The sequence below is a fragment of the Rhinolophus sinicus genome, chromosome 4, assembly GCF_057876585.1.
Source record: "Rhinolophus sinicus isolate RSI-liver-muscle chromosome 4, RSI-T2T, whole genome shotgun sequence".
NCBI classification, from domain to species: Eukaryota; Metazoa; Chordata; class Mammalia; order Chiroptera; family Rhinolophidae; genus Rhinolophus; species Rhinolophus sinicus.
The window spans coordinates 51991790-52052737 of record NC_142504.1 but is presented as its reverse complement, the minus strand read 5'-3'; the positions used below and the strand labels follow the sequence as shown (position 1 = coordinate 52052737).

General features: G+C 40.3%; 1 protein-coding gene and 1 pseudogene across 1 annotated transcript; both read right to left on the bottom strand.

The window, feature by feature from the left end:
- Positions 1-1771: 1771 nt before the first annotated feature.
- Positions 1772-57434, bottom strand: STARD3NL (STARD3 N-terminal like). Its single transcript, XM_019710244.3, has 9 exons — positions 57240-57434; positions 24312-24594; positions 19899-19976; positions 17177-17254; positions 15205-15258; positions 14975-15092; positions 12928-13023; positions 3473-3545; positions 1772-2265 (listed from the first exon to the last, which is right to left on the bottom strand). The coding sequence occupies exons 2-8, from the start codon at positions 24534-24536 to the stop codon at positions 3490-3492; spliced, it is 705 nt and encodes a 234-aa protein (XP_019565803.3). The 5' UTR covers positions 24537-24594; positions 57240-57434; the 3' UTR covers positions 1772-2265; positions 3473-3489.
- On the bottom strand, positions 33076-37760 carry LOC109433734 (protein fem-1 homolog A-like; annotated as a pseudogene).
- Positions 57435-60948: the final 3514 nt, after the last annotated feature.

Sequence of the window (60948 nt, the reverse complement as noted above, 5' to 3'; positions counted from 1 at the left end):
GACATTACCTGGAGTAAGATTTTTACTGATATATCCCTTCGTGCGAGGGAAGTAAGAGAAAAAATAAACATGTGGGATTACACCAAACTAAAAAGTTTTTTCACAGCAAAGGAAACCATCAATAAAACAAAAAGGGATCCTACTGAATGGGAAAAGGTATTTGCCAATGACATATCTGATAAGGGGTTAATATCACAAATTTATAAAAAACTCACTCAACTCATCTCCAAAAAAACAAACAATCCAATTAAAAAATGGGCAGAGGACCTGAAGAGACATTTTTCTGAAAAAGGTATACAGATGGCAAACAGACATATGAAGAAATGCTCAACTTCACTAACCATCAGAGAAATGCAAATAAAAACCACAATGAGATACCACCTCACCCCAGTCAAAATGGCTATCATCAATAAATCAACAAACAACAAGTGCTGGCGAGGATGTGGAGAAAAGGGAACGCTTGTGCACTGTTGGTGGGAATGCAGATTGGTGCAGCCACTATGGAAAACAGTATGGAGGTATCTCAAAAATCTGAGAATGGAACTACCTTATGATCCAGCAATCCCACTCCTAGGTATCTATCTGGAGAAATCCAAAACTCCAATTCAAAAATCTTTATGCACTCCTATATTTATTGCAGCACTATACACAATAGCCAAGACATAGAAACAACCTAAATGCCCATCGGTAGACGACTAGATTAAGAAACAGTGGTACATTTATACAATGGAGTACTACGCAGCCATAAAGAAGAAAGAAATCTTACCATTTGCAACAACATGGATGGACCTAGAGAACATCATGTTAAGTGAAATAAGTCAGACAGAGAAAGACAAATACCGTATGATCTCACTTATATGTGGAATCTAAAGAAAAGAATAAGTGAATGAACTAATCAGAAACAGTTTTGGAGACATAGAGGAAAAACTGAGGGTTGCTAGATGGGCGGGGGTTGGGGATAAGGGGGAAGGTGAGGGGTTTAGAAAACAGTCGGTAACCACAAGATTGCCACGGGGTTTTGAAAATTAATTTGGGGAACGTAATCAATAATGTAAAGATTTTGTAGGGTATCCGATGGACACTTGTACCGTTTGGGAGACCACCTCAGGGATGATGCAGATGCCTGATCACTGCACTGTACACCTGAAGCTGAACAACAATGAATGCCAACTATAATTTTATATATATATAAAATTATAGTTGGCATTCATTGTATATATATATATATATATATATATATATATATATATATATACTATATACATATATATATATATACTATAACATATATATATGTATGCATATACATATATACGTATATATGTGTATATATATGTGTGTGTATATATGTATATACATGTATGTATATACTTACAAGAAGCGGAGTACAGCATTAGGAATAGAGACAGTGGAAATATAATGGCTCTGTGCGATGTCAGAGGGATACTGGATGGGGGGAGGGGGGTTCACACAGTGTGAGGGATATAAATGATAAACGTCTAAGTATTGCTTTGTCTTGTGCACCTGAAACGTCTAAGTATTGCTTTGTCTTGTGCACCGGAAATTAATAAAATTAAATTAAAAAAGTAAATAAAAGTCGTGAGACTATTTTAGAGCCATACTTCTAAGAGAAATATGCTATTTCACGATAAAAATAATAAAAATGCCCAGTGACCTTTTATATGTATTCACAATCCCTCCTTGTCCCCCTTTGTAATTCCAACACTTCAGGCCAAATACACAAGCAAAACAAGAAAACTAAAACTAAACATTTTGAAATGCTGGATTTTATTACAGTTTAAAATTGTACAAAGAGTGCACGTGTATGAGTTTAAAAAAAAACACCACAAGGGAAATGTAGGATGTTAAAAAAGAAACACAAAAGAAATCTAACATGAAACAAAACAATTCCATTCTGTGAATGCAAATAAAAAGATATTTTACTTACTAAAAAAGTACTATTCCAATATATTAAGAAGTCTTTGATTAGCAATACAGCACAAGACGTTTCTGCAACTATTCACTCACAGATCAGGCCGAGTCTCACTGAACGGAGGATGGATCGTTACATGATCTTAACAGCCACGGGCAGCTACTAAATGTTTGTGGATATGGAACAATGTCTGTGAGGTATTACAATAAATAAGTTCTTTATGAGCCGTACAATCGAGTCAGTAGTGGATGTTACCATTTCAACTTTCCATAGGGACATCCCATCTCCAGTCCTTTTTTGCCTCTGGTGATTTTCAATGAGGTTTTTTCACACTTAGAAAAAGAGAGAAAAAAAACAAAATATTTGAGATGCAGTGTTAAATGGCAAAATGCTACACTTTGCCTTACGTTTTTATAACAGAGACCGTGGACTAATGATGGGCTGTGTTATAGACACTTAAAGGACAGTGGGTGTGGTCACACCAGAATTTATTTTAGAAAACGATCAAGTCTACACATGCCCACACTTTTGCTTGCTCATAAGCACTGTTGTGGGAAGAAGGGGTTGGAATTTCCTGGGAGCAGGGCCTGTGTTCCCAGGACGCTGGCTGCTGCTTCCCTGTGTGCTTCCTAGCCATGCTGAATCTGTCTATTACTTCCCTATCTTTAAAAAATACATATTATTATGTTTATTGAGATATACTTGACATAGAACATTGTATTAGTTTCAGGTAGACAGCATAATGTTTTGATATTTGCATATATTATGAAATGATCAAGTCCAGTTAACATCCATTACCATACCTAGTTACAAAACGGTTTTTTGTGATGAAAACATCTACTCTCTTTTCCCTTCTACATTTAAATAATCAAGCAGTTGCTGCTACCATAATTTATTTTGTGTTTATCTTTTTCTATTTCTGAGACCGAAACGTTTTCCTTTAATAATATAAAGGTATTTAACAACATGCTCCACCTGGAGGCACAAAAAGGCCACTGCTTTGTCTGGATGACAACTTTTGTCTCAGAAGCTCCAAAAACCTGAGCCCTTCCAGTGCAGGGCCCGAATACCGGTACCAGAGGGGAGGGCATGAGTTCTGGCTCTGCCACTCGTTAGCTGTGTGACTCTGAAGGAGTTACTCACCCACCCTGGTCTCACTTTCCTCAAGTGTAAATGAGACAGTAACAGCACCACACCTCATAGGACTGCTACCCTCACCGCACACATAAGTTAGCGTTTGTAGTTAAACTACGTCTGACACAGAGACATTCTGGCTAAGTGAACAAAAATGAACTCATTCTTATTTAGAACACTGGGACTCTGAGGTATTTTTCACACTTCACAAATTTATACCCAAACAGAAAATATTCAGAAACTTTGTAATACTAAAATGTGACGGGCAAATTCATGTAAATAGGACAAATCTGGCTACATACTAACACTCGTATTCTCGGAATTTTACTTTGAATCGACTCAAAGAAATGCTCTATTATTTCCTTTCACTATTTTGTTGTTTCAGTTGTATATTCAAAGACTTACTTTAACAAAAGCAGTACTCATAGTTCTAAAAGTGCTTTTTCACTGTCCTGCTTTTCTTCAGCTTCTTCAGATCCTAGGTGGTAAGGAAAGGGAAGGAGAAAAAGCATCGCATTCCGTTAATGCAACGATTTCTTTAAAATTGGTGTGTGTGTGTGACATTTTAAATGACAGTTACATATGTTTCATCTTCAAGAGATTCAGGTTAACAAAACTGTAACTATAAAATAAAATTTTATTTCATTTCTCATAGGAGGGAAACCTTTTAAATAGCATCACTTGTACTAATCAGTCAGAAAAGAACTCACTCATGTGCGATTAAAATATTCATACAGACGAAGAATTATTCTCCAGGCGATTCCTCCTCCACCACTTTGCTGACAAGTTTGTATATGTTTTGAAGAACAAATAACCTTGAGCTTTAGTACAAATAATTTAATGTACATATTTTTTAATCGCTGTAGCCAGTGAGTGAGAGAGCAGTGAGGGCTTCCTAATTCCCAGGGTGACGACACATGGTCCCTGGGGGCTGTGCCAGCAACCACTGCTGTCACCATCCTGAGTCATTGTCTCGGGAGCCTCACATTATTCTTGCATTGGGCCCAGTCATTCCACTCTGCAACTATGTCCTTAGGATATAGTTCTGAGGAAACAGGGCTTGTTCTCACTATGTAGACTTTTTTCTCCTCTAAAAAGTAGGAAAAAAACATCTAAATGTCTGAGAGTAAAACTTAAAAATTATTACATTTCCAAGAAATATCTTGTATCCACTTAAAATTATGTTTATATAGTTTATTATAACAACATGGAAAATTCAAATGCATTAAAGTAAAAGCAAATACGTAATGAAAAAAACTGTATATATTGTAAGATCATATTTGATAAAAATAAAAAAATATATGTGTGCAAATCAGAAAGACTAGAAGAAAACAAACAGCTGAATTACATACATGTCTGGATTTCCAAAATTTCTACAATACATTTAAACTAACTTTACAACTTTGAAGACAGGATATAAATAATATAGGCAGTAGGGCCACAATTATGTAAATTGCAAACACGGAACTAGAAGGAAACAAATTAATCTATCAACACTGACGTTGTTGAAGAGTTTAAAGACAAAGTAATCTTTTACTTTTGTTCCTGCCACATTTTTTAAAGAGTTTGCCTTACTTTCACAATTAGGAACGAGAAAAAATGAGTGGTGAGAAGACCAAGGCAGCAGGTTTGGATGGAACATATTCACACATAAAAGCACCTTGCCTCACAGCTGCCTGACTTTTGCCAGATAATGCACTTCAAAAACGGCATTTTTTTCTCATGAGAATGTCTACCTGGATTATAGCAAAAACCAAATCTCATACAGGAGAATAAAAGACCAAGAATCTTTCAGAAAAGATTGTGTTCTACATCTTAACCTCATAAATGTCACATAGTTAAGCTTGTGGTCAAATAAATACATAAAGGCTTCACTTTCCAGCCTATTAAACTGAATAAATTACAGACATGGGCGTGGTTTAACTGCCTCCCACTTTGAAAGGAGGGTGAGGAAAACACTCAGACCAAGACTCCTGTTTCTCCGCTCACTTTCCACCTGTCAGGCTAACAGCATTTGAGCCGCAACGAGCTAACATGTCTTGGAATATTTGGGATTCCTAAATAAAGACAAACTTTTAATTAAAATAACATGTATGCTACATAATTGAAAAGTGAATGCTAGAAAGGCTTTCTGTCAGGAGATCGATAAAAGTAAGGAGGTCAATAAATCTTTCCTTGAAAACAACTGTAAAACTGGACTAGGTGGACAAAATAACCGTTTCAGCACTCGGAAATGACCAAAGTCATACAACAATCTGAAAAGTGTTTATGCTTCTAAAACTGCAGAATTCAGAGAACAACAGTGGTGTTCTTGCCTGGAGCTGATCCAGTTCCTCCAACTTCCAATACCCAGGTTGATTGGTGTGAAGGTTCTTCCAGGGTAGGACATGCCATGAGGATTGGCAACAAAATTATGCAGCTGAAAGGAACTCACTTAATATGGGGTGGTGAGTGATGCAAAGGGGATATGACAAACTCAGTGATGTTTGACAGGAAGCGCCAGAGGCTCTGCTGGTTTGAGGTTGTGGTCATGGCTGCACCAAGCCTGCTGGGCTGAAGCTGTGTGTGTGCCTGGCAGAGACCAAAAGAGCCAAAGATAATCAAACACTCCTGGTCAACCCTGAGGTTATAAGCCTATGCACAGGAGATGTGAAAAGACTCAGCAGAAAGTAGAAGCTGGAGAAGACTGCAAACGGCCTGAGATTTTAATGTGCTGCCTAATATGAGGTGTGATAAAAAATATGATGAATGGTAAAATTAAAAAATAAATTATTACACTAAAAGACACATGCCATTAATCCCCCTCCAAATACTCCATGCTTCCAACACACTTATCCCATAGTTCTTGCCACTTTCTGAAGCAGTTCTGGAAGTCCTCTTTTGTGAGTGTCTTTAGTTGCACTGTCATGGCTGCCTCGATGTGGTAAATCATTTTGACTTTGGAGAAGAGCCAGAAGTAGCATGGTGCCAGATCCAGTTAATAAGGTGGATGAGGACACACCGTAATGTTTTTATTTGACAGAAATTGCTGTACCAGAAGTGATTTACGACACAGCATTTGTCATGATGGAGGATGAAATAAAGACACTCAGGAAAGAGGACTTCCAGAACTGCTTCTGAAAGTGGCAAGAACCATGGGATGAGTGTGTTCAAAGGGAGGGGGAGGATTTTGAGAGGGATTAATAGTAACATGTCTTTTACTATATTTTTTAAAAATTTAAACATCCACTGTATTTTTGGATCACACCTTGTACATAAACATCCATTTGGCAGAAGATGGAAGTCTTAATCAAGGTGCTTGAATATAATCTCTGACCCATCACTGGCTACCACTAAGCTATGTAGACACAGGGGTGACCGCTATGAAACTAGACTTAAAAATAAAAGAATTTAAAAAAAAAAAGGAAAAAAGAAATCTGAGAAGAGACATCAGCAGTCACATACCACAAGGGATGTAATTTCACAGACTTTGTCCAGACAATTTTTTACAGCCATAATCAGCAATAACAGCAACCTCTTGGGGGAAAAATCAGAATCTAGAGTTGCTACTATATTTTCAATAAAATATCTTTCAAAAAAAAAATTACAAGACAGGCAATGAATCAGAAAACTGTGACTATTCTCAGGAGAGAAAAAAAAAACAAAATCAACAACTCAATACAAACTGACTTTGAGTGTGTCCGGATATTTTATTTAGCAGACCATGATTTCAAAACAGCTACTGCAAATACTGTATTTATATATCCAAATTTATAAATATATATTTAAAGAACTATAGAAAACCATGTTTAAAGAATTAAAGGAAAGTATGACAACAATAATCAACAAATAGAGATCCTCTAGGAGACAGAAATACAAAATGATCAGTTTTTTAAAAATCTGGAGTAGAAAAGTGTAGTAACTGAAGTGAAATATTAACTAAAGGGAGTTAAGAGAATATTCAAGTTGGCAGAAGAGAATCTGTAAACTTGAAGGAGGAGCAATACAAGTTATCCAATCTGAATAACAAAGAGGAAAAAGAGGAGAAAAAAATCGAACAGAGCTCAGAGACCTATGAGAGAACATCAAGCATACAAACATACATGTAGTGGGCCTCCCTGAAAAAGAGAAGAGAAAAATAAATCAGGAAAAATATTTGAAGAAATTATGGCCACAACTCCCCAAATTTGTTGAGAAATATTAATCTACACATCTAGTAAGCTAAACAAAGCTAAACAAATACTGACTAAAATATGTACAGAAATCCACATGTAGACACATCATAGGCAACCTGCTGAAAAGGAAGGAATGCATGAAAACATAATATATCATAATTTTTATAAGGTGCTGCTAAAGCAATGCTACAGGGAAATTTTATGGTTTTAAATGCTTATAACAGACAAGAAAAAATCAGTTCTGAAAAAGAAGAGCAAGTTAAACACAACTCAAGCAGAATAAATGAAATAATGAAAATTGGAATGGAAATAATTAAAATGGAAAACAGACAAACAAGAAGAAAAAAATCCAGGAAAACAAAAGCTTTTTTTTCAAGGAAACACAAGTTAACTAAGTCAAGGAAAAAAGAGTATTAGTTCCACTTATAGAAATTCAAAAGGATTAAGGGGAATATTGTAAATGATTTATGTCAACAAATTAGATAATTTAAAAGAAACAGATTAATTCTTAGAGACAAATCACTAAAAAGGACTCAAGAATAATAAAATAAATAAATAAACAAATAAATAAATAAATAAATCTGAGTAGACCTATATATAACAAGAAATTGATTTAGCAATTAAAAATCTTCCCACAGAGAAATTTCCTGACTCAGATGGTTTCATCAGAGAATCTATCAAAATTTAAAGAAGGAATATTGATCCATCCCAAGAATTCACTCAGAAAATGGAAGAGTTGGGTACGCTTCCCAATTCATTTTATGAGGCAAGCATTACCCTGCTATCAAAACCAAAGATATAATAAGAAAACTACAGAACAGTAGGTACAAAAATGAAGAGCATAGATACAAAAATCCTCAAGAAAATATTAGCAAATATAATCCAGAAACATGTACAGTGGATTATACAAAGTGACCAAGTGGGATTTATTCTAGATGTAAACAATTGATTTAATATCCAAAAATCAATTAATGTAACACAGCATATTAATTGACTATAGGACAAAAACCACATGATCATCTCAATAGATGCATAAAAATGCATTTGAAAAATCCAGTGTGCATTCATGAGAAAAACTTCCAACACACTAGGAATAAAATGGAACTTACTCAACCTGAAAAAAGGCATCCGTGAAAACTCACAAATCTCATCATACTTAATGTTGAAAGACTGAATGCTTTTCCCTAAAGACCAGGAACAAGACAAGGTCTACTCTTGACACTTCTATTCAAAATTGTATTGGAGGTTCTAGACAGTGCAACAAGAAAAAATAAAATAAACCTATCCAGAAGATTGAAAAGGAAAGAGTAAAATAGTTTTTATCCACAGATGACATGATCCTGTATGTAGAAAACTACATGAAATCCATATACACACAAAAAACAAAACTACAACTAATAAACAGGTTTAGCAAGGGCATAAGATATAAGTTTAATATACAAAATAGCAACTGGATTTCTATGAACAATTTGAAAATGAAAGAAAGTAAAATTACTTTCAAAATAGCACCAAAAAGAATAAAATATGTAGGAATTAGTTTAACAAAGGAAGAACAAAACTTGAATGCTGAAAACTACATAAGTGAAAAGAAAAATGGGAAAACATCTACATAAATGTAGAGAGAGTCCATGTTCATGTATGACAAGATTCACCATTGTCACGATGGCAATTCTTCCCAAATTGATTTATCCATTCAATGCAGCAGGCTTTTGGGACAAAAATTAACAATCCTAAAATTTACATGAAAACACAGAAGACCTACAATAGCCAAAACAATTTTGAAAAAGAACAAAGTTGGAAGACTACCATGGTCGCCCTGCAAAAGCAGTGTATGTTGGGGTCGCACCTAAAATTTGATTTGGATGTTCAGACTGATAATGTCACACACAGAGAGGGTATGAAAATGTTTATTACTTACAAAACTAGATTTCTGGGGACCGTTGGGCAGGCCTTTCAAGCAAGGCCTTATGGTACCTGATTTTAAAGCTACATAAACATAAAATCAGTCATCAAGCCAGTGTGGTACTGGTGCAAAGCAAGCATACAGGTCAATGGCATTCTAAATAGCAACTGGGGAGAACACTTTGGCAATTACTTAAAAAGTTAAGCAGAAATTCTCACAGTTGACCCAGTAAAACCTCCTAGGAATCTATCTAAAAAAAAACATATGTTCCCACAAAGACATATACATGAAGGTTCACAGGAAGGCGACTCATAGTAAAATACTGAAAACAATCCAAATGTCTATCAACGGATGAAAACAAAACGCTGTATGTCCACATAATGGAATAGTATTCAGTCATATAAAGGAACAAACCACTGATACAAGCTACATCATTGACCCTCAAAAACATTATGTTAAATAAAAAAGGATTATGCTAAATAAAACAAGCCAGATGTAAAAAAAATTGTATATTGTATGATTACATTTATGTTTATTGTCCAAAAAGGGCAAATTTTCAAGACAGAAAGCACATCAGTGGTTTATGTAGAATTAGTAGTGCAAATAAAGGAAGGTTTTTAGATGATAAAATTGCTCAAAGATTGTATTGTGATGTTGTTGAAAAACTATAAATTTACTAAACATCATGCAATTGCACATTTACAATGGATGGATTTTACGGTGTACAAATTATCCCTCATGAAACATGTTTTCTTAAAAAATGAATATTACTTAATATCTTCAGCTGTGAATTTTCAAAATGTTCATGAAAAAGTCGGACAACTGTTTCAAATCTAATAATATAAATAGGGTGACTATATATGTGATGATGAAAACAAAAACACTTCTGAGAGATAAAAGGAGTTCTAATAATAATATTATGGGGCCACAAGAGAAAGCCGAGACTGCCACAGGCAAAACAAAAGGCTTGGTTACTTTTAGTAAAAGTAAGTTTAATGCCGTCATCTAGATTTGTTTAGCACAGATTATATTGCACAATTGAGCTATTATTCTTCATTTTAAGTCAGTCTTTCAATGCTTTAGGAACTAATGACCTTTCCCAGCATCACAACTGGTTCATTTAAGCTGTCTAACCACATAGAACAACTTCACCCCAATCATCTGAGAGAGGACGGTGCTTCCCAGTTCTTCCCATTTAACACACAGGTAAGCAGGATGTGGCTAGACCAACAAGCAAACCCGCAAACAAACCACCTTTACGTCTTTTTAAACATACATTTACTAAAATGTGCTAATATTCCAAATCTCTGTGATAGAAAAATTCACGCTATTCCTTTACAAGGAAAAACGCTAACATTTCAAATTTCAGCGCCTCCAATTTCTTTGTCTTCTTTTCATTCATTCCTTTAATAGTTATAAGTTAACTATGTGCCAGGCACTGCCCTATGTGCTGAAGAAAGAAAGATAAGAAAAGAAAAGTCCTCTCTTATCTACCAGGGTCCCATCAGCACTGGATCAGGGCAACAGAATCTTATAACTTCTGCTGCTGAAAGACTATTTAATAGTTAGCCACTGGCCTAATGCGAAAACTTTGATTTAGAATCTTGTTTTCTAGGCACATTAATTCCAATAGTTTTTTTTTTTTTTTATTATACATATTTTTTTAATTTATCGGGGTGATAATTGTTAGCAAAATTACATAGATTTCAGGTGTACAATTCTGTATTACATCATCTATAAATCCCATTGTGTGTTCACCACCCAGAGTCAGTTCTCCTTCCATCACCATATATTTGATCCCCCTTACCCTCATCTCCCACCCCCACCAAGTCTTTCCTACACTGAGCATTCAGATAATGAAAATAATACAATACAATGACAAAGTAAGCCATCTTGACCCCTCCTTCCCTAGCCACTATTAATCTCTTTTTCTTAACAAAGCATTTCCCCAGGGGAACACTGAAAGTAGCTTTTCTTGTTTAGCATAACCAATGAAATGGTAATACTTCCCAGCACCAGGAGATGGCAGTAAATGTCACAGGCAAGAAGAGAAAGGACTGCATGTGGAAGACTTCCTGAGTGGTTCTCCTCAGCTTATCATTATCCTGCTGTTCTGAATTTCTAACTAAGATCAGTGTTGGGAAATTTTATTAGTGTTAGAAAAATAAAAGCTATGCAAAAGCATGAACTATAGTGCAAACTTCCTCTTTTTAAAAAGTAGTTCTATGATATAAAAATCTCAATGAAATAATCCTTATAAGGAGGTAATGAAAATTTAATACTTATTCTAATAGTTTCTGCAGCCCGAGAAATAGCTTTTCTGCTAATTCATATCTTTATTTCACATGACTATGCTTTGTGTGTTATACTGCTTTTAGATCCAATACCAAGTCCAGAATATCAAGTAAGTTACTTCAGAATGCCAAGTTCCTTCACGTTCCCCAATATCATGTCTCACTGCTGTGCCTTTGATCTTCACATGGCTCTTCCTGCCTGGAATCTGTTTTACTATAGTGTGTGTGTGTGTGTGTGTTTCAAATATTTGCTGAGCATGATGCTGGTAACAAAATAATGCCGTCTCTAACTCCAGTTTACATCTCAGTGATAAAAGCAGGTCACGTCACTGCTAAAGACAGTGCAGCCAACACAGGATGACAGGGTTGTGGGAGAGGCTCCAAAGAACAGGTAAAGGACACCCCACCTATGACAGCCGGGAGCCAGGGGGTGGGGAGAAGCCTTCTGAGCCTGTGAGTGGAGACGAGTATTAACCAGGGGCAGTTTTAAGGATAGAAGAAAACAAGATGCATGGGGCTTGAGGGTTTGGGCGCATAGCATGTTCAGAGAAGCTAAGAACAGGGCACAAGGAGCGTAACAAGTAAAGAGACTGGACAACGGGGTAAGGTGGTCACAGAGGTGCTTTGTGCCAGGCTAAGGATCCATGAGTTTCTTAATCTTTTACGCCTTTGAGGCTTTGAGGCAGGGGGTAACGTGATCAATTTCTCATTTTCATTAATATGAAAAGGCTGTATGTTTATTAGCTATGAGTATGGACACTGGCACTAGAGCCAGAGTTCAAATCCTAGCTTCACCTCGTATACTCTGTGTGACGCGGGACAAGTTACCGCAGCCCTCGTGCCTCAATTTGCTCATCTCTAAAACAGGAATAATGAGCCGTTTATATCAGAGACTGGTTCTGAGGAACCCTGACAACAACGCGATTGCTATTGTTAACGTGGCACCTTGGGGCCTGGCTGGGAGAAGGCTACTGGCAGGGAGACAGGAGGCTGCTGCAGAAACTGAAGCAGGAAACGCTGACTTGAAGTTGGAGATGACATTAAGTGGTACAACCTGCATGAGATAGAGGAGGCAGAAATACAGGGGATCCAAAAGGCTTGGTGAATGATGGGATGGGATCCATTAGAAAGGGGCTCTGGTTTCTGACTTGGGCGCTGGGTAGACAGGGCTGCCCTTCTCAGAAATGGGGGCTCCTGAAGGAATGTCAGTTTCAGGGATGCCAGGGAATAAGACAGCATCAAGACCCTGGCCCTTGCCGGCCTGTCCTCTGAGATGCAGACGACAAACCAGAGTGTCTGTGGTCTTCTATTACATTTATTCTTACATCTCTGAGCTTCACCACTGATTGCACACCAAGACTACTTCTTAATTGTTCTCATGTCCAAAATGCCTGGTATGTTAAGTGTTTGCTAAGTGCTTGGAGAAGTAGAGGAAGGGAAGAAAAGGGGGAGAGGGCAAGCCTAACTTTTGAATAATGGACAAAACACGAGTAATAATCAACTTTTTACCTGCTTCAGACTCAGGAGGAGAATAAAACTGACCATCAGAAAGACCAGCAGGTATAAGTGCCGCCCTCTCTGAAGCATTCTGAACTATCCGGAGTCCTGGAAGACAAGAAATCAGATGCTGAGAATGGTGCCAGTATTCTGGTAGCTTCTTGGCCAGAGTAACACAATAAAATGGTGTTAATGTTATGTTTAAGAAACTTTAGCAAAAAGAAGTACTTTGGAAATCTTTCAACCAAAAAATGAATGTATTAATAAACTAGGAACCTGTACTGTAAAGACAGATCCCAACTAGTTTGAAAAACTGCCTCATGTTACTCATGAGATCCCTTGACTCAGTATTTAGCACATCTTTCCCTGGAGAACACCTGCCTCCTTACAGCAATCAGCAACTTCAAAACCAAAGCAAAAGTAAAACGAATAACCTCCTCAGCTCGTACAAAGGGTCTATAGTCGGCTTCTGACTGAGGAAATGCCAACGTAAAACATAATAAATGGATAGACTTTTATAAATATAGAGAGTGATTAGATGGTGAAGAAATATCTATTCAGTGAAAAGGTTCTCAGAAAAGAAGGGTATTAACAAAAAGAGAGAAGAGGAGGAAGCATGATGCGGACAGCTCAAGAACACTATCTGATGAGAGGCCATCAACAATGAGTTCTTCAGACTGAACCTGACTTATCAATAAATAAAAGTGGGAGGAAGCGCCAGGCCTGGTATAGCAGGTGCCTCGTATGTGGGTAAAAAATGCCACAGGCAGTGAAAAAAACGCTGTTTTAAAGTTTTTCATTAATTGTGCGTTCTGCTTTATTAGTTACTTTGAATTTGGTTTAATCACAGAAGCATTCAAGCCTCAGTCACATTAACAGTTGTCTGCTTTCAATAAAGTTCAATTTGATGTTCATATACAATTAAATAAATGACTTTCATTAACATTATTTGTCCTTTCACCATATATTTTCATTAATGAAAAGAAGGTACACGATAGAAGATACATCTTGGTTTGACTGTGTTTAAAACCTACTCTTGAATAATTGTTTTCTTATAGATGTCTTCTCTATAAATCAGATTTTCCAAAAGAAAACTACTTCCCAGGTTTTTCCCTTCTTCTATTCCTCGACATTATAATCATGTTTAACTTTCTATAAGACACAAGATTTTTTTTTTCCTATTAGGCAGGGAACATTGAGCCAGATGATTGACAGAGCATAAAAACAGGGTCTTGAAACTGCCTGGGTGTCTGTGTTGAGCTTTGATGTCACCGCCAAGAGGGCAGCGGGATGGGCAGAGGTGGTACATGGGCTTCCCCTAAGGCCATCATGTGAAGAAGAATTCCAGCCAATAATTAATCATAACGCTCAGTGAATCACTTGGCCTTCCGAGTCAGCATCCAGGGATAGTCAAAGCCACACCTGGGCATTATAACAGCTTTGGCAGTTCTCATGGTTACACAGAGCTAGCTGTCAGTCAGCTGCTCCCAGGTGGATGGGGAAAGCCTCAGAGGGCTGAGCACTTCCGGGCTTGCTGCCTCCCTCCTCCTTACCTCCTTCTTCATTAACCCCCAGCACTACTCTAGGCACCCCACTGTTCTAACCCAGCCCATTCAAAGCCACCCCTTGCTGCCTGGAGAGCCACGTGACACTTTGAAGAACTGCTGACTCAGTTCACCTAAAACTGTTTTACATTTGTCTGTCCCTGAACAACAGAGTTCCTTTTAGATGCACAAAACGCTTAGTGTCCTGTGACTATTACTAATAGGGAGAAAAGGTCAACGTGTCTGAGGAGGAAGAGGTGTTGGCTACTTTCCTTGTCTGACTGCCTTTCTCATCAGTGTCCACGCTTCTTCTAGGGAAGCCTGGTCTAACACCTGGAGAGCGCAGCCACATGCTGTCACTCTGCTTTCATCCCACCCTTCTCGGCTATTCTCACGACAGAATGGAGACAGCTGCTCTGCCTGGCTCCACAGGCGCAGAGCAACATCCAATCACATCTACAGCTCTTCCTTCCAGCTCGGTACCTAGCCAGACTCTAACTCTGACAGCGACTTACTGTTTTCTTCCTCTGCCTCTTGAGGTAACACTTTGAAATCCAGGAACCACGTCTCAATCCAGGCGAGGATGAATGAAATGATGGGCAGCACGTAGCCAAAAGCCCCTTGAGAGAAAAGCTGGAAGAACAGATGTGACCAGGAGAGGGAAATACAGTTACCATGGCTCCCACTGGAAAGCGAGGTTTCCTCCTTGTGGACAGTATTGTTCAGAAAAAGTGGTAGGCCATACCTTTGAGAGGATCACTTTCGCTAGTAAAAAGGCACTGGTCACTGATGTCGTCAACTGAAAGACAGTAATTCAGCACCACTCTAATTAGACATTTTCAGTGTGAAGGCACCTTCCTCCCACAAGAGACCCATCGGGGCTGGAAGCACATAATGCCTGGAAAGCACTGCCCAGCCTGACACTTCCCACATCACGCCATCTGTACCCCCTCACCCCAGACTGGGGAGCAGTGGGCTTCTATGTGGCACACAATCCCTGACTGGCTGCTCGTGGTGTCTTTTCATCAGCGTTTTAGCACACTGGTATGCCGGGAAACTAAGTTTTGTCCACCTGATGGTACAACATCCAAAGACACTATCACCACAGAAAGGACAGTGAAATACAGAGGCAGGGCTCCCCCTAGGGGTTGGGAAGCCCAGAGATAATCCCGCAGGACCTGGTCCTTGTCCCTCCCTCCTCCACCTAAGATGTGTAGTAATATGAAACCCAACCCAAGTGAACTCCAACAGTAGCCTTGACTGACAGAATGGAGGTCAGGGTACATCAGGTGTCATGCTCAGTAAGTATTAATAAAGTGGCAGAGTCAGGTTTGTTAGCAAAACACAACCAACACAACCAACACACACACACACACACACACACACACACCCCAGCCAGGGTGAGCCACCTGGGAGAGGAGGCATTTTGTATTCTGATACTCATTAACGTTACAGGCTGACACTAAGTGTATTTTGGGTACCAGCTGACTTCTCCCTCTAGCTGTTTGGCTTCTCTCTACAAATGTTTTGAAAAGTAAAAATGAGAAACAATGAAATGAATGTGCTAAATCTGACCTATCCTTTTGATAATTTATGATTAGATATCAGAGACACTTCTTTAAGACTATCGCTGAGTGTCAACCACTTTTCTGAAACAAACATTGAGACAGACGGTCTGATAAATACCAATGTACATTATGGAGACTGGAATAGAAGGTCCCAAATAGGAACTGTTGTAAAAAATTGGGAAGGGACAATCATCACAGCTATTTACGATTGGCAAAAGCGTGTTCAGGAAAGCGAGTCAAGCCTGACTAAATCGGTCAGCCTACATCCATGAAACGTGAGCTTGGGGCTCAACAGACGTCTGACACCAGCCCTGTGATTCCGTGGATGCTCAGAAGAGATGGCCCAGGCAGAGCGCAGCACAGCTACATCCCCAGCTGGACAAGCCCGCACAGGCCCACACGCAGACCCGGGACTCATTCCAAAAGCAGGCCCGCAGGTTACCCCTGAGCAGTTGTCTCCAGCCTGAGCAAGGAGCTCAGTGCCCCACGTACCTGCCTTACTAGAGCTCTCGAATGTGAGTGTTCAGACCTTGTGGAAATGGCAAAAACAATTCAGGCACCACTACTTATAATTCTTCTTTCAGCCAATTAATAATTGTTGTGGGTGAATGGCATGTGCCAAACAAAGCTCTATGCTAGAGGAAAGGAAACAGATGAGAGCACAGGCCACTGCCTAAAGCCTAAAGACAACAAGGGAAGAAGGAACAGGAGAGCTTGTCCCTTTAAGACTGGAGGGAGGGGATTAACACAGGGAGGGTGACAATTATCAGAGTAAGCAGAGCCAGTCAGGAAAAATCAGTAAGGAGTTTCAACCTACAGGAACTTCTCCAAATATCTTTGTGACAGAGGCACTAAGCTCATCTCTCAAAGCAAAAGGAGGCAGAGGGCGGGCAGCTGCTTGGCCAGTGAGCCTGTGGAGCCTCTAGATTTCTCAGCTGGTCACTGTCCACACAGACAAAGCTAGTTACTCATCACCACTGGGAAGAAGCACTGGAATCCTAAACCCGCTGGAGCGTGGAGGAAGGGGGCTCAGGAAAAGCTGGGATTCGGCCCGGATGAAAACTGCCTCTTCCCCAGCTCAGCCCTGTCGTGAGCAGGCCCTGCTGACCAGCACTGGAGGAGATGGACCTTTCATCCAGGTATACTCACCGCTATTGCCCACCAGTGGCGCAGTCTGCATACAGCATACGCAAGTATTAACACTTTGAATCGGAAAACTGCCAAAAGCTATATAAAAAAAAGACAAATTCTTAAAAATATATACAAAAGTAAAGCAATGTGGTTTTATAAAGAACCCACCAAAGTGTGTTCATGATTCTGATTTAGCTAGACTGCCACAGTCAGCATTGGTCTACAGATGGCATTTGAGATCCCTGCTCTGGAATTGATGTAATACCATCCAAATAAAGATTCAAATTAACTTTCCATTCTCAACAAAAGAACATGTAATTAAATGTTCGTTTTTCCTTTCCATTTGAGTCCACATATTTCTGATATACTTTTAAGATGGAGAAAATGTTCTGAAAGTTGAGTTTTCTACTCCAGGTACAAATGCTGACTTTTGGAAGATACCAGGTTCTTAGTAAAGTCCCCATATCAATCTCTGGGTGCCTGGGGTATGGACAGAGTTCTGCCTATCCCAGTAGCTACCATCTGATTACTAAGTGTGATTCTGGGACTTCTGTGAAACCATTATACATAATCCCCACCCCAACAACCACGTGAGTCAACTACTATCATTAATCCCACTATACACATAAGTTGGATAGAAACATTGTCCAAGGCCTCCTAACTCCTTAGTTGAGGAAGCCAGCCAGGATGTGAGTTCAGGTAGCTGGACTCCAAAGACCAGGTTCTTAGCCACTATAACACAGCTGTCTTAGTAACTCTTATGGACTAAGGAATAAACAGAATAAAAATTTACTAATTTACTTTGGAAATACACTTATTCTGAGTTGGGAGAAGTCAGGTGACTCTTGAGGCTCAGGGTAGGAGTCTGCCCAAAGTTCCTCACTATTCAAAACTGCCGAAAAGCTGAAGGCTGACAACTTTTTTACTGTCATTGACTGGATAACCTCACTTAAGATCCTTTTGTGGGAATGAAGTTTGCAGGTTATATTTGTTTTTAATATGTTGCTTTCACTAAAAATGTGTTTTCTAACAATCTGCTAACCATTATTCCAACTGTCTCTCTGAGTTCTGGACTTGGCAAAAGCATAATTCTTTACCCCTGTATCTTGAAGTCTCCCAGACCCCAAGGGTTCCTAGAGGCTTTGTCCATTTCTTAGACCGTGACTGACAGACAGTCTTTCTAATCAGAGCTAATGGGCCCCGTCTATTTGCCCAGTACCATTAACACCCTAAGCATGGAGTACAGAAAACCCATGGAGATCTCACAAGTGGATTAATCTTGCTTTCTGGCAATCCTGGCTCCAGCTATTTTAAGATAAACACAGCAAGGGAAATAAGAGAAAAAAGGAGAAATCAATTTTGTTATTGATGTATCAATAGTTTCAGAAGAAAGAAATACCTAGAGATTTGGGGGGCAACAGGCTCTGCCCCCAACTTCAATGACCTAGGGGAGGCGTAAACATGGAACCATGGAACTCATTTGTTCATTTGGAAAAATAAGGGGAGTAAATTCTATTAGTGGTTTTCCCAATATACTATAGCAACGAAACACTTTTTCAACATACTGTATAGAACTCTAACATACTGTACAGATAAAAATGGAACTATTTAGGTTGCAAGGGGGTGATTTCAAAGAACCCTGATCTCTGCTTATTGGGAATTGCACGTCTTTCCCCTTACCGACTTCGGCAGGCCCCTTCAGAAACCAAACAAGATTTTTAAGAGTACTTTGAAAACCACTAGAAAATATAATCATTAAAAATGTCAACCAAAAATGATGATGGTGATGATAGTAATTGCAGGTGGTTTTCTGATCTTCTAGGATGTACCTATCATTGGGCTAAGTGTCTACCATGTATTATTATATCATTTACTTTCCAGAATGATGATGACTTCATTTTACATATGAGGAAACTGGAATTTAGACCTAATCTATTCAAATATATACAATTAGAAATAGTGCTGTGACTCAAATCACATTTTTCTGACTGTAAGGGCCTGCTTCTCACCATTGTGCACACCATCGCGAAAGCCAGTGAAAATGCAGTTAAAATGAATTTGAGGGCATTCACTGTGAATTTTGATTGCCTATGCTGTGTCTAACGCAATGTTAGAATCTGATTTACTTACACTATAAAATATAAAGAGATATCATGGAGATGTATCAAACCCAAAGTCAGAGCATCCTAGAAAGACACTACAAACATTCATTTGAATAAAGCGAATGCTTCATCTACAGATAATTGCATCGATGTAATTCTGTAACTGACTAAGTTTGCCCCAGATTACCAACATATAACTTTCCTCAAATTCTATTATGGAAAAATGAAACAGAATTATTAACAATAAATTTAATCTATCTCAAGGCAGAAAAGGAATGGCATTTTCGTCATATTATTATATAAATGGGTGAATTTTCCTTTCGGTGACTAGGCTTCTATCTCAGCCATTTGAAAAAAATAAACGCTCTTCTCCAAGAAAATCAGATTGTCACCTTCTGCTGCCCTCTTTTATCTCTCATTAATTCTCCTCCCCTCTCCCCCCCCCCCCATAACCAGGCAATTCTTCAGAAAGCAATAGAGATACCACAAAATGGGCCAGTAACTAAGGGAAAGAGGAAAGACTGTTCAAGCGACAAAACAAACACAACTGCATAGAATTTGAGGTCTATTGAGAGGAAATTTGCCATTTGGTTAGTTTCATTTTATCTAAAATGAAATATAAAACAGAAAATACTTACAAATATATCAAAATAAGAAGAGTAGAAGTCATACTGCACCACCTCCTTCTCTAATGTGTTCTCAATGCCTCCATTCACCTAAGAAGGAGAGTAAGAAACAAAAACGAGAAGAGATTTATGTGTGAAACAAATATGAGAACATACAAGTTTTCGTATACTTTACTGCCTATGTTCTTAGATCCTAGAAATGCTAAAATATAGACGAACCCTCATACTTCTAATAGAAAAATGCTAAATAGCATTTCCCACTTGGAATTCTAAGTTCATTCATTCAACAAATATAAATGTATCATGGAAAACAGTTTGTAGTTTTGGCAAACTAAAATGTTAAATAAGAAAACTGTTATTTTTCCTCTTCTAAGATAGTCTTCAAACGTTATCTTATAAGAGGAAAATACTTAGCCCAAGCTTAAAACCCTACAAATGTACTTTTAAAGAAGACAATTCATATTTATCCAGGGCTTCCCCGATTTTCTGATTACTCTCCACTGTTTTAGGTCTTAGAAGTAGATTTGGCAGAACCTACTTTAAGACTGGATATGGGGTGTGAGAAATACAAAATAAACAAGCAAATCAATCAAGGACAAGACTTCATTTGGGGCCTGAGTATCTGGGTATTGTTTACTGATACAGAAGAAAGGAGGAAGCAGGGGTGTATGTGTCGCGGAGAGAGCACGTTAGCTAGACATCTAACTGGACATGGCAGGTAGGTCATGATGTAGAATGCGAGAACTACCTTCTGGAAGATCTCAAAACCATGCTTTCCAATCTGCTCCAGAACCTGTAAGAGCTTACTTACCATTGCAGTAAGTCCAACACCTCTATATAGCTTTTAAGACTTTTAATCCTCTAGAATCAGCTTACCTATGCAATTTCATTTCCTATAGGCACCTTCTTTTTAGCCACACTAGTATTTTCTCTGCCTATGTCTCCGTCCCCTCCAAAAGTACAGGTAAGCACGCACTCCTCCTCAATGCGTCTGCTCATCTTCATCTCTAAACCCTTCCCCTATTGCTCCCCAGTCCAATCCCAGATCATCCTTCTATCCCAAATTCCACCTGTCCTTCTATACCCCATTCACAGTCCGTCTTCTCCACTTATTCCTGAGAATTCCAACCCACTGACCTCCTCCTAATCTGAATTTCTGTTATCATTGGTTATCACAGTTTAACTATAGAACATAGTGAGAGTGAGGCAATAAAATCAGAATCAGAAGGAAAATAACTACCTGAAACATAAATGTAACAATAGTGAGAGAACAATAAATAACATTTTCTCTCTCTTCCAAGGTAAAATTTATGTAAATTAATAAATTACATAACCTATCACTGTGAAGAGCTTTGTCATTGCCAAGAGGCTGCTGTATATATATATCGTTTCATTTGATCTTCACAAGCATTCAGAAGGAAAGCAGGACAGGTATTAGTTCTGCTAACTGACTAAGAAACCCAGGCCCAGAAAAATGTAAATGGCTTGCATAAGCTGCAGAGCTGGTCATGACAGCTCTAGGTCAGATGAGAAGTATTCTGACACTTTCTGGTAAACCAGTCAGAAAGTAATACACCAGGCAATAAGCATTGATAAAGTCCTTTTTTTAAAACCATAATCTCAAAGTGTCAAAAGCTAAAACAGAAAACAACTTCCTTTCTACTGTCTCCTTGATCCCTGTCCATTTTAGCCTAAAGAACCTGGGTAGAAAAGAGTTGGGGAGGAATAGAGTCTCAGGGATCTCTAGCCACGGGAAATTCCAGATCAATGCAGGAAATCAAGTCTACACAAGGGTGTACCAGGAAGCCCTAGACAGAATCAGAGCCATCCCTTCAGCAGGCCCCAAAGAAGTCAGCTACCCTAAGGTCTTCTAGAAGGAAAATGAACCATGGTGGCACTCGGCTTCTCTTGGCTCGCCAGTCCCTACACTCCAGGCTGGGCTGGTGCCAGTCAGCTCCCTGGAGCAAGGAGGAAAAGTGGCTAAGTCGGAATGTATCTCATATAGTTTTTTGTAGAGCTTGTGACACCTGAATCAGAAGCCTATACTTTGGCACTTAGTAAATGTATAGACATGTTAAAAAAAAAAAAAAGTAGATTTGAGTGATTAGAGATTTATAGAGACAGACAACAAAACAGTGTGTAGTGAAAAACCCAGGTCAGGATTGACAATTCGAAACCAATAGAACTAGAAACTGAGTATTTACAAAATACACCTTGCTAAAGAAGTCACGATGCACTATCTCAAAGATCATATGCTGTGTTTCATCTTTTAATTTTATAATTGGGGAAACTGTCAGTCAGTGGAAAATCAGGATAAAAACACATTTCTTAATTGCTAGGCCTGGTGATTTTTCATCTGTACCACGTCCCACAGGTGTAAGCAGGTCCTTTCTGATGAACGAGAACAGAGGATAGTGCACTTCACCTCCAGTTCAACTTTCTCGAAGTAATAAAAAAGGAGGGGAGTGAGAAGTGTGGTCTCGTGAACCCCACCATAGCTCCGCCCCATGGATTCCCTCACTTAAAAGCATGTAGTGATATAAGTGGCAAATCAAAAAATGTCTTGATTTTATCTGTCACTAAAGTAATTTTTAAATGTGCTCCCTTAAAACTGCTGCTCTGCTTTCCTGTTAAAAGATGGATTTCTTTTTCATCTGTCAATACACAGCTGTTAGTTCTGAAAATGTATTGGTCCTTTAAACTATACATTAATTTAAATATTTTCTTTAATGTGTCCATGTGGATAACAAATAGTAAAAAGAGACGCTCTAAATTATTGTGTCATATCACTGGCTTGTTCAGTTTTAAACAAAAATAAGTGCTACATTAACAGAAGCTGAAATCTGTAAACAGAAACCTAGCTGTAGAAGCATGTGGCAGATTACTGCAGTTCTGGGACACTCTTATTTTCTGATGTAAATACCTACTTTCATAAAGAGTTTCGTTCCTCTATTAGGATTCACGATGAAATTAAAGGAGTCCGATGACCCTAATTACTAAGAGTCTAAAATGAAAATTGCTGTTAGACTCAGAATATTAGAGTTTAGATTAAGATGTTGACTCTATAAAAAGGCAAAATTAAAAATCATTTCCAAACAGAAATCTCAGCATCTTTTCACATTTTTTCTATTTTAATAAATTTCTTATAAAGCACCTATCACTGCCTAGCAAAGAGCAACCTCTTAATAATAAACAACAGCTAATAACTATTACTACATAGGCCTTAGTAAATATTTCTTGGAAATAAATGAACTGTTGAAAATGAATGGAGCAGACAACTTTTGCCTGAGAGGAAAGCATTCTGGAAGGGTTTACCTATTTATTGGTAAGGGATGTAAACAGTCAGAACCAAGGTTTTGGGAGAAAACAGATATATTGGGTTAAATAAAATATATTATTAAAATACATTTTACCTGTTTACTTTTACTTTTATTAAAGAAATGTAGCAACTAGAAAACTTAAAATTACATATGAGGTTTGCATTATATTTTTATTGGACTGTACTGGTCTAGACAATTACTTGGCCATCATCACTGCATAACCCTGACAAAATATACAGACAAAGCTCCAAATGCCTCAGACATTTTTTGATAAAATATGAATAAACTCTTTGCAAAAAAAGTAAATAATGCAGAATCTTAAATATGGGAATCAGAAAAGTAGATAAGACATCTGAAACATATTCCAGGAGCATGCTCCATCTTTTAGAGCAAAGGTCAGCAATCATTTTCTGAAAAGGGCCAGGGAATAAATATTTCTGCCTTTGTGGGCCAGCGGACTCTGTCAGAACTACTCAACTCCTAGGCACAAAAGCCAGTCCCAGGTAATATCTAAACAGATGGGCAGGGCTGTATTCCAATAAAACTTTATTTATAAAAACAGGCCAGTTGAATTTGGCCCCAGGCTGTAGTTTGCCAACTCCTGTTATAGAGTAAAACACCATGAATTCACATTTCAAAATCCCAAAGTGAGTTTTAAATTAATCAGGTTTGTTTTAAAAAATAACAGTAAAGAACAAGAGATGTCCAAATTAACTGGAGACCAATGTTGCCTCATTTGGATAAAAAATAAAATTCACTAAATGAGTCAAAAATGATGAGAGAGAAAGGAGAGGGGAGGGGAGGGGAGGGGAGGGGAGGGGAGGGGAGGGGAGGGGAGGGGAGGGGAGGGGAGGGGAGGGGAGGGGAGGGGAGGGGAGGGGAGGGGAGGGGAGGGGAGGGGAGGGGAGGGGAGGGGAGGGGAGGGGAGGGGAGGGGAGGGGAAAGAAAGAAAGAAAGAAAGAAAGAAAGAAAGAAAGAAAGAAAGAAAGAAAGAAAGAAAGAAAGAAAGAAAGAAAGAAAGAAAGAAAGAAAGAAAGAAAGAAAGGGAAAATTATATTTTGTCTCTGGAAACAATTCTCACAAAGTCATGGGAAAAAACACTTACATTTAACTCTATTATCCACAGTAATGTTACAAATAAGAGGTCAAAGGTGACAAACAAACAGAAAGTCCTCCTGACATCAGATATGCCTTTCTTTTCCCTTCCTTCATAGGACTCAATCCTGGCCATGAGATGTGTAGGGTTGATGGAACGGACGTCACGCAAAGAAGCATGAGAGCTCTGGCTCCTGGTGAGAGCATTCTCCATGTCTTCTGGCAGGGGGTTCATCCTGGAGAGGGGTTAAAGGAACCTTTCTCCAACTTCACCATGCCTAGACAGAAGAGATCTTCGGGAAATAAAAGAGACACCATGTTAGAGCTCACCTAACACCACAGTGCTACCCCCACCACCGTGCAACTGTTTCTCTGAGCATCAGTATCTTAACTGAAATCATTTATGTCTTGATGGAGCCATAAGGAGAAAGTGAAATGAGAATAAATTCTTGATGTTATCAATCAATACTCCAAAATAGCTATTATGGAAAAGAATGGCAGTAAAGAAGAATGCAAAGTTGCAGTAGTAAAGGACAAAGACCGGATGTTTACCACAACAGAAAGGTGTGCCTGGAACCTGGAGCAAGCCTCTTGGTGAACCAGCCATGCCAGTTCTCTTGCTGTGCCAGGGGGAAAACCTCTAAATTCTGTAAGTGTCATTACATGGACTAGGAAAACATTTACTGAATACCTTCCCAGAGAGTGTGTAACCAGAACATGTAAACTAGCTATAAAAAATTTGTTTCCTAAAGAATTGCTTTCACCAAAGGAGTCTAATAAACCAAATTTCGCGTTTCTCCATCATCACTTAATGAATAAGCATGTTTCTGGGCCTCTTCTTAGAAAATAAGTATGCACACTGCAAAAAGTTTGGCAATCCCCAAATGCCCCACTATAATTACAGCAGTTACAGGCCTATGTGGAAATGCAGGACCTCCTCCCCCAAGGCCAGGATGTGCTTCTATAGAAAAAAAAGATTGAGTGATCTAAATGAACTGAAATCCTCATGGGTGAAGCAGTTATCAAATAGAATATGGTAGATGGTATTTTTGTTTGCCAAATATTCCAGTTTCCCTCCCTGTTGTGCCTCTCCCTTATATTACATTAATATATTCCCCTGACTCGACTGAACTCATGTGCCTTTCTTTGACCACCATAATGTGGGCAGAGTTTGCGTGTCACTTGCGTTCACATCTTAAGAACCAGAGTGCATGGTTCATGCTCTTTTCTTTCTACCATAATGACTGGCAATGTCCAGATAAAGATTTTCAAGGTGGGTAAAATAAAATTTCTAAATATTGCTGGAATTTCCCTAAAGTAATAGGATTCCACTTGGTCCTATTCACAATCCAGAACTCTTGTCTCTTTATATCTGGTCCTCGTTTCTCTCCCTTCCCACACTCAGGAACAGAAGTCCTTTCCACCTTTTCATACAATGTGGTGATAAAATGACATGACACTTTGAAAGCAATTTAGTTATATGAACTAAGATAATTTAAAATATTCATACTTCTTGATCTAGTAACCCTGCGTAGGGAAATCTAAAGGAAAGTAAATGCAGACCTTCAAGGCAAAATTTGATCTATGTCTTAGTGGCCAGGTTAGTGATGACCTTTGAGCAAGAGGAAGAATGACTACAGGAACAAGCTTGGTCAAGGTCTATTTCTTGGACTGATAAGTGATAACATGGCTGTGCTCACTTAGTAAAAATTTATTGACATAGGCAGTAGTTTCCGTGGTGTGTTGACTTGTGAAAAACTCAAATGCTGTACACTTATGTACATGTACACATACATGAATTGTATATGTGTTATCTTTCAATAAAAATCTCTACTTAAAAAGACTGTCATAATATATCTATAATAATCTCAATTAAAAAACAGCCTAAATATCTAACAATAGGATAATAATTAGATAAATCATGGTATAGTCATAGCACAATCATTAAAATACTTATAAAGCATTTATAATAACTTGGAAAATGCTTATTATAATGGTAACTAGATTACAATCTGGATACTAAATGGAATACACACACAGATGAGGTATGATCAAAACATAAGGTGAACGTTTAAATAAAAAAAAATGTATTACAGTAAAAGACACATCACCATTAATCCCCCTCAAAATACTCCCCCTCACTTCAAACACACTTATCCCATAGTTCTTGCCACTTTCTAAGGTGGTTCTGGAAGTCCTCTTTCGTGAGTGTCTTTAGTTGCACTGTTGTGGTTGCCTCGATGTCCTGAATCATTTTGACTTTGGGGAAAAGCCAGAAGTTGCCTGGTGCCAGATCCAGTGAATAAGATGGATGAGGACACACCATAATGTTTTTATTTGACACAAATTGCTGTTCCAGAAGTGATGTGTGACATGAAGCCTTTCCGTTGTGATCACAAAATATGGTGAATGCTGCTGCCAAGTGCCATCCAACAGAAAGGCAGGGAGACTCAATACAGGAAACGGCATGTCAAACCTTAGTAACAGTGTGTGTCAAGTTTCAATTTGTTCGGTGCAGTCAGTTGGGTGTGAGCTATGGCTGAAACAAGGTGTGTTTTAAAGTGTGCCATAAATCATCCTCCATCATGACAATGCTCCGTGTCACACATCGCTTCTGATATATGGCAATTTCTGCCAAATAAAAACATTACAGTGTGTCCTCATCCACCTTATTCCTGGATTTGGCACCAGGCTGCTTCTGGCTCTTCCCCAAAGTCAAAGTGATTCAGGACATCGAGGCAGCCATGACAGCGCAACTAAAGATACCCAAGAAAGAGGACTTCCAGAGCGCTTCAGAAAGTGGCAAGAATGATGGGATAAGTGTGTTCAAAGTGAGCGGGAGTATTGTGAGGGGTATTAATGGCAATGTGTCTTTTACTGTAATAAATATTTTTATTTAAACATTCACCATAATGTTTGATCATACCTCATAGACATAGTCTGTTCACAACTCTGTAAAATATCAAAAACCAAATTTTTAAAAGAATGTATCTATGAAATATATCAGATATTAACACTGATTATCGCTGACTGACGAGATTTATATTTTCTCCCCTTTTTACTTTTACCATATTTTTCTAATTTGTTATTTTGCACATATTACATTTACAACAGGAGGGACTAAAATTCAAATGCAATTTTATTAGCATCCTGGACAGATGTCCCACGATTTTATGATGCACTTTCCACCATTTTCAACCTGGGCAACATTTCAATCTGGGCAACAGTAGGTAACAGCATCTTGGTTACTCAATTTGCCTCCTCAGAGTTAGAAAGTCAGCAAAGTATTTTGAAAAGCTCAACAGTAGTCTATGTCAGTGTCTTGTAAAAGAAAATATAAAGTTCCAAAAATTGAAATTATTTTTACACAATTTCTTTCTCAAGATCAATGTGGGGGCAGAGCCCCAGAAAGTAGTTTACAGGCTCTCAGCCTCACATAGAAAGGTGCTGGCTCGGGTAGTGGATGGCCATCAGCTGTGGCTGGTTAGCCGACTGGCCACTAGTATAACTGCTGCGGCTACGGAGGAGAGCCAAGGAGAGCCGAGGATTGCCGAGGAGAGCCGAGGATTGCCGAGGAGAGCCGAGGATTGCCGAGGAGAGTCGAGGAGAGTCGTCGGTCGATTGGCGGAAAGGTGGACGGCAGGTCGCGCGTCCGGTGGGCCCAGCCTCCAGTGAGACCATAGTGGTATGACTCCCCTACCTATGGCTCCGTGGGTGTTCCTTTTTGGCCTCACCATATCCTGCGTTCTTATGTGGGAGGCGGGACCAGAGACCCCGCAGGCCGCCCCGCACGACAAATGGCGCAGCGAGCAGGGTCTTATGCACGACAATCAATACTGTCTGAATAGAAGGAATACTGTTGCGGAAAAAGCGGTGAGGACTGAGAGACGCAAGCAGCACGCAGAGATCAGGGAGAACACAGCTTTATTACACCAGCGGACTCAGTGGGATTGTTCCCAAAGAACTGAGCACTTCCCGGGGCCAGGCGCTTTGTTTCATAGGGTTAGGTCTCCGGGTTTGTGGGAGAAATCTGGCCGGGGTGCCAGGGAGATCCATCCCTAGCAGCTGTGATCCCTCAACTTTGACAGGGAGGCCTCTAACTATGGTGCTCGTGGGAGAACATCTCCGATAAGGTATGGGAGGAGGAGGTGGACGGAGCTCTGAGCCGGAGGGCCTGCAGGAGAGAGCTCTGATAAGGAGGGAGGAGGAGGAGGATGGAGCTCTGAGCCAGAGGGCCTGCAGGAGACAGCTCCAATAAGGAGGGAGGAGGAGGGGTATTGAGTTCTTAGCGGAGGCTTGCCGGAGAAAAAAACCGTCCCGACAATACTAATGGCATATTCCCCAGAACAGTTGCTCTAAAAACAAAGCCTGCAAAATACTAGGCTTGTCTGCCACTTTTAAGAGTTAATTCTGGAACAATAAGTAAAAATAAATGTAAACAATATATTTTCTGTGATGAAATACACATTTCAGAGTGAAAAAATATAGCTGAGACACTCTTGAAAACTGCATGTGGATGAATACAGACGTATTTCTGCAAAAACACATGCTACATTACGAAAAAAAAATTCAGATAATTTTTAAGTCAGTTTAATAATCTATTAGCAACTATATTTAAAAATTAACTGAAATACTTAAATCCACTAAACTGTACAGAAAATCACAATTCAAACTCAGGACTGTTTCAGGAAGAAAATCAATCCCAAGATAATTAGATCATTTTCTTAGTCTCACTCATTCCTCTTTCCCTAAGCCTACTTCTCATGAATAAAAAAGGACACGAAAACAAAACACCAATCATAGGAATCTGAGGCCATTTCAAACTAAAAATTGACATCACATGATGGTATATACCTGCCTTGCGAAATGAGAATCATTATATCATTTTTCACACGCTTACATATAACTGCTAATTAGCTAGAATTTATAGATACTTGCATAGCTCCAATGATAAAGTTACCCAAAGCACAGATTGCTCTGAGCAGCTCGACTCTTATCAGATTGATCTCTCTGGGACAGAGGGAAATCCTAAGAGGGACAGAAGCTTCCTTTTAATGTCTGATGAGAAGGATACTTCCTAAAACCCCTTTCTACTCTACAACTATAGGTCTTCATCCTGACCATGTCTTTCAGAAAGATTCAGTGCAAGGGTCAGTTTCTTCAGGAAGACTTCCCTGAACCGCTCCCCACATTCCAATCCACAGGCAGGATCAAGTGCACCTCCTCCAAGCTCCCCTAGGACTGGATATGCCACTTAGGGTACTGCTTTCCACCTGTGCCTTGATTATCCACTTGCCTGTCTCTCCTGCTAGCTAGTGTGCTCCTTGAAGGCCCTGAATTTTTATTTACACACCCTTATGCCCCCAGGAACTACCACTGTACGAGGCACACAGCAGGAACAAAACAAATGCTGGCTGAATAAATTCTATCTACCAGATATAATACAGAGACTAGCACAGAGCAGGATCTCAAAATTCTCTACTGAACTGAGGAGACCACAACTGTTTGTTTCTGAGGAAGAGCTTGGCTATCTTCCCAGATATAATTTCATAAGTATCAAATATTCAGTTCTTGGTACTGAGATCCTCTCTGGGGTTACTTTAAGGAAAGTTATGCCTATCTAAAGGTGTGAAGTATTGATGAGCTATACACAGAAGAACCTAAATCTATAATTCAAGATGTATCTCAACCATGGGGAAAGCATGGGGGATGAGAATTAGGGTTGAGAATTATAAAGAAAAACATCCCCTTATCTTTTTCTCGGGTTTGTGTGAGAAGAGAATCCTCTTTTGTTGTTTTGGTTTTTGAAAACAAGGTTTATATGGTTATTGCTTTATCTACATGGCTAATTATTCTCCATTGTATTATAATATTAACCAACTGTTTCTAAAATGATGCTGCACTAGCAAACTACCCCCAAACTCAATGGCTTAAAACAATCTCCATTCTCAAGTTCACAGGTCTGCAGGCTCCTGAAGTTCAGCTGATCTAGTCTGGGCTCAGCTGGGCAACTCTGCCTCAGGCTGTGGGCAGTAGAACTTGGCTTCAAACTGTCTTTGGTGGGCCTAGGTTTTCTCCCTAAGTCTGTCTTCCTCCTTGGCTCAGGACTACCTGGGGCAAGTTCTTTTCATGGTAATTGGCAAGAGCACGTTAGAATAGCTAGACCAGGTAAACACATTTAAAATCTCTGTGCACATCATATCTGTTCACATTCTATTGGCCAAAGTATGTCTCAAGGCCAAGCCCAAAGGCAGTAGAGCTGGGATGCATACTCCACCCAAAGAGGAAGAGTAGGTAATGAATATTTGCTGATTAACATTCCGATCTAGCCCAGCTATCAGTGTTCTAAACCAAGGGTTGACAACTATACCCTGCAGGTGAAACATGACCTGCTGCCTGTTTTGAATATTGAGTCTTATTAGAAAACCCCACACACACTGCTACTGTCTATGGATGCTTCCACATAGACGGCAGAGGTGGAGTGCTCTAATGGAGACCATAGAGTTCGCAAAGCCTACAATATTTATTTTACTATCTGCATCCTTCTAGAAAGAGGGACTACTGCTTTCATTAGCTTCTCAAAGGGGACCTGGGTGAGACGGAGAGTTATTCAGATCAGCAAAAACAGGATAATTGACAAATATCATTTTTTCCAATGTATGCTCTTAATCTGTGATTAGCAAAAACTTGTGATTCATTCTTATTTTTTCCACAGGTTGCTCTGGTAACAAGCCACAGCTTAGTCAGAGGTACTCTTACCTTATATTGGCTTACCTGAAGGCCACTTAAGCAGGACTTACAGTACGAACATGCTGCTCTTCACCTCATTCTCTTTCCTTAATTCCACACTACTACAACTGGAGAAAACTTCTACCCCATCTATACTGGTAACTTTCTAAATGATGATATCCTTCCCAAGTGGGGAAAAAAAAACAAAAAACAAACAAACAAACAAACAAACAAAAACCCTGAAATTCTTTCTGCTTCCCAGAGAATTGCTTACATCTTTGGGATTCTTCTACTATATTGTCCCCCATCCTGGGTGCAAAACTGGGCCAACACTTTAGCTCCATCTGCTTCAGCACAGAACTGCTCCTCCTACCCAGATGGGAAAGAGAGCTGCTTTGGAGCAGTAAACACCACTGCTAGTGTTGTACAGAAGCCCTCCAGTTTCTCGTAACTTCCTAGGAGGAGTAGAGCGTGCCTGTGGGCACCTCCTAGTGGCACCCAAGTCTCTCAGCCCAACCACCCAGTCTTCTTCTCTGTACCACGGCTGGCAACAGCCAGGACACTACGTTCTCCTCCAAGAGAGTGTCAGAATAACAGACCCTAAAAATACTTAATTCTGAAAGAGCTCAGTCATTTTAGCCAAAGGCCTAGGGAGCAGATTTGGCTTCCAGACATGTTTTGCTTGGTGTTATACAATGTTTCTAAAGATTCTGAAGTAATTGCTAACATTTCAAATAACTTTTCATATAAAAATCCAGATTTCTAGCTTCTCTTGGAAAGTGAACAGATACAGAATCACCAGGCCTTCATTCCCTTCCTGTGAAACAGAAGCCAAGCAGCTGCTGACCTCTGGAGTTGGGGTACGCACTGGCCTCAGTCTGTACCCAGCCTGCAGGCAGTGGGCTTTGCCGCTCTCATCTATTCCCACTTCCTTGTTTTATAGGCAAAGAGATGCAGCAACACCTGAAGACTGTGTCTTATCGCGTTATTTCAAAGCTTTCTTCATCGTTGTTATCAAATTTATTCTTACCTATAAAATAAATGTTTGGTTAAGGATAAAAAAAAGGAAGCTGAGGCCTATGTTGTTTATAGGGACACCCCCATCTAACAGATATTTCAAGATATACATATTAGGATTAAAATGTGGGTCTTCCACATCTTTCCTCTCCATCACCCTGCCTCACCCCAGACTCCTAGCAGGAAATCAGTTATTTCAAAGTAAAATTGTAGAAAGTAAGTGAAAAATTCTCTAAAGCATTTAATTAAAATCACTTAACCAATTGTTTTGTATTACTTAAAAAATTTTCCTGAGTCAAGGAGTGAAATTTTGCCAGCAGATCCCTATTAATTTGCCAACTGAAAATACGTGAAATATTTAATTTTTTTTAAAGAAAAAGAAAAAAAGATTTATGTACGTGTGTGAAACTCTGTAAGGCTTTTTATACATTTGTCATATCATCAGGGCTACAATGGAGGAAAGCAGGGGAAAACTTTGAAACAATTAAAATAATAATACTGCCCTCTGAGAGTTAAACTATAAATTCAACATGTAATGACTCAAGAGAAGATGTGCTGTGTCCTTAAAGAAGCAAACTGGCTCACAGGCCCAGATATGAGAACAAGCTGACAAGACAGCTTGTTCAGATCTACAGAAGGGAAGAGGGTATGTGTCCCCAAGAAAGGGGAGGGTCAGTTTGGAAAACACAAGGAGTGTCACAAGCAAATGTTGGCTGTGCCCAACCTGGCACTCTTCAGGTGGCGGCACTTTGCCTATTTGACTTTAAGTATCTCTGAGCCACTGGCCAGATTATTCCTATGATTAATATAATGGCGTAAGGGTATTATCAGTGCCTTTTGTCACTGAACAATTTAATAACTTCCTGTAGGCCTCCCACAACCTTTCTATATATATCTATAGCTAGGTAGAGAAAGAAAGAGAAAGAAAGAAACAGAGAGACAGAGACAGAGAGAGAGAGAGAGAGAGAGAGAGAGAGAGAGAGAGAGAGAGAGAGAGAGAGAGAGAGATTTTCCACAAATTAAACAGCCTCATTTTTTTATTCCATGCTTTGGGAAAGCAGCTGCGTTTCCCACCTCGATGGAAGATAAAACCTGGTATTGTAAATAAATAACATCCTAACTAACACTGCAAATCCACAGGATACCGAGTTTTCTCGGAGAGCAAAATATCCAGGGATCTGCTGTGGCTTCCGAAGGCCTCCGTGTAGCTGCCACTCCACAAGGCTGCGAGGCATGGGGTGAGGAGGCCACTGTCCCGAATGCGGCCTTTCTCCTGAGTTTCTGTCCCCTTCTGCCATTCACTGCTCTCCAAACAGGCCAAGAACAGTCTCCTTCTGCCCCCATCGCATATGCAGTACCGTTCCCAAGAAAAAAATCTCCAGCGTGAGCACTTTATACCCCAAGTGATGGAATGCCAAGATTTTGTACCACCTCAGCTCTCAGCCTTCAGGTCTCATCCAGCTGATTTACTGACTTAACACTGCATTTAGGATTTTCTCAGGAAGACCTGGATTCGAGTCCTTGAGCAGCTGTAAGAGGGGCTAGAGTAACCAGGGATGGAGCCACCGCGGTGGCTATGCCCACAATGAAACAGCGTTTGTACATGCGTCATGAGGCTGAAGCAGCCTGCAGTTTTAACTCAGAATTGGTGAAAACCAAGCCTCAAACCAACTTTGCTAGTTTCTCGCTGGTGGGAAACTCACACCAAGCTCAGCTCCTTGGGCGTCTGGCCTGATTCTTGTTTACAAAAAATTCTCCAATGAGGATGGGGATATGGGAAGCCCAAGTAAAAGGAAACGATTCAAGTTTTAGGAAATGTAGTCACCCTGTTTTAGGGACCAATACCATGGTCTTCCTCCCTCATCAAATTTTTCACACAATTAAGCTCGCTCCTGACAGCCTTGGCCTCCTCAGGCACAATAAAACCCTTGGTGTGTGAAATGATCTTATCAAGTCTTAAAGAAAATTCAAATTATTAAGAAAAAGAGGTGGTTATCACTTTGTGAGGGGTGAAATGTCTATCACATTGTTTTGTACACCTGAAACTAATAAAAACATAATAATTTTCTTTCACCCCAAAAGAAAAAAAATGTGGCAGGAAACCTCAGGACTCCTGTGCAATGCCTGTTCCATTCCCACCTACAAATAAACAGAACACCAAACCAGCAGAAGGCTCTGCAAATGGCAGGCTGTCCTGGGCAGACAGCCCTGCCCGCCTGGCCCTGACTGTGGCAAGGAGGGAAGGAGCAGGGTGCAACTTGCTGGAAAAAGTGACAAGTGGTGGTGTTTCTTGAGTCTCCAACTTTCCCCCTTGGGAGCCCCTAGTCCTAACACTGCATTCGGTGCGCGGCTGGGTTTATCCAGCCATATAAGGGGCGGAGGTTCGAGGACCTGATTCTCAGCTTCTTCCCGTTTCTAGTAATGGAGGAAGGCAATGGCTTCAATGCCTCTGCCTCTAGGTAAGAAGGCAAAATCTTCCAAGACCTAGGCAGATGAGATGTGCGGAAGGTCACGTGTCTTCTCCCAATTAAAGACGGGTGTGTGTGCTCCTGGAGAGAGGCAACGTCCGAGCACATGACCCTGAAGGCTTCTAGCACCAACAGCTCGCTAACTGCTTCCCCCACTCTGCAGTGCTGAAGGGCTGTGCAGGCAGGAGAGCCCTTCTGTTTCGTGCCACCGGAAGTGCTCACCGAGAGAGCAAGGACGGTGTGGGCTACACCTGTCCGGGTTTCCCCCTCTCAGAACGCTGTCAGTGCAGCTCCATGAAAGCCTCCAGCTCCTCTGGGATGAAGCCTTTGTAGGGGATCTTGTTCTGGTCCAAGGAGTGGACCGCAAGGCACTGCAAGGTGACGTAGCTGAAGGGCTAAATGGTGCTCTTGGCCAGCAGCTTCTCATGCAGCATCTCGTAAGCTGTTTTCTTGTGAGCCCACGGTCTGTCAGGACATTCATGATGCCTGGGCAATTGTTCTGGGCCGCTATGTGCAGCAGGGTGTTGCTGTCAAAGTCCCACTGTCTGGGTCGGTCCCGCAGTCCAGCAGTACCCTGACCACCTGTACGGAGGGGAATCTGCCCACCGGGTAGCGGCCCACGTTGGTACTCCAGCTATCCACGGCCATGTGCAGACAGGTGAAACCCTTCTTGCCCGGGGGGCACACTTCAGCAGCCGGTAGACGGTCTGGTGCTTCAGACGCTCCTGATTGGCCGTGCACTCCCCCTTTTCCAACAGATTGAGCAGGTGGGGGACGATGGCCAGGGCCTTGGTGAACTGTGCTAAGACCCCGGGGTCCTTGGGCAGCTGCAGGGCCCATTCTACTTCCCGGACCCCTTGGCAGAGCACCCCCATGAGGTCTGTGAGGCCTATTTGCGGCCCTTGGCCATCCAGTCCTGGAGCACATAAGAGAAGAATTCCGCAAAGGACAGGAAGCGGCTGGCGGTCATGGGGCTCAGCGGTTCTGTTGCATGTCCAGGGCATACTTCCACAGGCGGATGCAGCGCCTGACATTGCCTGAGTCGGCGTACACCGCACCTCTGTACGGATATAATAAGTGTCTGGGGAAGAGGGACCCAGGATGCGCTCCGCTCGTTCTTGGATCAACAGGGCCTGCATGCGCATCTCCTCTCTGTCAGTATAACAAGCGCTTCCAATGCCTCAGCAGTGTTCACCTGCCTGGAACAGTCATAGGCCAGGACCAGCTGAGGGGGTTCTGGTTTCGGCAGATACGCACCACCCTGGTGACGCAGCTCCATGGCCCGTCTCCAGTGTTTCAGGGCCCCGAAGAGATCCCGCTTCTCATCCTCGTACATGGCTCCCAACAATTCCAAGGCTTCCACTGCCACTTCCGGGCTGGTGGGGCAGCGGCTCTCGCAGGAGTTACCACTGAGTTGTCCCTCTGCCGAAGAGCTGCAGCAGCAAGCCCCCTGGGCTGCACGCATCCTGGGCTGGTGGAGAGGCCTCCTCGGGTCAGCCCTGGCTGCGCCTCCTCCTCAGCAGGCTGCTCCTGGATGAGGTGCTCCAGGATGTTGGTGCGGATCGTCATTTAGGCTGCCAGCGGCGGGGTCATGCCGTAGCCGTCGTGCTCCATGCAGGCATTGCACCCAAGCACCAGCTGCAGGATCTCCAGGCAGCCAGACTCAGCACGGCCTTGGCGCTGCGCGGGTTCACCTAGGTGCCCTGCTCCAGCAGGTGGCCGACGATCTCATGGTGGCCCTTGTAACATCACGAAGCCCATGTGCCCGTGCCGGTGGGCCACCTCAGGTCGGCTCGGTGCTCGCCCACCAATTACCGCACCACCTCCAGGTGCCCATCCAAGCAGGTGGCACGCGACAGCATGGAGTTGGTGCACGTGGTGCAGTTCACTGAGGCCCCATGGCGCAGCAGGCACCGCACCACCATCTAGGTGGCCGGCGGCCGAGGTGGCCCACAGACACTTTGTGCTCTCAGTGGTCTCACCATGGAAGTGCACTGAGCTGCCCGCCTCCAAGCTCGCGCCACACAGGTCCAGTTAGGTACTCGACCACGTCAAGGTGGCCATAGCAGGTGACAATGAGCTCCTGCGTCCCCCGCCAGCCACCTCACCTGTCAGCTCATTCAGCTCTTCTCAGCCCTGGCCGCTGAGCAGGTGCCATGGTGGGTGGTATTGTAGAGGACAGCTCGGAGGTCCAGGGTTCCAGCCTCCACCAGGACAAGGGCGGGCCACGGGAGGGAGGTGGATTAGAGCCAGGAAAGACAGGTGGCAACCTTCACCGTCTCCCCCCCACCACCATCTTAGGGGCTCTTTCCTCCCACAACCCTTTTAAATTCTGTTTCTTATTAAAATAGGACATTCTACCTAGGGAAACAATAAATAGGTCAGCTTTAAATAACCATTTAGTCTACATGGCAGCTAGTGATCACTGCAGATTCAGAGTCATGAGTCTACCCACGTGAGGCATGCCTCTCTCCACTGGGCTCTGTAAACAGAAGCTGACAAATCATGTTTCTCAGTCAACAAGAAAGAGGGCTGTAGTCAAACCCTAAGAAAGTCACGAATGTGATGCCACCGAGAAGCTTTTTGGGAGGTGGACATCTACGAGGTCTAATAATTAAGTTTGTGAACTTGTTGCAATGATGTTACTAACCTGTTTTTATATCACAGGTATTCTTCATTATGAATTTGTACCAACTGGACAGTTAACCAAGTTCACTATTTGGAAGTGCTGGAAAGGCTGCTTGAAAAAGACGAAAATGACCTGAACTTTTCACCAACAATTCATGGCTCTTGCATCACAACAATGCACCAGCTCACATGGCACTGTCTGTGAGGGAGTTTTTAGCCAGTAAACAAATAACTGTATTGGAACATCCTCCCTACTCACCTGATCTGGCCCCCAATGACTTCTTTCTTTACCGGAAGATAAAGGAAATATTGAAAGGAAGACATTTTGATGACATTCAGGACATCAAGGGTAATACGACGACAGCTCTGATGGCCATTCCAGAAAAAGAGTTCCAAAATTGCTTTGAAGGGTGGATTAGGTGCTGGCGTCAGTTCATAGCTTTCCAAGGGGAGTACTTAGAAGGTGACTGTAGTGATATTCAGCAATGAGGTATGTAGCACTTTTTCTAGGATGAGTTCACGACCTTAATTGTCCAACCTCGTAGATGACCCACAACAGCATCATCAGGAACAAAACTGCTGCTCGGGAGCTTGCATAGGTACCATTCAGATACCATCTTAGTGATGCTTAGCCACCATAAAATATTAGCATTTTCTGCATACAATATGCAAGTGGTAACATCCCAAAAGAGAATTATAGAAGTTATGTATCATCATTCCAGTATTCTCCCAAAATCTCTCTATAAACTTACATGCAATACCAATAATTTTCCTTAAGTAGAATTACTAAATTGGACCAGTTACCAGGCTCAAACCAAAGGTATAATAACTGAACTTGACTGTGCAATGCTGATACAACATTTGCTTATTTTAAATCTGACTTGCAGGTATGTCAGTCTGATTATTAATTCATAACCAATAAAAATCAGAAGTACATAGTTCAGCTAAAGGTGTTTAATAAGTATACAAAATCTTCAAAAACTCAAGATGCATAAGTAAACTCTAAAGAGTCTGACATATATCCCTTAACTCTGTAAGTATAGATGATATTTGGATTTCTAAAAGCTCAGGTTTAAGATTCACCACTCAGTATCAATGTATGCCTTACCTAAAAGAACAGAGATATAAAATGCATCTTTAAAGCTAAGAAAATGCACAAGCTAAGTAAATGATAGATTATATTATAATCAAAATGGGATGTTTTGACAGTTTACTTTTTTATCTGTTTGGTATTTTAAAGATATAAATATGGCTATAGTAGATTGTTTGAGTCTTATAATTAAGTTTTTTTGAAGATTGGTAATTATTTTCTTCACCCTACAATCACGGACTATATATTATTTTGAGGATATACTATGCCAGGTTTATAAAATTGATCATAAAACTAGACTGCTAAAATATATCTAATTCATTAAGTCTTGCAATTAGGAACTGCATACCGAACAAACAATGCACAAAATAGAAATTAAAAATATAGCACTATTTTAAAAATAACGACTGAGATAAATGTATTTAAAAAGTAAAATAAACCATTCAGGAAATAATAACAGTCAAAATAGTAGAAAGCTGTCAAACTTGAGCTTATTATCAAATTTACTTCCTTAAAGTGCTTTAATTACTTTGTGAAATTACTTTTTAAATAAAGAGTAAAATAAAAAAATACTCATTTAAATAATAAAGTTACAAAAACTACAACTATCCTCTGGGGAACAATATAAAAAAGAAAAAAACTGACTATAGTTAATAAATCAAAAGGAGAATGATAATTGTTCCTAGCTGGGTGATGGGTAAAATGTGATTCATTATACTAAACTCTCCACTTTTGTACATAGACGAACATTTCTACAAACAAATTTAAAATATATAAGTAAACCCAAAAATTAGTCTTTTAAAGGGGCAAATAGGCAAACCTAGATTGGGGAGGGAGAGATTAAGAAAGGAATACAAGTACCACTATAGGAGAGGTTATTTTTCAAAGTGTAAATGACACTTTACATTAATTACATTTGAAAATCATAAAGTCAATACCCTAGAAGAATAGAATGAACCATACCATAAAGAAAAGAGAAAAAGCTGACAAAGAATTACCTACCCAAAGAACTAGAGTCTAGCAGTTCAATAGGTATTTCAAAATTTGAAATAAAAGATAAAATCCTCTAAACTGTTCTAGAACATTAAAAAGGAAAGCTATTTTATCATTAAATAAAGCTAGTGTAATCCTGACATTATCTGACCAAGAACACACAGCACAAGAACAAAAGAACATAACACAAGTACACTAACCCCACCTATTATGACTATATATTATATAACACTGTATACTGTATATTAACATAATGACAAAATCAGTAATTTCCTTACACCAACACTGAGTCAGACACAGTGCTGAGTACTTAACATACATTATATATTTGAGCCTCACAAAGCTCCCACAAGTAGGACCCATGTGTTAGAATGTATTCCTGAAACATCACATAAATAAGTCAAACTCACGTAAATAAAACCTAAACCTAATAGGAAGGCAGGCATTTCTGTTTACCCATTAAAATGTTTCATTGTATTTCAAAAGCATGCATGAACACAACTTGTAATGCATTTGAGACAAAAACCTTTGAAATTATATACATTTTGACTGGTTTTTAATTCGAGGGGACTGGCATAATTTCAAACTTTGTAGGACTTTTCATTTCCACACAGACATGTACTGTCTTCTACTTTTCTTAAAATGTGGCTCTCTCAAGTTTCTTATTCTCCAAGTTTTGAAAGAGGCATAGGGAAATACATTAGTGATATGAGAAACACAGCAGTGTAAGCTAAAAGAAAACTGGCAACTGACAATTAGCTTTGGGAGATGAAGAACTGGAGGCATCCAGGAGAAGACTGTGCCTGGTCTGCAGGGCCACACGTGTGGACAGAGAGGCCACACTGCTGATTTATCAGTAGAAGCCAGAAAGCTCAACTGTAATAGGAAATTTACCAAATATCAACCATTAGTTCAATTAAAAAAAAAAAGTAAAAGCATTGAAGATCAAGGAAAACTCATTACCTATAAATCATCATCTGGCCTTTACTTTCCTAAGCTTTTCTGCAAAGAAAAACTTGTGTAAATCAAAAATCAAAAAATATCTACACATGATAAAGATGTAATCAAAATTCAGTTGCAAAAGAATAAAAATATTAAATAGTTATTCTAGTACACAGAGAAAGAAATCTACACATCAAAATATATGGAAGATTTTATTTAAAAGTTAATAAAACAAAACCATTCACATGGGTTATGTAGTAGAAGAAAGTCGTAGATAAATAATACATTATTTTAGGATGAGTAATTTCTTCCTAAGAAAATCTACAAATGGAAACATATCTGAATACATAAAAATCAAAAACTTCTCTATCTCAAAAACATTAAAAGTGAAACTTAAAAGTGATGAAAGACATAATGAAATCCTTAAAACTCAATTCAAAAAATGAGCAAAGAAAGACAAGGAACATAAGAAAAGTAAATGCACTGATAAACTGAAAAAAAATAATAATAATAATTCTCACCCAGCCCCTGTAAACTTTTTAGAGAAGTAGATTAAATCTATGAGATCATTCATTAAATGGTTTCCTGGGACAGTCAGGTAGACCGCAAACTCCTTAATTTTGCTCACCCTGGCACCTGGTCAACGTCTGTCTACTTATCCAGAACCACGCTAACAATCAGCGGCAGTTTGCTAAGGAATCACATTCTCTGGAATCTCTTTTTCTCTCTACTCTCCTTATCTCTATGGCTCTTATTCTTTCTATAAGCCTTAACTCAAAGGTCACATTCTCGGGGAGGCTTTTGCTTCCTCCCATTCTTCCACACCTATCAGGGAATAGTATGCACAGAGCTCTATAGTGATATCTGTTATGCTGCATCAAGATTATTTTTGCTCCAGTTTTTCTTTAAAAAATGTAACAGCTTCCTTAGAATGTTGTGATTCATCCGTTTACCAGTCCCTTCATTCTAGGTTTCAATCTGGGAATGGGAAGAAACTGGAGACCAACTAAATAAATAAATAAATAAATAAATAAATAAATAAGGCCATTTAAAATAGCATAAAAAACATACACACTAAGAAATAAATTTAACAAAAATATGCAAGTTCCCAACACTGAAAATTATAATGCACTGTTTAGAGAAATAAAAGATGAAAATAAATGGAGAGATATACCATGTTTATGGATATGAAGAATTCACACTGTTAATATTTCAATCCTCCCTAAATTGATCTACGGATTCAACTCAATCCCGGTCAGAATCCCATCAAGTTATTTTGTAAAAATTGACAGGGTAATTCTAAAAGTATATAGAAATGCAAAGAAGAGAATATACAAAGCAATCTTGAAAAATAACAAAATTTGAAGACTCACAGTGCCCAACTTAAATACTTTCTATAAAGCTTCAGTAATTAAAACAGTGTCGTATTAACATAAGGATCAGTAAATAAAACAATGGAACATAATAGAGAGCCTAGAAATAGACCAGAACTTATATGATCAATGGATGTTGGACAAAGATGTCAAAGCAATTAAATGGCAAGAAGAAAGTTTGTTTTCAACAAATGATGCTGGGTTAACCAGATATCAAAATGGGGAAAAAAGGAAAAAAGAAAAAAAAAAAAACACTTTGAACTCTAACTCACACCATGAAAAAAATAACAATGTGCGGACAATATTTTTGCAACCTTTTTGCAGGCAAAGATTTTTTAGAGAAGACACAAAAAGCCATAATAATTTAAAATATATATTGTATAGGCTGTCTTGAGTGGTTCCCATGGGTCAATGTGAGATAACTTGAATGTGAAAATTAGTAATGACAGTAATGTTTGGAATTTATGTTGGAAAAATTAAAAAGTTCTACAAGTCTGGGGCTGGCCCGGTGGCTCAGGTGGTTGGAGCTCCGTGTTCCTAGCTCCGAGGGCTGCCGGTTCGATTCCCACATGGGCCAGTGGGCTCTCAACCCCAAGGTTGCCAGCTCAATTCCTCGAGTCCCTCAAGGGATGGGGGGCTCTGCCCCCTGCAACTAAGATTGAACACAGCACCTTGAGCTGAGCTGCCTCCCAGATGGCTCAGTTGTTGGTTGAAGTGCGGGCTCTCAACCACAAGGTTGCCAGTTCAATTCCTCGACTCCCGCAAGGGATGGTGGGCAGCGCCCCCTGCAACTAAAAATTGAACACGGCACCTTGAGCTGAGCTGTTGCTGAGCTCCCGGATGGCTCAGTTGGTTGGAGAGTGTCCTCTCAACCACAAGGTTGCCGGTTCGACTCCGCAAGGGATGGTGGGCTGTGCCCCCTGCAACTAGCAACGGCAACTGGAGCTAAGCTGCGCCCTCCACAACTAAGACTGAAAGAACAACAACTTGAAGCTGAACAGAACCCTCCACAACTAAGATTGAAAGCACAACAACTTGACTTGGAAAATAAATAAATAAATTAAAAAAAAAAAAAAAAAGTTCTACAAGTCCACAGTAATACTGTAAATAAGAGAGATGGGATAGAAGTTCTTTACAGAAAAAGTAATGTCAGATGAAAAAGGCAGAAGAAATAATAAAATTAGAAAAATCAAGTTTGTAACCCCCAGTTGAAGCTAAGTGATTTAGCAAAGATTTTTAATGGGTGCTAAAAATGATTAAAAAGTTGTTAGAAAATAGGATCTTCATAGTTTCAAAGTATTATCCCTCAGATTATTTAACTCCATTAGGAATAATACACTTTTAAAATAGAGAGATCTGGCAGTCATCACCTATACACCAAGCAACCAAATAGTATCTCCAATACTGAAACAAGCTGACCTTATGTGCCTCCTGACGCCGGGCATTAAGAAGTATAGTACCAAGAAAAAAAGTACATAGTATCAATTATAACATACTCCTGCCAAAAATGTTTAACCTGAATTTACTCATAAGGAAACAATCAAACAATATGTGCCACATTCTACAACAGAGCTATCATGAACTCTTCAGAGAAGTCAATGTGGTGAAAAGCAAAACAAACAAAAAGAAGGAAACGTGGTATTGATACTCTTCAAACTTAAAAAAGCATAGAGACATGACCATCAAATACAATGCACAAGCCTACACTGAATCTTGAATTTAAAAACCTACAAAAGACAACTGAGGAATTGAGCATAGTTTAGAATCCTGGTTATATAGGAGAATGGCTTTATTCTTAGGAGATGAATGCTTAAGTACTGAGTGGTACGTGCCATGATGTACACAACTTAACTTATGAAAAGTTCAGAAAAATGTAAGGACATCAGGATGCTTTGGGATGGAGCTGCTCTCTCCATCCATCCAGCCAGCCATCCAGTATATATAAATATATACACAATATAAATGTATTTAAACATAATGTGTATATAGTAGATAATGGAGAAAATAAAACGGAAGAAACGCTGCTGAGAGTCACCCAAAATCCAGTCAGGAGGCTGCTGAGGAAGTGGGGCCTGTGCACACCTTGGGCCTCTGTTCTCAGAGCTGCTATGAAGTTGCCAAACCTGTGGATGAACTCAGCATAAGGATATTCTAGAGCCATAAGCACCCTGGGACAGGGCTCCATGGACTTGACATCCTTCTGTGTAGTTTTCACTTCCCTTGTTAGCATATTGGAACTAACCCATCCCTGTTAACCTAGCCAGAATCCTATATTTGCATGAAAGAATTATATTCTGTGGTTTCTGCCTTCATAAAACCTACCTTGCTTTGCTCTCTCCAGAGAGCATATGGGTTGCTACCCGAACCTGTGTCTCTGGGACTGCAATCCTTTTGCTCAAAAAAATGCCTTTTGTTCTTTATTACAGCCTGAACCTCTTCGTTGGTTAACAGTACACATATACATATGTAGCATATGCAGCTACAAAGAGAGTAAAGGCAAATTTTCACTGACCAAAAAAAAAAATCATTAAATTAACTTTGCTATGAGTATGGGCTACCTTATGAGCACAGAGTAAGGAACCAGAATTATCCTAGAAAACCTCTTAAATAATTCTATAAAATAGAATGAACATGGATTTTGTATTTTTGTATCACAATTCTTACGTACACAACAGTATGTGACACAGTGACAGATTAAAAGGAAAACCTATATAAGATTTCTGGGACCCAAATCATTCTGCCCTTTATATAACTATTAAGTTACCTGGCCACAAATGGAGATTTGAGTGTAGAAATCAAAGGCTTCTCAAGTACTTGTGATTGCAGACAGGAGTCACTCTGTCTGAATCTTAAGCCAATGTCAAAAACCTAATAATGGTCCTTTTGTTGTCATCCTAGGGCTTAAATGAAACAGTGGAGTGTACACTGTGCAACGGTTTGGGGTCTAAAGTTTCCTCAGATTTTTAGTGAAAATGTGCGCAAGATATCACGTTACTACAAGCTTTTAAAAGCCAAATGTGTCCTTCATTTGTTCCATATGTTAACACCCAAACAGTTCCCAGGCACTTGAAGAAAGAGCATCGCCTACCAGGCTCCAGCGCGCCACGTCGTGCTCACGCAGCTGACACTGGTCCCTGCAACTCACAGCATTTCCTCTGTTCTCTTGCTTTTAAGAATTTGTTAAGTCCAACTGCATAGTAATATGTCTAGCTATAATTTCATGGTTTCGTCCCAAACATCTGTTTTCTAGGTCTCATTCTCTAGTGTTGTTTACTTTTGTTTGGGATGTGATGAAAGCTTTTATTCCATCCTGATAAATTCGGTCAGTCTTCACTGCTATGCATTCTACCCTTTTCCTCCCACACAGTAAGGCTCTCCACGAAAGCTGGATGTCATTTCTTGCAGTCTTGTCTCATTCACTAATGTCTGTTAACATCAGCAGATGAGAGTAATTGTGTGCACATGAACAGAATTTTTAACCTTTTGACAATCTGCTTCAAGACTCAGATTTATTTAGAAATTATGATCACTGACTTGGAAAAATTAGAGCAGAAAACAAATATTAATGGTGTTTTTAAGTCACTCTTCTAAGAAACAGATTTATCTCCCAAACTTGTTCTTACAGCAAATTTAATTTCTAAAGGATCTATTTCTGTAGCAACGTTAAAAAATTAGTGAACTTTTATTTGACATATAACATAGACAGAAATATTAAGATTTAAAGATGGCTGCATAAATGCATACCAATGTTTTCAAAATTTATGAGGTAAACTAAAATATATATTGAGAAACTGAATCTGGATGTATACTACAAGATCTAAGAATTCCACTTGATAAGTTCTGAAAATTCAAAGTTTGCCAAGAATATACTACATCTACTTTATTTATTCCACAAACATGTTTTGAGCACCAAAATTGTGTCAGGTCTTCCCCTGAGCACTGGGGGATGTAGCAATGAACAAAACTGGAAAAATTTCCTACCCTCATAGAGCTTACCTTCTAGAGTAAGCGGACAGATGATAAACGAAAGAGCAGTGTAATTTTAAACTGAGTGGTCAGGAAGACCTCATTGAGAAGGTGGAGCAAAGACTGGCAGGAGGTATGGGAGAAATGCCATGTAGGGAGCAGGAGGAAAAGCACTGCAGGCAGAGGAGGGAGGAACTGGCCATGAAGGAGTTCAGCCCGTCATCAGCTTTCAGCTCTGCTAGAGCTAAGTGACAGAGTGGAAGAACAGCAGGAGTTGGCAACAGACAAAGTAACACGTGGCAAAGAACTTTACACTCCATGATAAAGACTCTAAATGATGGGAAGACATTGGGAGGTTTTCAGTAGAAGAGAAACATGATCCAGCTAAAGCTTTAAGAGGCTCTCCAGCTGAGAGAACCACAGATGCAGGGAGACCAGGTAGGGAGGGGAGTATGGTAACAATTCATGAGAGAGATGACATACTGACTTAGTAGTAGACTAGGGTGGTGATGGTGGAGTGGTGAGAACTGACTGGTTCTAGATACAGAACCAAAAGCATTTGGAGATGGAATGGGAACGGCGCATATGATAAAGAGAAGACAGAAGGAGAACTGCCAGATTTACAGCCTGAGGAAATGGAAGGATGGAGTTGCTATTTACTGTAATGGACAAGACAGAGGAGGGTCAATTTTGAAAAAGATATCAGTTCAGTTTGGACATGTGAAGTATGAGATGCTCATTGATATTCAAGTGGAGATAAAGTAAGTGGTTGGATATAAGTCACGAGTTCAGGGGAGAGGTCTGAGCTAGAGATCCCTTTGAATGTTGGAGTCAACAGCATATAGATGGAAGTTAAACCCTTGAGATATAAAAGAAATTTGTTCTCCTTTTTTTCCTCCATAAAAAAGGAGGAAAAAATACAAAGAAAATGCACTTATTTGTAGAACAAAAAATAATGATGATGTGGGCCCTCTTTAGGTCCACTAAGAGTTCCCATTTTATTAAATAATAAGCCTTGAACACCTACAAAATGTAAAACCCCAACCAGACATTCAAAGGGATTCAAAAGGTGATGCAAGAGTTCCCCAGCTTTCAGCAGAACTTCCATCTAGTTGAGGAGAGAGATATATAAACACTGCACGGGAATGACAAGAGAAGGGAAAGAAATCAAGTGTAACTCTTGACAATAACCACGCCCCTGGGAAGTTGCTTGGTCCAGGGGAAGATGAGCCAGCGGCAGAGAAGAACATCTGACTACGTATATTTGTTCTTCCACAGATTATAGGTTGGCAAAATGGCAGCATGCCATGGAGTGGGCAGTCACGTGGGGTGGTCCATGCTTTTAGCTCGCCGCCCTGAAGGCGTCAGTCATGTGGCAGCCAGCACTGTCACCGGCTGATGTTACGTCAACAGCACTGTCTGAGTCAGATGGCTGGCATGTCACAGCTACATGCAAACAAAATCGTAAGACGGGCACTGGAGAAGAAGAATATTCTTTTATTTGTTTTTCATCTTTTTCAGAAGCTGCCATTTGTGGCCCAGAAGAGCTGGGAACACAGTGTCACTATAGCTACCTTCCTCCAGCTTCTACTATCTCTTTCCAACCTCTGGTTCTCCTCCCAGTAGCTCTCTTCTGGTGTTCAAATTGATTTTGCAGCTTTTTTCCCTTTCTCAGCTTCAACTCTGACTTCTACACTCAAATATTTTCTCCATAGCTAACCTAGAAACAACTTTCTCTTAACCTTCCAGGTCACGGGTCACATGGGGTCACATAACCCCATTTCCTTCATGTGTCAAAGCCAGTTCCACAAGTATAAAAGGTAGCTGATTTTTTTGGCAGCTAACTGCCCATCATTTTCTAGAACTTCTTCCTTTTCCTACAGAACAAAATCTACTTTTAGTTTCCCTAAAAAAAATCACAATAGATCAGTTATAAAATACCTGGTGGCTATGGAGTTCCCACTGTTTTTCCCAGTTTTCACCTCATTAGCACTGTCAACCATCGGCAGATGGTAATTCCAAAGAATCATGTCACTCCTTAGGGTACATACTCTCATGAATATTTCAAGCTCCCTCTCAGAGACGTGTTGCCAGCTTTAGCAGTGCTGGAATCAACAGTCATATTACTATCTAGATAGATGGAGGTCCCTCAATTAAAGAACTTGAAATATTTTCTAATGCACATGAGGACATCTCTGCACCACGTAACCCCACTTCTTCAGTACTTACTACAAGCAATTTTCAAACAAATGCTCTCAGTTCTTAGGACAGAACTGCCGGTCTTATTGATCGAGATCTGAGAATCATTTATGTCTTAAGGTAGTGAGCTCACTGCTCTCCTAGGAATAGAAGGTGGCTAAAAGTGTATACTTACTTAATAACTACTTTCTTCATGTTAAAGACTAAGAACTAAAAATGTGTTCATCGCACATTCTTCATAGCCACCCCCAAACTGATCTTCAATGTACGAGAAAACAGAAACTAAATTCCAAGTAGCCAGCCGCTGAGTAGACAGCAAAGCCAAGGAGGCTATACAGTCAAGCTGGGTGTTCTTTTCCTTCAACAACACAAGACTTCTCCTCTGGAAGGGGGGAGATAAGGGTTCCTGCAAGTGTCACTCTAGTTGATAGAGCCATCGTCCACTCGCTGCTCCTATAGTGGCTACAGCTGGTAGAAGGGGCACACTAACGGCAATGTTAGGTTAGATGTAACACTGACTGCCCCTGGAGTTTTCCGAGGCGAACTTCCTATTTCACAAACTGCAGCAGGTCAACAAAAGAGAACACCATTCACATCTTTGCCCAGGAGTATCTACCAACAGGCAGAACTTACATGTTATCTCCTATCTATGATATGCAAGGATGGCACACAATTCCTAAAAAAATTACTAATCTCTACCATGAATGAAGTTTTGAGGTCCAAAGCTTGGTGCATGTGACAGATAAGAAAAGTTAATCTCAAAATCCTGATGCTTAGATTTAGAAAACATCAGTACCCTTTTCTTTTTTCATCAGACTTCTTAGGCAGTCATACAGGAAACCAGACACTCAGCAATCAGCATTGGAGGACTTTATCAACCTAGCTTGTGCTTCCGGAAACAGTCACATAGACAAACACTACTCATTATGAGACTTGATGCACCTACAGGCTAATGTACCCAGAAAACAGATTATGAATTACAGCCTAAAACTGAGAATAGGCGTGGAGCATGTTGCAGAGGCAGAGGATATCACAAAAGTAGTACGATTTCTTTAAACTCACAAAGTTCTTAATAAAGGTTTGAAACTAGCTCCATTCTCAAAAAATATCCTCTCAAATTATTTAACAAGAGATAAGCAATGACAAAATCAATAAAGAAATGGTAAGAGGGGCCAGCCCGGTGGCTCAGGTGGTTAGAGCTCTGTGCTCCTATCTCCGAAGGCTGCCGGTGCGATTCCCACATGGCCCAGTGGGCTCTCAACCACAAGGTTGCCAGTTTGATTCCTCGAGTCCCGCAAGGGATGGTGGGTTCCGCACCCTGCAACTAAGATTGAACACGGCACCTTGAGAGCTCCCGGATGGTTCAGTTGGTTGGAGCATGGGTTCTTACCCACAAGGTTGCCAGTTCGATTCCTTGACTTCCGCAAGGGATGGTGGGCTGTGCCCCCTGCAACTAAGATTGAACACGGCACCTTGAGAGCTCCCGGACGGTTCAGTTGGTTGGAGCGTGGGTTCTAACCCACAAGGTTGCCAGTTCGATTCCTTGACTTCCGCAAGGGATGGTGGGCTGCGCCCCCTGCAACTAACAACGGCAACTGGACCTGGAGCTGAGCTGCGCCCTCCACAACTAAGACTGAAAGGACAACAACTTGACTTGGAAAAAGTCCTGGAAGTACACACTGTTCCCCAATAAAGTCCTGTTCCCCTTCCCCAATAAAAAAAAAAAAGGAAAAAGAAATGATAAGAATAACTTTAAATACAGATATTGATGTTTAATATACATACTACCTGTAAGTACTTCAAAAATGTTTAAGAAAAATTAACCAATAATAACCAATAAGATCTTATTTACAGTTTTTATCATTAAGACAATGTATTAAATTTAGTTCTGCTGCTCGTTCCATCTTCTGAACACTCCAAACCATTGACCGTGTCATTCCCCCTCATATCTCTAGTCTTTTCCACAGTTTCCTAATCATCATTCATGCACATTACTCCAATAATTCAGTCTCATTCATCTCCAAAACATTCTCCATACTGGTATCATGCTAGTTTTTCTAAACTGAGAAACTGAATAAATCATTTCATCCCTCTACTCAAAACTCCATTTCCTGCACACCCACTGCTCTAACTGTACAAACCTATCTCTAGTTCCCTTTTGCAGAAGGAAGTTTCACCATCTATGCCTTTGTCCTAATACACCCTCTGCCCACAGTGCCTTTTCTTCCAACTACCAAAAAATTAACAGCAATAATAAGCCTATTCGTTGTTCAAGGAAGCATAAGTATCACTCTTCAATGAAACCTTCTCTGATCCCATTGGTATAATTAATATATAAGCCATCCATCTTTCTTTAAAAGCACCTCTAATCTTTTATATATCTTTCACATATTGTTTACGTGTCTTTTCTCAGTAGTATACCAAAAGTTACTAGAAGACACTTCTATATCCAGAGCCCCTAGGGAAATGCCTGGGCATGTGTTTGTTAGGCATTCGATTTGTTTGTAAAATTCATGAATTACAAACACCATTGTATAAACCTATGTAGTCTGGGTACTCACTAAAGTGAGGCAAGTTTACACATATATCTGGAGTTTCAATGTATTACATTAAGTAAACCAAGAATATTTAATCTCTGATCACTATAATTGCCAATGGAATTAATAAAAATGGCTCAACCTCCCCAAATTAATAACATATTTTTTCTAATATATTTTGAACGCTATTTAGTGGAGTCACCCTAACATCACATTACATAATCTGATACAAATATGTGGGAAAAGAGAAAGCTCTTTATGAGCGGGAACCTTCCCAACCAAAATGAATGTGCAGATGTGTATTAAGTATCTATCACAAGTAAAACACTATGCTAGCAGCTGGCGGGAAAAGTAAGCTGGAAGATACCGTCCCTATGATTCAGTACAATACAGTTTTATAAAGGAGGTAAATGGTTATACAGGTAAGTAGAAATCAAAGCCCCAGATAATTTAATGCACAGAAGATTGAACTTTAGCATCTTGTGACTAGAAAAGGCTTCATGAAAAAGCTGGCCTAAGAGAAAAATGTATGACTTTGAAAGAAATGAAAAGGTAATATACTGCGAGGAAGAGGTAGACGAGAGTAAACCGGAAACAGAGGAGCAGGAGCTCATCCTGGAGCAGAGAGTGAGCCACCGGCAGTCTGGGAGAGGCTGTCAGGAGGGAGCCCCGGGATATTCAGCCAGACGGAAGTGTGTACACGGATTACAAGGGCCATGGAAAGTCTGCATAGGACCGTGAGCGCGCTTTTCACACCAAGAGCAGGGGCATGATGGTGCGCAGGCTCAACTAAAGAGATGAGGGTTCTGAGGACAGGAAAACAACCCAAAGGCCAGCAGGAGTCTATCTGCTACTGAAACGCAGGCAGAGGCATGAGCGTTCAAAGAAAGTTAAACCCACTCTCAACTGGTTACCAGCTGTCAACAAAGTAAGGTATGATTGTGGTTTGTTTCTCCAGGATAGAGCCATTGAATTCTAGAATTTATGTTTTCTCAATGTCCTATAAAATGTTGTTTTCACACCTGGACAAGGAGAGGTCATGAGAGAAATAACTACAAATGATGCTGCTGAAGGACATAAAAGTACAAAACTTTCAAACTGAGTCTGCACTGAGCAGCACAGCATTGAAAGTTCTAAGTGTGATGGATGACCATCTTTAATTCTCACACTATTACGGCTTAAACGAAAGCAAGACAACCACTTCTAGGGTAGAAGCTCCACCCCACCCATCCTCATTTCCAGAGCCTTCAAAGAGGGGGAACTCTGCCCTCCACCCAGAACCTACCTCATTTCCCCCATCAAATGGATGTACACTTCTCCGAAATGTCACACAGCTGCAAAGTCTACACGTGGGACCAAATGTTCCCCATATTTAGGTGACAGTGTTTGTCTGTGGCTTAAAATGTTTTTTAAACATCGAATTATTTACCAATATTAAAGGATGAGTTTTTCGCACAACTGAAATCCAGATTTCCTAGCCTCTTGAAAAACAGGCGATTCTGGCAATACTTCTCAGTGCATCAGTTTGCCACGTACTTACAGCCTGCCTGGCCCCTGTTGACTTTTCTGTCCCCTGGTTTATATGGGGTGTTGGATCCCTAATAGTCGGTGCCTGGCTGAGCTGGGTGCGTTAGGCCCGGATCACAAAGAGCACTGCCTGGTTTCACATTTATTAGGTTGGTGCAAAAGTAACTGCAGCTTAAAAGGTTAAAAACAATGACAAAAACGGCAATTACTTTTGCACCAGTCTAATAGTACTACTGCTGACTAGTTACTTAACCTCTCTATGCCTCAGCTTTCCCTTCTGCAAAATGAGGACAATAAAAATACAACTTACTTCAGAGGATTGTTGTGAGGAGCAGTTCATAGAAAGCAGTGGTTCTCAAGGTGTTGGGGGCAGAAGAGACATTTCTGGTTGTCACAATCGGGGAGGTGCCAGTGGTATCTAGTGGGTAGAGCCCAGGGATGCTGCTAAACACCCTAAAATGCACAAGGTGGCCCCAACAACAAAGAAGTATGCAGTGCTGAAGACGAGCAACCTGGACACAGAGTATTTAGAACAGCGCCTGGCACAGAGGAAGCCCTTCGCAAGTGTTAGTTATAATATCATTAGTAAGGCCTAAGGCAAGGCCTGGCTGGTGTTTCCACCTCAGCTAGAGAAACAGCTAATGGCCCAAGAGCTCCTTTTGCTATTGCCTTTCATGAATTTAACTACCATGCAAATAGGAAAATGTACTTAAAACTCCCTAATTCCACATCATTAATTTGACAAGCAATTGGTTAATTAAAAAAAAAAAAAAATGAGGATATATTCTCCTGAAACAAAAAGCAAACAAGAATATACTTTTGCAAGCAATAATGCGTGATATTTGAACAGTATACTGTTCTGGAAAATATAGGACATGGAAACCCATGATTACCACAACTTATCAGGTACTAAGCCAAATTCCTTCAAAGTCCAAGTTAAATACACTGGCGATGCCCACCCTCCCAAGATAGTTTTTGGAAAACGGTGACAAGAGGGCAAGCAGAAGAGAAGCGTTTTAAATCAAAGCGCTTACCAAAACCTCATCGTGCAGGTCCTAATAGCTCCGGCAGGAATCCCTGTTGAGAGGTCTTTGATCTTGAGTCACCACAAGAGGTTTCCTCCAGATCCAAGTCAACTCACAAGAAAAGTTAGCAAAACAGTCCGAACATTCTGAGCTGTGCTGATACACTTGTCACAGGCTGTTAGCATTTCTGATGTAGGACCTTGGGGCCAAGGATGGCCTGCATGAGCTTCTGCTGCCGTGAGCCAGGGTACTGAGCACGCTTCTTAGCCCAGCACTGCAGGGTCCCCTGGCTAGTCTCCCTGGGCCAAGGTTTTCTCATGTTTAATATTAAAAAAGTGGAATTGCTGTTACTTTTTTCTGACACCATAAACACAGAGAACACTGATTTTTATTTGCAACAATGTCCCTTCAACATTTACAGCACAAAGATTTGAGTTCCTCTCAAGGGACGCCTTGTAACTGTAAAGTCAGACTCTTAACTGAAACAGGAAAGAGTTCTCTTGAATCAAAGCCAAGAAAAGCATGCCAGTGCTTCTCTCAAAGATGAGGTAATAAAAGCGTAAATAAAACTAAAGGACTCTACAATCTACAAAAAAAGGTTGCATGTTCTTAAGTCTCTTTTAAGCTCAAGCCAAAATCGATTTGAACACTCATGTATAAAATAGCGAATTACCAAAGACAGCAACATTGGTAAACTGCATCCTAGAGAAGACTCCCACAGTGCTGTGAAAAGGAAGGCTTCCATTAAAGAGGCACAGGAATTATCTCGAGAAATTAGCATAGATAGATGCAAGAGGGACAGGCAGAACCTTGTCCGCATTTGTCCATCTAGAATTTCTACAGCATTTCAGGCTGTAGGATGTGCACAAGCAAAGGCACTGAAATTGGAAAGCCCAGGAGTCCAGTCTGGGGCACTGGGTTCATGGTGGAAGGAGGGCATGATAAACTGAGTCAAATCACGACAGCCTGGATCTTCAGAACCTGGATGTAGTCGCATGTCCAATCTTAAATGACAGAAATACTTGGTCAAAATGTCCAGTAGATGGCTAAAAAAGCAAAAGCTCTCTTTTGCTTAAAGTGAAACGTCTTAAGAAAGACAGTGCTAATTCCATTAACATTATTCTAATTTGACTAACGAAAAGGACAATTCCCATTAAGTTATAGGAGTCAAAAGCTACCAGAACGTAAATTAAGCTATTTGTTAGTTTACTATTATTCATCTACCATATCCCAATTATTATTAATAAAATAAACAAACCATAGAAATAAACAATGGGTATTTTTAAATTGTAGTAACATAGTAACACATTTTTCAACCATGTAATTTATGAACTGATTTTTACTTATTTTTTCAAATGGTAATGTATTGCTAAGAAAGAGAAGTTCTATCCCTGGTCTGACGCAGGTCTTCCTCAATCCTAACTGCACTTCTAACAGCAACTATTACGCAAACCGTAATATGCCCAGCAAACCGTATGCAATATGCCCACGCTTGGGAGTGTAAGGTTAAAGCTGGGAAAACAGTAACAACTTTAAACTCCCTTTCACAGATTTGTAAAACTAAAATTTAGATTTTAATGTTATTTGCAAACCACTTTCTACTAATAGAAACCAAAGATTCATCCAGAAGGTGTAGACCTGCTTACTGCTGAGAAAAGGGAAGGAAGCAAAAACAAAGGAATATTTTAGCCCCCAAAGCAGCACTATTTCATGTTTTTAAAATTACCCTGTATGAATTTGTGGACAGTAAATTCATGATGTTGAATACTATATTTTATATATGTAAAAACCCCGGTGATGAAACATTCATGAAGTATAGCAGAAAAAATACCAGGCTAAGAATCAGCAGGGGGAGAATTTGGTGTTTGTTATGTCTTGAAAATCACTGAACATCAATGGACCTCCATAGCCCCCGCTTTAAACTGAGAGGACAGAATCTTGATGTCTACAATTCCGTTTCATAAACATGATTTGAAATAATAGAGGTTTGTAGCTGCTGTTGCATACTCAAAGAAGCAGTGGAGTAGCATGGATTTAGCGTTTGAGGGCAGGCTAACTGGAGTTCAAACCTGGGCTCCCTCAGTACTATCCCATCAAGAAGGGATAATATTTACCTTTGCAACATGTTGGAAGGATTAGAACGTATGTAATGCACCTGGCACATTGTAGGCTCTAAGCAAAGGCAGAGATTAAGTCTCTGATCAGTAATCAAAGTCCCAGTGGAAAACGGTAATCCACTTGAGAATGCCGTTTCTTAGAACTCGGTTTGGAGAAGAGCAGGGATTGACTGCCAATCCTTCCCAAAGGATGAGCACATAAAGATAACACTGGAGAGGACTCATGGTTGGCAATAGGGATGATAAAAACAGAAAGCTGAAGGTAAGCAGAGTTTAGAGTCCTGCTCTAACAATGAACAGGAAAGAAACATCATGGGACACAGTGCTTAAGGGAAGAAGACCTTTTTTTCCATTAAGAAAGAGGACCTCTGGTGGAAAAAAAAAGAAATATTGCAATGATTTCAAAATTAAAATAAAGCAGAGAGCTGGTTAGAGTCTATGAGGGTCTCTAAAGAAAACACAGAGGACTTTGGCAATACACAAGTCCTACTTCCTTTGCCAGTCTGCAACTCTTACACGGGGTTCAGATGGTCCTTCTCCTGCCCACCTCTTGAGTGTCATCTCTTACCACTGTCCCCCCATCTCACACTACTCCAGCCACATGGCTTCTCTTCTATCCCTGAACACACCAAGCTCATTTCTCCTTTAGCTCTTTTGCACTATTCCATCTGTCTGGAAACTTCCAACAGATCTTCCCATGGCTGACTCATTCCAAACATTCAGGTCTCACCCAAACTGTCACTTCCTCAAGGAAGTCTTCCCTGACCGCCATATCTAAATTTCCCCGCACACCCCAGTCATACTCTAGCCCCTTGACCTATAATATTTTTCTAGCATTTATCATTATCTAAAATTGTCACTTTCTTTTCTATGTTTATTGTATCTCCATGAAAATGTAAGGTCTTCGAGGACAGAGACCTTAGCTAATTTTTTCAGCACTCAGTCCCTAACACCTAAAACAAAGTGTGACACAGATAAGGCACACATCAGATAACCTCATCCAAAGAATAAATTCAAATAATAATTAGCATCCTGCTGTGAACATAAGTTAGGAAAAGTCCCCGGAAGCAGCTTCAGTTTCATTTCTTTAATGCAGTTTTATGTAATAATACAGTCTTAAAAGGTCAATGTTTGAGACAGCAAGATTTAAAGAGAATGAGTTATTCATGATAATACAAAGTATATATGCACATATGTATCATACAGTACACATTTTAACTTTATGAGCATGAATTATGCGCTACCTTATTAGAATCCATAAATAAAGCAACAGTTCTGTAAGTTGTTTTGTTTTGTGAGATCCTGCTTCTAGAAGCAGAAGGGGTGTGTGGATAGAAGGTATACACCGTGTTTCCCTGAAAACAAGACCGGGTCTTGTATTAAATTGTGCTCCAAAAGACACATTAGGGCTTATGTTCAGGGGATGTCATCGTGAAAAATCATGCTAGGGCTTACTTTCAGGATGTCTTATTTTCGGGAAAACACGGTAGATGGGAATTATAATTCAGAACTCTTCTCAACAAGAATTCTGAGATAAACTGAACTAATTCCAGTATATTTGAGAGGTTAGACCTGTTACTTTGTTACCTTGCTAAACTTATCCAAACTATTACTGAGTCAAGTGATGAATTCAGTGATTTCATCTGTGAAACAGAAGACAAATGACATGGTGAACAACTGGCACAATAAGGGAATGGTAAGAAAAGTTCCACAATGTTAACCCATGTTTGAACTAAAAGAGAAGAAAAAAAAAATCCCTGTCTAATCCTAAACCAAAAGTAAGCATGCTGAGATTTCAAAATACAGCCTGACGCCCAGGAGTGGGCAAAGCAGTGAAGTGAAACCGTAGCCAGAATCTTCACGACTTGTGTTTTAATTTTTTAATTGTGTTTTGTTTTGAACACAGCTTTCCTTGATAAATAAAAGAGGCCTGTTATACTTGTCCGTATAATCCATGCATTACCCGAGTCACCATTCTTGGTCACACTGTACCGCCCAGGGCGTCAGAAGGAGGCTGGACTCCACCTGGACGACTTCAGGTTTGAAGAGTGAAGGAATACAGACTTCACTCCGGCAAACATCCCTTGAATACCAGCCCAAGCCCTGGATGAAAAGGGGCTAAGCATTCTGCAACTACACTTCTGTATCTTTTATAAACACATCCAGCCTAGCCCCTCCTTCTCCTCCTCTCCGCAGGATGGCGCAGGGCTCAGCAAATAGAACCAGATGCTCAGGCTCTGGGAAACGTTAGCCCCGTGCAAGTCATCTGACCGCAGGTGACTCAGTTTTCAAATCTGTCAAACAGGGTGATGAAAAACCCAGCCTACCTCATCGAGCGGTTCCGGGCCGACCGCCCCGGTCTAGCACGGTGACCGCAGTTCCGTGGTCGCGCCCACGGGCACCTTCGCAAGCAGAGGGGCGGGCTCGGCAGGGCGGGGCCTGGACTCGAGCCTGGCAGGCGACGCGTAGCCCACCGCCTGCTGCCAGCTGCCCCGACCCGCCTTGAGTACCAGGTCCGTGACGTCAGCACGCTGACGTAGACGCAGAGAGAGCGCTTCTCGTTTTAGGTACTAAAGACCCGGCTGGAACCCGCGTGCCCCTATAGCAGAGCCAGCGATTGGAGAGTGGATCTGTCAATCATCTACTGCCCAGTAAGCGAAGCGGGAAGGCGGGAGAGAGTGGGCAGGCCGGCCTGGAAGAGAGGGGCGGACGGACGCTGTAACCGGTTCTGAAAGGGCTGAGCTGGTGTGCGTCTTGATTGAATCTGTACCACACCGTTTTATTAAGGGACCGTTTCCCTCTCGTCGACGATTTTCCTTTTTCCGCCTTCCTCTAGTCTCTTGGTGGGGATTTAGGCTCCCGCTCGTGGAAAGTACTTATGGGACTGACTTTCAGGGCTTCTGGGGACCCCGCACACAGCTCTCCAGGAATGAAAAAGTAGGACATTCCACTTCTCTGTTCAAGTGTCACCTCCGCTGTGAATTCTACTCAACTTTCCCAGACCTTTTTAGGAGACCCTTTCTCTGGGCTACTGTAATAACTGGCACTTCGGTCTTCATAGTAGTCGCATTTAATTACATTTGGGTATGTTTTCCCATGAGATTGGGTATCTTAAAGAAGTAGAGGGTTATACAAGGAAAAGTCTCTGCTTCCAGTTTCTCAGGCACTCAGTTCGCCTTTTGGGGGCAGCCAGTGTTGCTGACTTCTTGGGTATTCTTCCAAAGACATTTTAAGTGCTGTTATTAATTTTAAATTACACATAACCGTAAATTTAAATATTACAAATTAGGGTAAAATCCTGTTCAGGCACCAACTGCACACCCAGTCCCTATGAGATGACTCCTAGTTCCTATGCATTTACATATGTTTAAGGTGTTACTTTTTTCCAATCAACATTATATAGTTGAGATCTTGCGTATCTGTATACAAATTTACATTATTTTTAAAAAAATACTGCATGGTAGTCTTCAGAACCAATAGATATACATTTTTTAAAAATATAATTTGATTTTTTAAGATTTTTATTATAATGTAGCTAACATACAATATTATATTAGTTTCATGTGTACACTATAGTGTACATTCAACATTTCTATACCTGAAGAAGTGATCATGATAAGTCCAATAACCATCTGACACCATACCACGCTATCACAATATTATTGACTATGTTCCCCATGCTGTACATTACATCCCCATGACTTATTTGTTTTATATTTGGAACGTTGGACCTCTTATTCCCTTTCACCATTTCCCCCCTTTTTTAAATTTTCAATTACAGTTGCCATCCAATATTATTTTATATTAATTTCAGGTGTACAGCATAGTGGTTAGACATTTATATAATTTAAGTGATCCCCCTGAATAGTACCTACCTGAAACTATACATAGTTATTGTCATATTATTAACTACATTCCCTATACTTTACATCCAAAGACTCTTTTGTAACTACTAATTTGTACTTCTTAATACCTTTGCCTTTTTCACCCTGCTCCCAACCTCCTCTTGTCTATCATCCCAATAAATCTAGTACCATCTGACATGATCCATAGTTATTACAATATTATTGACTATATTCCATATGCTATACTCTACATCCCCATGATTACTTTGTAACAGCCAATTTATACTTCTTAATCCCTTCCCTTTTCTCACCTACCCCATACCCCCTCCCATCTAGCAACCATCAAAATATTCTATCTATGAGTTTGTTTCTCTTTTGTTTGTTTGTTTTCTTCTTTAGATTCCACATATAAGTGAAATCACATTGCATCTCTCTTTCTCTGTCTGACATGCTCCACTCAGCACAATATCCTCCAGGTCCACTGATGCCACCATAAATAGAAAGACCCCATTCCTTTCCATAGCTGAGCAATATTCCATTGTTTATAGATACCACCTCCTCTTTATCCATTCATCCATCAATGGACACTCAGGCTGCCCCCACATCTTGGCCATTGTAAACAATGCAGCAATGAACATATGGATACCCATGTACCCTCCAAGCAGTGTATATAAGGGTCTTCTTTTCTTATGCACTCAGCCATCATGTCTTTTGATCGGACCATTTAATCCATTAACATTTAAAGTAATTGTTGATAGATGTGTAGTTATCGCCGATTTCTTATTCATATATTTTATCTTTTTTTTTTTTTTGTCTTAAAGGCGTCCCTCTAACATTCCTTGTACTATGGGTTTGATGGTGATGAATCTCTTAGCTTTTTCTTGTCTAGGAAGCTCTTTATCTTTCCTTTGATTCTAAATGATAGCTTTGCTGGGTAGAGTAATCTTGGTTGTAGGTCCTTGCTTTACAACACTTTGAGTATTTTGTGCTAATCCCTTCTGGCCTGCAAAGTTTTTTGAGAAATCAGCTGGCAGTCCTATGGGAACTCCCTTGTAGATAACTAACTGCTTTTCTCCTGCTGCTTTTAAGATTCTCTCTTTGTCTTTAACCTTTGGTATTTTAAGTACGATATGGCTCAGTGTAGGCCTCTTTAGGTTCATCCTGTTTGGGACTCTCCACACTCCCTGGGTTTGTATGTCTATTTGCTTCACCAAGTTAGGGAAGTTTTCCATCATTATTTTTTCAAATGGGTTTTCAATTCCTTGCTCTCTTTCTTCTCTTTCTGGTACCCCTAGATGCGAATGTTGTTACTCTTGATGTTGTCCCAGAGGCCCCTTAATCTATCCTCAGCTTTTTAAATTCTTTCTTCTTCTGTTCTGATTGGGTATTTTCTGCTACCTTAACTTATAAATCACTGATTCGATCCTCTGCTTCATCTAATCTACTGTTGATTCCCTCTAATGTATTCTTCGTCTCAGTTATTGCATTCTCTATTTCTGACTGGTTCTTTTTTATATTTTCTGTATCCATTTTTATGTTTCCTATTTCTTTTTTGAAGTTCTTTCCAAGATCATGAGCATCCTTTTAACCAGTGTTTTGTATTCTGTGTTTGGTAGATTGCTTGTCTCCATTTTGTTTAGTTCTTTTTCTGGATCTTTATTCTGTTCTTCTACTTGGGACATGTTTCTTTGTCTCCCCGTTTTGGCAGCCTCCCTGTGTTTGTTTCTACATATTAGGTAGGGCTGCTATGTCTCGCAGTCATAGTAGAGCAGCCTTATGTAGTAGGTGTCCTTTGGGGACCAGTGGTGCAGTCTCCCTGATCACCTTAGCCGATGCTTCAGGTGTGTCCCTTGTGTGGGTTGAATGTGACCTCCTGTTGTAGTTGAGTCTTCCATTGCTGATTGCACATCGATGTGAAGGATTGACCCTCAGGCTGATTGTTTGTGAGTACTGGCCATGACTACAGTTGAGGAGCTGTTCTGCAGGGGCTGACCCTAAGGAGAAGGATTCACTTTAGAGGGACTCTGGTGCCTTCCCATTCTGCCCTTTGGATGGGTTGTCCATGGAAGGGGCTGGGTGATGATCTGGCTCTCTCTGAATCTGGCCATTGGTATGCCAGCCCTGGAATCTCTTGGGAGAGGCCCTACCACAGGTGAAGTTCTGCCATAGCCTGTGCTTTGTTTGGGGCAAC

Coding starts and splice junctions, on each gene's coding strand:
- STARD3NL (XM_019710244.3), bottom strand. CDS start 24,536: ATGAACCCCCTGCCAGAAGACATGGAGAATGCTCTCACCAGGAGCCAG. Junction 17,255..19,898: donor CTTCTTATTTTGATATATTT/GTAAGTATTTTC, acceptor TTTTTTATATAG/CTTTTGGCAGTTTTCCGATT. Junction 15,093..15,204: donor CGAAAGTGATCCTCTCAAAG/GTATGGCCTACC, acceptor CTGTTCTTCCAG/CTTTTCTCTCAAGGGGCTTT.